A 60,948-nucleotide genomic window follows, 5' to 3' on the forward strand; every position below is an offset into this window, starting at 1 on the left:
ACTATTCCCTCGAGATTCCGTCTCTTTGGGAATTTTAAGTTTCTCTTTTAAAATGGAATGCTTTTGTTTTTGCACTATGTTTTTGGATTTTAAAACTGAAGAATCAGATTTCTGGGATAATTCCGAAATAAAACTTTTAGTAGTTTGAAGACTTTTGTGGCTTGACCCTTCTAACTTACTAATTTCAGTTTCTGTATCAATGGAAGTTTGACTTCGTTCTCTTGAAATGAGATGTTTTTTTCCCTCTCTCTACTTTTAGATTTCGAAAATGAAGAATCAGAGTCCTGAGATGATTTAAAACCAAAACTTTCATAATAATCACTAATACCGCGGCTAGACCCTTTATGCAGATAAAAATTCGTTTCTGTATCACTGGAAATTGTATTTTGTTCTTTCGAAATGTAATGCTTTACTTTTCTGTCACTTTGTTTAGCTTTTAAAAATAAAGATGGAGATTCCTTGGATGTAAAAGAACTTTCAGGACCTTGCATAAGATTATGACTGAGCTGTTCTGTTATAGACGTTTTAGCTTCTGTATCATTTAATGTTCTACTTTGTTCTTTTGAAGTCACATGCTTTTGTTTTCTGTCATGTTGTTTTGCTTTCAAAGATAAATACGGAAATTCCTTGGATGTAAAAGAACCTTCAGAACCTTGTATAAATTTATGACTGGGCTCTTCTGTTATAAAAGTTTTAGCTTCTGTGTCATTTAATGTTCTACTTTGTTCTCTTGAAGTCATGTGCTTTTGTTTTCTGTCATGTTGTTTAGCTTTTAAAGACGGAAATTCCTTGGGTGTAAAAGAGCTTTCAGAACCTTCTATAATATTATTACTGGACTCTTCTGTTATAGAAGTTTTATTTTCCGTTTGATGAGAAAATTTCCTTTGTTTTTTGGAAGTGTGATGCGTTTGTTTTATCTCGTTTGTTTTCCATTTTGAAGATGATTCCAAAAACGGACTTTCAGAACCTTTATCAATATTATGACTGGACACTTCTGTTACAGAAGTTTTAGTTTCTGTATTATCACTGGAGATTTTACTTTGTTGTTTTGAAGTGCAATGCTTTGATTTTATGTCATTTGTGTTAGATTTTAAAGACGAAATGGTAGATTTAATATGCTTATGCCTGGATCGTTTCATTATACAAATTTCTGTTTCATTACTATGATCGTGCTATAAAATCATTGTCATGAAACGAGTTATTAAACACAGAAAATAAAAAAGACAAAACATAGTGAAACCATTTTTTTTTACAATTTGATTATTTTTAACAGAACCTTTGACCCATTTCAATACCAGAAATTTAACGTAAAACCTAATCTAGCTAGTGTCAGATTGCCAAAGATTATTGCAAAATTGTTGCCGTGGTTTAGTAATTACAACAATGTTTGAAACAAATCGATAATAACAATATATAGACAACAATGCACGTTTCTAAAAATCTGCACCAGCTAAAATACAAGATAGGTAATGGTTTCATTGTAGCCCGTTTGTTCGATGATACTGAATGAACGAAGCAAATGAACTTATTTTATCTTGAACCTAGAATCGTATTCTACAATTTATTGTACACAATCTCTACTCTAGTTCACATAAATAGGTTTCTAACTTGTTATAAATTTGTTAAGTGAGGATAAAAGTTTTACATTTTCTTAAGTTAGCATGTGAATATATCATACAACATATCGTACAATGTTCCAATACCCTCTTAAAGTTGTTTAAATCAAAGAAACCATCCTTATATTTTATGACAGGTTTGTAGTGTTGCTAATGATAGTTTCTCAGCCAATAAAAGTGCAATTTTACAGTCTTTGATGTAAATGAAGCTACTCTGTCCAAAGATAATTAGTTCACAAAAAACGCTTATAACTGTTTAAAAAGACGTACGTTTCTGCAGTTTTGTTAGATTGTTCTGCTTGACGAAACTTTGTAACTTTGGAGAAGATGCAGATAATTTTAAATGATGTTGTATTTTTATTAACTATCAACAAAGCATGTTTCTGAAATGCAATAATAATTACAAGTCTAGTTCTGCGACGTACAACTACAAATTACTTGTGACATGAATATTCCATTACATATTTATTTACATGTATTATCAGGGGCGTATTAATTAGGGAGCTTTCAAGGTTTGGGCCTAGAGCGCAACAAGCTGAGTTGGTTATTTAAGTGAAAAGAATTAAAATAAATCTAACATAGAACTTGTTTTTTCACTATGAAAAAATACCAGTCAGTAGTGTGACTCAAGGCACGTTTAGAGCTCAAAGAACTCACCACAAAATTTCAATCCCTTCATGAGCCGAAAAAATGTGCGACATAAATTTTAGACAAAGTATTTGTGATTTTTCCTATCTGATTCTTCCAAAAATAAAATCAAAATGGAAATATTAATATTTTAAGTTTTTTTTATACAAATTTTATTAACAGTTGTTTATGAGAAAAATAGTATATATATAGTGAAATGTAACCTTATTGTCCGTTTTTAATTGTTTATTGAAATGTTGTAACTTATAAATACATAAATTTCTCTGTAACTGAACAAAGATTGTTTTAATTTGATAGTGTATAAAACAAAAACATTTCGTCTCAAGAAAACGTGATATATTTCCAAGTACAATTACAAGACCTACTCACAGGACTTGGCATGGCTCAGTGGTTAAGGCACTCGGCTCGTAATCCAAAGATTGCAGGTTTAAATCCCCACCTCACCAAACACGCTCGTCTTTTCAGCCGTAGAGTCGTTATAATGTGACGGTCAATCCCACTATTCGTTGGTAAACAGAGTAGCCCAAGAATTGGCGGTGGGTGGTGATGACTAGTTGCCTTCCCTCTAGTCTTACACTGTTAAATTAAGGACGGCTAACGCAAATAGCCTTAGTATAGCTTTGTGCGAATTTCTAAAACAAACAAAAAAAATTGTATTATTTCATCAGATAGTTATATGTGTCTTAATTTATCTTGTGTATTCAAAATTGATCTACGACTACTACATAAAGCACAGACGTTTCTGGATACTTGTGATCCAATTTTGTGACTGATCAGTTGCAGAGAAAATGTTGGGTGTGAGAGATGTATTTTCATTTTGAATATCAGTTTAATGGTGACCAAAATTCTTTACAGTAGATGTATGAGAGCTGTTGGTGATAACTTTCAACAATAAATGGACAGCACACAGTCCACTTGTTTTAAATTAATATATATTTATATTCAAAACAAGTCAAACGTATGAACAAAAATCATTACACCATCAGTTATCATAGTTGTAGCCAGAACTTTAAATAATTGTCACTTTTTCGTCCACACAGGTGGGTTAAATTACTTTAGCACACTTTTTGACAAGACAAATTATTTTCTTCTACTCTGTTTTTATAATAAATAGATTTGATACCCACTTTAAAATCACCACTATAGCTTTTGGTTACCATAGTTGTATGCCGAGCTTTAAATAATTTTCTTCTTTTCGTCAATGTCCACACTGTTCAATTACTTTAGAACACTCTTTGATAAGAAACTATTCTCCTCTATCTCTGTTTTTACAATACATATATATATTGTACGAATGAGGCCTCGAACTTTCTACAAGCTACAAGAAGTTATGATGTAATAAAACTCACTTATAGCAACAAGAAAAATTTTAGAATATTCAAGAAATGTGACATCAATTCACAGTAACTGAACTACACAACAAATGATTCGGAATATACTAAACAATACTTTCATATTAAATATATGTGTGTGTTTGTCTTATAGCAAAGCCACATCGGGCTATCTGCTGTGTCCACCGAGGAGAATCGAACTCTTGATCATAGCGTTGTAAATCCATCTGGGGACACACTAAACATAAAATGAATTGTCGTGTACATATAACATTGAGCCACATTTGTTTTCACTTCAAAGTGCTGAGATTTAGCAAAGTTTTGTCTTTATTTATAGTTATCTAACATTTAAGTTGCAGAGTTTCTTTTTCTTCCTTCAACCATTTAACAGTTTAATTTCTGTCTCTTTTATTTATAAAAGTTTCTATATGGTCTTCATTTAATGTAATCTATTTTGCTTTTTACATTGAAACCTTGGCACAATGCATCATTATAGTGACAATAAAACCGATCATTCTTTTATATATCTTCAGCTAGTTCTTTCTAGACCAGTATGGTATCGTTAATGTCCTAACAACTTTTTATATTTTTAATAAGGATATACTTTAAGAATTGCACGAAACTTATACAACTATTTCAAATAGTGCTTAGTTTCTGGAGCTTTATTTAGCATCTCTGTAATTCCTTTAGATTCTGAAATTTACAACCTATTGGTGAAAGACAGTATTTTGATAATAATTAACACTACTTCATTTTATTTAAAACATTCACTTTACATATCCAGACAGTTTAAATATGCCTAGTAGCCTTTAATTTATTCGTTCTTTTTAGCAATTAACTTTTCATAATAAACCATACAAACACAGCAAAACTGACAATGATTTATAGTCAGTTGGTGACTTCATCTTCCAAAATGACACTGTCACATCATTCAGGCGTCATTGCATAATTTCTGCCAACAGTATTTTTCAATCTAAATCAATTTATGTTCAATAATTACAGTTTGTTTTCAATATACATTACATTATGCTATTTTGGTGTGTTGTTACAATAAAATAAACTTAACAATATTCTCAATAAAAACATCTATGTTATATGAATAGTTTTCCATCATTTACTACACTAAATAACCTTGACTAACTTGATATTTTATCATTGAAGAAAATTTCTTTAGCCTTCAAACAAAGATAATTTAATTTTGAAACATAATAAGACATGTAAATAACGTTAAAAGAAACTACGAATAATTTATAGAAGCGTGGTTTGTTCTCAAGCATTCAAAATACTGTGCTAGATATTTTTTTTTTTCTGCCTAGTAACTCTGGCTAGCTGACATAGTTACAATGCACAAATTACTGTTAAAACCATTTTATTTCCTCTGTATTGATTTAGCTATATTGAAATATTTTCTATTCAAGTGTTCTTAGCATGAGTTCTAATTATTTTTAAAGTCAAACTTCATTCGGAAAGGCAGAATTACTATTGTCTGGTGACAAAGATGTAGATGTGGTTTGTTTTAAATTTCACGCAAAGCGATTCGAGGGCTATTTGCGCTAGCCGTTCTTAATTTAGCAGTGTAAGAATAGAAGAAAGGCAGCTAGTTATCACCACCCACAACCAACTCTTGGGCTACTCTTTTACCAACAAATAGTGTGATTGATCAAAACATTATAACGACCCCACGACTAAAAGGGCGAGCATGTTTGGTGTGACGGAGATTCGAACCCGCGACCCTCAGAGACCCGCGAGTCGAGTGCCTTAAATAACTAGCCATGCCGGTCTGACAAAGACGCAGAAATAGTATTAAAATCATCACTAATAACTTGTTTATTTTTACTTAAGCACAAAATTGCACAATGGGCTACATCTACTCTTCCCACCACGGATATCGAAAGCCGGTTTCTAGCGTTGTAAGTCCAAAATATATACCGTTGCGCCACTGGGGGGGGGTCATCAGAACAATGAGTAAAAATGTCACAGGCAAGACATAAATTATAGTTTCAGAAGGTCGTAGTTTCTTAACTGATAAAAACCTAATATTTGAGATGAGATAAATATTTTTTAAAATTTTCCTTGTAAAATAAACTAAATATCGACTTTTAACTGTGAAGTTTGTGAAACAGAAATAGTATTAAACTTCTTTACTAGAATCTTGACAGTTCTGAATTCAAAACTTTAAATGAATATAATGTTTCAGTTGAGGTAATAATTTTTAGTTTTGTTTGTCTTCACACCAACTTTTGCCTCAACGAATATCTAATTGCAAAGTTTGTTTGTTTGAATTTCGCGCAAAGCTACACGAGGGTTATCTGCACTAGCCGTTTCTAATTTAGTAGTGTAAAGCTAGACGGAAGGCAGCTAGTCATCACCACCCTTCGCCAACTCTTAGGATTCTCTTTTTCCAACGAATAGTGGGAATGACCATCACATTATAAGCCTGTTTGATATGACAGGGATTTGAGCCCGCAACCCTCAGATTACGAGTCGAGCGCCTTAACCACCTTGCCATGCCGGGCCTCTTATCTGCAAAAGTCATGTTGCTTGGTTAATCCTTGCAATACTTTGCAAAGCAACACAATGGTTACTTCTAAACTGAAAGTCCAGTTCACATAAAGATAATGAAATAGCTATTATTTTATTACAAGCTGACTTTACTTAATGTTCACTGATAGATCAAAATTCAAAATAGTCTCTACTGCAACAACTGTACTTATTTATTCTGTATTATAAGAAGGTCGCTTTCTCATATCGCTGTTGCTTCATTAAAAACAATCTCAAAATGTACAACGTCTCACTGACTAACAAACATATTACAATAACACCTCACTACTCAGACTCAGTATAATTTATTAACAGACTAATAATCAGTAATTGTCTACTCTAGCCTAACTTTCGTTTTATAGTGCTAAAGTGTTCTGAGTGTTTGGACAAAAGTACATCATATTATGTCAAACCTCTTTCTGTCTAAACAATAATACAAATGTATAAATTAAAACAAACAGCCCATAACATTCTCCCTTTCCTGACGTATCCTTTGAATAATTCTATTACTCAAGTTAAATACGGTAGATTAAACTTAAAGTTTTGTAAGTAACAGGGAAATAGCTAGAGACAAATCACTTTAAAATTCACATATATATATAGGCATTAAATTATTAAGTAAATACCGAAATATTGATTAACAATATCAAATTTATCTATTTTCTTTACCATTTTACTTTTCCAAAATGTCCTGTTACAAAATATTGCTGATAGTTTCCAACATATGGTACGAAGATAGAATAACCTTCGATTTTATCATCATATAATTAATATGCAGGACATATAGATGAGTGAACGAATTCACTGATACCTCATGATAACACTTTGAAAGTGATCTCAGCAGGACATTCGAACTTACAAATTGGTTGTGATAACTCTTCTGTCAAGTCAACCAGTTTCTCATTTTCTCATCACCATAGCTCCAATAACTATATTGGGATGAACACTTGTCTTTCTCTATTATGTTATTATTCTTGTTTCATTTGTATATTCATATATACAATTTAATTAGACAAACTTGGTACCAATGAGCTCTATGACATCATGCGCCCGCATGACGTCATGTCTCATTTTGTTTCATTTCGCTCCAGATTTAGATGCACGTCAGATCTCGCTTAATATTTTGCTGTTTTCCTTAAAAATTTGTGAAAATAATAAGTTATCTTTTTCCTTCATAAAAATACATTATTCTAGCGGCCCAGTCTTTTTCCCACTAATCTTTATTTCTGACTTCGTTATGGTGATCTTATGTCAGCATGTCATTATATGATGATAAAACTCAAGTGCTTGAACGAGTTTTCATTAAGAAGCTATTTTGTGTCTGTGAAAATAGTTGTTAAGTGCCAAAGATCTAACAATACGTTTTTAAACAAAATAATAATTAGTTGTCATCCTTATAATGGATAAGTGTCTTAATATCAGTAATAAATCTAAAACGAGTAAAAATCTTCCTAGGCCTAATACAAATTCATCGGCGTTATCGTTGTCTGCAAACACTTCGACGCAGGATGATGCAAGAAGTACCGAAACAAGAAAGAAAAGAAAGTATGATGAAAGTTTTATTGAATACGGTTTTAAATGTACAGGTAATGAAGATAGACCTAGTGGGTTGTGTATTGAACGTGGAACAGTAGTTTGCATCCAGCAAAGTTAAAACGGCATCTAGAAACCAAACACTCCCAATTAAAAAAATCCAACTTCCGAGTATTTCAAAAGAAAGTGTTTGCAATTAAATGCAAACACAGCTACATTTCGTTCGTTTGTCCATAAAGACAACAAAGGTGCTCTTATCGTGTTAGTTACTGTATTGCAAAAGCAGGTGAAATTCATACAATTGCATAAAATTTGTTGAAATCATGCGCAAAAGATCTGTAGAGTGTACGATTGATGAGAAATTTCTTAAAAAGCATTAACTTTGTGATCCTTTCTGACAACTCGGTTTCTCGAAGAATCAAGGATATGTCAGCAAATTGATTAACGGAGTAAATAAGGAGGGTCCAACTTTTTCGCTTCAGATGGATGAATCAACATGTCACAGGTTGTGCGATGTTGCTTGTGTTTGTTCGTTATATTCACAAAGCTAGGTTTGAAGAAGACATGCTAATTTGCAAACTTTTGCCTATTGAAACAACAGTCGAAGAAATATTTAAACTGATCGATTTATTTACAGAAGAACATGAGATTCAATGGCAGCTTTGCTCAAGTATTTGCACTTATGGGGCTGCAGCTATGATTTGAAATTTTTTAGGCGCAGTGGCACCTACAAAAAAGAAAAACCTGGACATCGAGAGTATCCATTGCTGTCTTCATCTTTATGCATTTGTAATGAAACGAATGCCAGAAGACTTAAAAAGAGGTATTGGGTGATGTCATAAAAATAGTTTTATAAAATCAGGAACATTCATTGCGAGGATATTCAGTTTACTCTGTGAGAATATGGGAAGTTTGCGTAAATATTGGCTGCTTCATACTGAAGTCCGATGGCTTTCTCGGTGAAAAGTGCTTGTTCGGTTTTACGAACTGCGTGATTAGATAGGTTTCTTTTTACCTGAATACCATTTTGAACTTGCATACAAAATAAGGAACAAATGCTGGATACAGAAAGTGGCTTACCTTTCGGACGTATTTGCCTATCTTAATGAAGTGAATGCTATAATGCAAGGTAATGTACTTCAAAGCTCAGAGTAAAATGAAAGCGCTTCAACGTAAGCTAAAACTTTAGGGTGAATGCATACTTATGGAAGAACCTGATTGCTTCGAAAATCTCAATATTTTTTTACTTATGAATGAAATTTCTTCAGTGAAGATGCAAAAGTTTCAGTCTTGCAGCACATATCAGATTAGTGTACAACTAGAAAAATTAGAAAAATTACTGTGGATTTAAAATCCCTTTGTTGGCTCTGTAAGTACCACGATTTGCTTTTGAAAAAAGAAAGCACAACTTATAGAAATTTCAACTGGTTACACCCTAAAAACATAATTTCAGTTGGAAGAAATTACACAATTTTGGATTCAAATGACCATGAAATACCCCGAAATAAGTAACAGAACTTTGAAAACGTTCTTGCATTTTCCAACAACATATCTTTGTAAACAAAAATTTTCACTGTATACAGGTACAAAGACCAAATTTAGAAACAGGCTAAATATTGAAAATGATTTGCGCTTACAGGTAACAACCATAACTCCAAATATTGCACTACTTTGTGAACAAAAGCAAGCACATCAGAACCATTAATAAATAAATAAGTACACTATACTTTTACTGATATAAATTTTTCAAGCAGAAATTTTTGAACAAGTAAGTAGAAGTAATTTTTTCTTTAAATATTGATATTTTTAATAAATTTATATTCTAAAAACTTGAAGTAAACTTTATCTGGTGCTAGTGACTGATTATTTTTATTTTTAGTGTATTTTTTATTAAGGCTCCGGAATGTTTTTTTCTTTCTGATGTAAAGCTCCGCAGATCTAAAAGGTTTGGGAACACCTGCTCTAATACTTCATTGAAACCAAACTAAAAACTCACAGCACCAAACTAACTGTCTATCAATCTCAAGGCCCGACATGGCCAGGTGGTTAGAACGCTCGACTCACAGTCTGAAGGTTGCGGGTTCAAATCCCCATCATACCAAATATGTTCGCCCTTTCAGACGTGGGTTCATTATAATGTGACGGTTAATCCCACTATTCGTTGGTAAAAATGTAGTCCAAGAGTTGGCATAAGAGTATCCTTAATTTAACAGTGTAAGGCTTAAGGATAGCAGATAGCCGTCGTGTAGTTTTCCGTGAAATTCACAAAACAATTGCAATTACGTAATACTTTACTACTTCAGTCGTAGAATAGCTTATTAATAAACAAATAATCAATCATAATATACTCAAGCCTGACTTACGTTTATTACTGTTAAGTGTTCTGAGCATTTGGTCAATATTCCAAGTATCAAACGATAAACTCAGCACATAGTGGCAAACCTCCTTCTGTCTAAACAACAATACAAATGTCTAGATTGAAACAAATACACCCGATAGTGTTTCTTCCTTGACATATTCTTTGAACAGTCCTATTGCTTACATAAAGCATGATAGATTAAACTGAAATTTTCGCAAGTGAGAAAAAAATAACTCTTAATAATAATACTTTAATATTCTTATATACCCATATTACAATAATCAACTCGATAATTAAATGTCGAAATTACTATTACCAATATCTTCTTTCTTTACCATTTCACTTTTTCTAAACTGTCCTATGACTGACCTAATCCTGTTGGTGGTTTCTCTTTTATGACTTATGATACCAAGATGGGATAACCTTTTGTTTTTATCATTACTTACGATCACGCTGCCTGGGGAATTCTCTTCAAGTAGATGGTTAAACAAACCCACTGGTGCCTCTATCTTTGGTAATATTCTGAAGTGATCTTGGCAGAATCCTCGACTCTTGTACAGATTGACTTATCACTAGTAATTCTTCTATCAAACTAATCATTGGGCCATTCTTCCGTTAATATGCTTACAAAGACTATATTTAGTTTGTCCACTGTCTTTTTCGATTATTTTCTGTCGCACTTTAGTTTTTCATCTTCATAAGGGCCCGGCATGGCCAAGCGTGTTAAGGCGTTCGACTCGTAATCTGAAGGTCGCGGGTTCGAATCCTGGTCGCACCAAACATGCTTGCCCTTTTAGCTGTGGGGGCGTTACAATGTGACGGTCAATCCAACTATTCATTGGTAAAAGAGTAGCCCAAGAATTGGGGGTGGGTGGTGATGACTAGCTGCCTTCCCTCTATTCTTACACTGCTAAATTAGGGACAGCTAGTGCAGATAGCCCTCGAGTAGCTTTGTGTGAAATTTAAAACAAACAAACAATCATCTTCATAATCTTCTGCTACTTCCCTTTTTTTTCCCTATTATAAGTTCAACCTTTTTGTAATTGTTGTGTAGTGCACAGGAATTTTCTAACCACAAACTATGAAACTGTTTAAAACAGATCTGACCTCACTATTTACAATATACACTCCAATGCAAGATCAATTTATCTCTACATCTTGCTGTTTTGAGAAACTCCTACTGAGAGGGTAACTTCTGACTTTTCTGTTCTTGGAACTTTATGACCACTTGCTATTCATATCAAATCAGCTTGTTTTACCCCTGAAAACAATTTTTTAACTTTAATTATTGCAGATTGACAAAAACATTTTACTTATACTTTTACTACAAGTTTGCTTATCTAATAATCACTAATGAGTTTAAATGACTAATACAGTTTTTCACACCAAACACGCCCGCCCTTTCAGCCGTGGAGGCGTTATAAAATAACGGTCAATCCCACTATTCGTTGATAAAAGAGTAGCCCAAGAGTTGGCGGTGGGTGGTGATGACTAGCTGCCTTCCCTCTAGTCTTACACTGCTAAATAAGGGTCGACTAGCACAGATAGCCCTCGTGTAGCTTTGCGCAAAATTTGAAAACAAACAAAAACAAACTAATACTGTTTTACGTGTTAATTCTCACTCAACACTTTATTGTATATTTCTAGTGGCCCGGCATGGCCTAGCGCGCAAGGCATGCGACTCGTAATCCGAGGGTCGCGGGTTCGCGCCCGCGTCGCGCTAAACATGCTCGCCCTCCCAGCCGTGGGGGCGTATAATGTGACGGTCAATCCCACTATTCGTTGGTAAAAGAGTAGCCCAAGAGTTGGCGGTGGGTGGTGATGACTAGCTGCCTTCCCTCTAGTCTTACACTGATAAATTAGGGACGGCTAGCACAGATAGCCCTCGAGTAGCTTTGTGCGAAATTACCAAACAAACAAACAAACAAACAAACAAAATATTTCTAGTATTTGTTGCTAACACAAACTCAAGAATCACAGCACTGAACTAAACAGCTGACAGTAACTGGAATAGCAAGGCTTTTAAGTTGTTCGACTCACAGTATGTGAGCCGTGAGTTCAAATCCATTCATCAAACATGCTCGCCCTTTCTACCGTGAGAGTGTTATAATATTATAGTTTATCCCACTGTAATTGGTGAAAAAGAAAAGTAGCCCAAGAACTGCCTGTGTATGATGTGGACTTCCTGTCTTCCCTCTAGTTTTCTAAATTCATCATTAGATGTTACACTACATGTCCATTAGTTCAGCTATTCCAAACACTCATTCATTTGAAATACCCCAGAAAATGATTCGTATCCTTTTATTGGTAAACACACTGAACATTAGCAGTCTAACCTGTTTTACATGGCTGTCACTATATAACATCAGCATATCTTTGACCGTTCCTGTCAAGAACATTTAGTACAGGAGAGAACAGCTTTTGTAACTTATCATATAGTTTACCACTTTCTTTTCTGTAAGCTATACATGGTTATAGGAACGAACCTGCCATGATTGTGATACTATGCAATGCAAACGCAAACGAACGCGGCAAGGGTTCAGTTTAGAGAAAGAGAAATCTGAAAATTCTCTCTCCAACTGGGGTGGTCAGGAACCATGTGGTTCCTCTTCGTCCCCTCACGTGAAAAATTGTTGAAATTTGCATGTGGTTTTTGCCTTTATTTTATTTGGACTCTTTTTTTAAGGTGAAGGAGTAAGGTTGGTCGTAATACTGATGAGCGAGACAAAGACAGCACCTGAGAGACCAGCCAGGCCAAAACCCAAAAAGCAGATCACAAAGTAAATATGAACACGGACGCGAGACGACCCGACTATGCAATGCAGAACAAATTTAAAATTGTACCTAATCTGTAGTACTCAGGTAAGCTACATAAATAGAAACACACCATAAAACAAAAGGCTATGAAGTGTGAAAGAAATGTTTTATGCTTAATAAATGGAATTCAGACAAGTGAACCAACAGCACAAAACAATCTTTGTTACCAAAACAAATACGAAACAAAATGCTAGAGTGAAGTTGTCCGCTCTGCGGGTTTCAAAACTGAATTATGACTTGTAGATGACTTCTAGCATCATCATTCATTAAGTGTGAAGCAGGAAAAATATTTATTTCGTGAGGCAAAGACCGATATAATTATGTGATATTAAAGTTGTACTGACAAATTCATCATATTATTTCAATATTTCATATAAACCATTATGTTGTCCAACCATCCCTGTGCGACTTTGCGCATAGATTCTGGAACAAGTTTTTAGTTAAATTTGGTGATAAATTATAAACCTGAATAAGACTTTTCATGTTAACTATGTTATGTTTTACACTATTGTTTTTAGAAGAAGCCCCCTATTCTTTTTGTCTTGGAATTTCGCACAAAGCTACTCGAGGGCTATTGTGCTAGCCGTCCCTAATTTAGCAGTGTAAGACTAGAGGGAAGGCAGCTAGTCATCACCACCCACCGCCAACTCTTGGGCTACTCTTTTACCAACGAATAGTGGGATTGACCGTCACATTATACGCCCCCACGGCTGGGAGGGCGAGCATGTTTAGCGCGACGCGGGCGCGAAACCGCGACCCTCGGATTACGAGTCACACGCCCTATTCTTTTGCTGTTGTTGAAATTATGTATTTAGGTTAGAGAGCATGCTTATTTCCAAACATTTTCCATGAATTATGAATTTTTATGCTGCCATACCTAGTTTGAAAGCAATGAAAACTGAAAATTCTTAGTATCGTATGTATAAATATACGTAAATCGAGAAATAAGATATACAGGGTTCTAATTATTAGCACACTAGAGCTTCTAACGATGAGCACAATTCGAAGTGAAAGTAATAGAAAATAACATTAAAATAAAACTCTATAACAAGATTTTTAGTGAAATATATATGTATACGTAACTAAATACAATAATAATATGTTATAAGGAAATGTATTCAGAGTTCGAATAAGTCTAAACGACAAGAAAATCAAAAGAATTGGTTCATTTTAACTCCTCCAGTTTATAAGCATGAAAATTAAAGATATTAATGTACATGACAATCATAGTATAACTTTCTTCAAGTTAAGTGGTAATACTGATTTAGTGCTTTGCTTGTGAGTTCTATCAAGTTCATCCTCTGACAGGAGTTACAAAATGTAAGGTTATCCACATCTAGAAAGAGAGAGCATAGTTTCTCGTGTGTCCAATATGCCAGACCTTGTTACGATTAACAAATCACTAACGTAACGTACTGGCCACATACGAGGTCTATTCAAAAAATATGCGGACTGATGTCATAAAACAAAATGTACTTTATTTAGAAGTTACAGGTCTGGGACCCCTTCAAAGTACTCTCCTCCCCAACGCACACACTTATCCCAACGGTGTTTCCACTTGTTGAAACAGTCCTGGAACGCTTCTTTTGTAATGTCCTCCAGCTCCTTCGTCGCATTTGCCTTAATCTCGGGAATCGTCTCAAATCTTCTTCCTTTCAAGGGTATTTTGAGTTTGGGGAACAAGAAAAAATCGCAAGGAGCAAGGTCAGGTGAGTAGGGGGGTGGGGAAGAACAGTGATCGAGTGTTTGGGCAAAAACTCACGAGTTCTGAGGGCTGAATTTCGCAGCAACGCGGTGCATCTTCAATTTTTCGGTCAAAATCTCGTAACAAGATCCAACTGATATCCCACACTCTTCAGCAAGCTCCCTGACCGTCAGACGTCGATTTGCCCACACCAGGGTGTTGATTTTGTCGACGTGTGGGTCGTCAGTTGACGTGGAAGGACGTCCAGGACGCTCATCATCTTCAATGGACTGTCGACCATCCTTAAAACGTTCATGCCACTTGAAACATGCCGTACGCTTCATAGCAACATCACCGTAAGCCGTGTTAAGCATAGCAAAAGTTTCAGTCGCAGATTTTCCAAGTTTAACACAAAATTTCACAGCAAGTCGTTGCTCCTTCAGGTCATTCATTCTGAAATCCGCCAAACGAAAAAATCGCACTTCACTTAAAACCGCGTAGCTAATACACAAATGAAGATATCTGCAATCGGAAAATGGCGTCGTAATCAGCTGATCTGTGCGAACCTAGCGACACCAAGCGGATTCCCCTGGAACCAACTGGAGCCGCGCAATTCAAACAGAATGCGTATTTTTTGAACAGACCTCGTACAGACATAGATATTCATGGACCATCCATGACAATGAGTAAACAACTAAAGTAGAATGAATTATAGATAAAACAAGCTGCACTAACCTTTTAACCAACTGTATAAAACTGAATAAAGAAACTATTATTTTCTAAGGTATAAAAGGGACGCATACTACACTTCAATAAAAAGAGAATAAATACATTTTACTAAATGAACTATTTGGTAATAATTCCATATATTTATTGTTATGTTGAAATATGTATGACTGTTAATATTAAATTAGTTATGGTGATTTTTAAGTGAATTCGATTGATTGATTGATTCTTCATAATTAAGCACAAAGCTACACAATGAGTTATTTGTACTCTGCCCACCACTAGTATCGAAACCCGGGTTTTAGCTGTGGGAGTCTGCAGACATTCCGCTGTTCCACTGGGGGAAAAGTGAATTCGATAGGTATTGAAGAGATGCCCCAAAGAAAATTAAAAACTATCTAAGTGAAATATTAATTATTTACTATTGAACTCTTTTTTTTCCATTTCAAGACGTCAGATAAAAAAATTTGCTTTATTTTCTAAAACTGTCGTGTTTCTGAAATTAAGAAATACTACATGTCTTGTGAAGAGTGGATTGCAAAAACTATATCATAAATACAATTTCAGTAAGTTCAGGGACAGTTGAAAAATTACGTATAACTTTATGTAAATAGTGGATTTAAAAAAGGCTACTGTATAAACTTGTGACAGTTGTTATTGAGAATTACTCTGTTGTATGTCGGCCAGACTGGTGAGTCTTGGTATTGAAACAGGTCTCGCTGGCACTGGAAGTATCAGATATTATGTGGTTGACATTTTGTGACAGATTCCTTTCACTCTAAGCTCACTCATAAGTTATCAAAATATATAATTTATTAGTTTTAACTTTATCAATCCATTTCATTAGCCACTTTATCGGAAGTCTTTTGTTTGCCTGTTTTTTCTAAGGGTAAATTTTGTTTTAATTAAAGATATTACAGTAAATATACGTTATTAACATTAACTCGTTTATTTAAAAATCATTATTTGTTTATCTCTACAGTTCTTATTGTTTGTTTGCATTAAATAATGAATACTCGTGTTAAAAGCCTAAAGCATTACTTATTGTTTGTTGTTTGCCTTTCTAGTTTTAGATAATATCAAAGTAAAAATGTTTTAAAAAGTAGGTTATTAGTTTTGTTATTGATTGACAGTTGTCACGTGCTACTTTATATTAGTTTCAGTGTAAGCAGATATGAAGCAAAGTCAATATTATTTACACAGAACAGAGATAACATTTAAAAGGAGAAGCGTTTCACCTTTCAAATATACCCAGTTTTGTAGCTAGTTTCTAGTGCGGTGAGTGTAAGTATTTCAATTATGAATATAAAAATTTATTCTCATCTCAAACGTATAATTCTTTCAAGATTTATCAAAGTTTCTACGAGATTTTCTAGCTGTATAGTATAACTCAGATTTACGATATTTTAGTGGCCAAGTAATAGACATTCTACAAATAATAATATTACACCCTTGTGTAAATTAATTGAAACAAGACGGAAATTTACGATTTTTTCAAATTTTTGCGTTTTATTTCTGAGAATCCAAAAACTACTCACAAATTAATACACGATCCACTTTCTTTTTCATAAGATCATTAATCCGCTTTGGCATCGAGTTCACGAGTTGACTGCAATCTTTACTAATTTTTGGATCGCAGTACCACACCTCAATTATGCCTCAATTAGCTTATCTTTCTTAGTACAGTCTTTTGCACGAATTTATTTTTTTTTTACAAATCGCCCAAACATTCTCAATGGGATTTAAGTCTGGAGAGTTTCCAGGCCAGTCCAGCACCTTTATTCGCGTTGTAATCATAAAATTCTTCACAAGTTAAGATGTGTGACACGGAGCCAGATCTTGCTGAAAAATGCCAGATCCATCTGGAAATCTCTTTTTCAATTCTTGAACGACCCTTCTCTGCAAAACTTCGATGTACTGTGGTCCTTGCATCATACCTTCTACGATATGTAAACCTCCGACGCCATAGTAGCTAAAAAAGCCCCAAAACATCTTCTTCAAGGGATGTTTTACGAACTGATTGATGTGAGATTCTCGAAGTTTCTCATCTGGAGATCTGCGAACATGCAGACTTCTTTGACACTGTACGAAGATATGAGGCTCGTCACTGAATAACACCTTCCTCCATTGTTCTTGCGTCCAGTTCTTGTATTTTAGACCCCATTTATACCGTTTTTTTTTCATTGAGTTGGTAAGAAGTTTTTTTATTGGTCTCCTTGCCCTTCTAACGCAATTTCGAATGGCGTAATATTCCTCAAAATTTCGTCATATATCCCAAAAATAGATCGACCGTACAGCTAATGACGCCGTCTTTGTGAAAAAATGACTATTAAAAGAAATCAAGGGGCCAGCGAGCCTACACCGGCCGCAATGCTGAAAATGTTGTAAAATGACCATTTGTCTCAATTAATTTGCACAAGGGTGTAGCTTTATTTGGTGAATTTCATAAGTTTTTACATTTAAAACATTACAGTTTAGTGTCCTTCTCAGATGTTTTTATAAATAGGTTTCCTAATTTATCTATATAAAGCACGACACAGAGATTTTCTGAATATTTCATCACATGATGATATGGGTCTTTTAAATATTGATGAATATGGACCTATTATGGCTGATCTTTTTAATTCTGCAACTTATGAGCACAGAAACGGTCTGTGGAGAGATATCCATGTATCTTTTCTTGCAGCTCTTTTGTAACTTGTCTCGTAAATATTTCGTAAATTTGTTAACCAAAGAAAATTAAACCAGGAGTACAGTCTTTGGTCTCGTCTGAAACAGTAATTTACCTCGAAAAGTTTTTCACGTAAATTTATCATAAAAATATTTCTAGCTACTGCTTCTATACCTGATGCAACTCTGTGTAAAAAATCATGACATCGGCATGGTAAATGATGTCTCACGCAGTCATCAAAGCCTCCAATCCAATAATGCCTAAATGGCCTTCCAAAATACTAAAAACAATTACAAAATTTAAAGATTAACAAAGCTGGAAGAGATCTTAATTTTGTTTTCATAGAATTGTTAACTAACACTACTTCACAAACCAAAATGCATAAAATGAAAAGTTTAAAGAATGCAAATTTACCGACCATTCCTCGTGCGGTAATCTCGTGTAATTAGATAAACTTATATTTGTGCTCCCCAGTTGCACAGCTGTATGCCTTCATACTTACAACGCTAAAATACGGGTTTCGACACCCATGGTAGACATAACACAGATAGCCTATTATGCAGCTTTGTGCTTAATTTCAAACAAAAATGCATATATTTGTAGTACGTTTTTCAGCCTTCCCTAGTACTATGCATAAGTCTGGTGTATATTTTAACTGTCTTTTTAAACATTTCTAAATCTTTACGTGTGTCTTTATATCATATTAATTATTCTAAAACCTAGAATAAATTATTATAAATATTAATTATTCTAATGTGGAAATATAATGGTCATTTAAACACGGTTTCCGTGACAAAAAAACAATAATAATTTACCACCAGGAAAACACGCTCTTGAAATACATTTATATTCCCACTAAAAACAAGTACAACCGTATAGCAGTATCCAGTGGTTCCTGTGCCAGAGGTAGTTTGAACCATGGATTATGCCATCATTATGCCACAGCTATTTGCTTCCCTTTTTCAGTAACTGGTCTAACATGACTTTTTCAAACTGTGTTATCACAACGATGGCTTCAATCACATATGTGATGCCATTGATACGTATTTGGTGCTACATGGACTCACTCATAAGACCCTCTAAGTTTGTCAATAAGGATTTTGTCATTACTTATCAATGCTATATTAGGGTATGTCATCTCATGGAAACGTAGTGGTCAAAGTCTCATGGGGTTTTTGATCTGGTGGATAACGTGATTTCCCATTGGTTAATTTAACTCTTTGTCACAGTTCAACTATGATTACATCTCAGCCCAAAGTCACTCCTCATTTAAGTGATCTACAGCATCAAGCATCATATTATCAAAACAAATCATAGGGCATTGCTCTACCTATCTGTGAATACAGATCTTGGCAGTTACTTACCTGAAACATATAACAAAATAAGCTAAGTTACTTTTTGCAATGCCTCTAATGGTCAGCCAACTTATCTGTTTAACATATCAACAGTGGCAGTAAATGCAGTAACTCAAAAAAATATTATTAGCTACATAGCAGCTAAAACAATCGCTTCTTATGTAAATGTTTTAGAAATCGTTTTCTTTAACATATACTTTTTAAGCTTTACAAGTATTTTATTTTTTATGTCCAATTACGTAACGTTACCATAAAGACTAACTGTAGGCAGTGTGTTAGTGGAAGGACTCAGTGTTTATTGTTTTCTTTTATCAAACCCTTTATTGGCTAAGTAATCGATAATCGCCCTGTTATTCTAACGCGATTCACTAAGACATGAAAGTGTTACGTTCTACGAAATAAGAATTATGGTATGTGGTGATAGCTGCCCATGTTTATTTCCCAACGAGATGATATGATAAGAACAACTCTCTATGGAAATTATACGTCTTTGAGTTATGTTGCATGAACGCCCTAAATCAGATTAATTACGTTACGTTCTACGAAATAAGAATTATGGTATGTGGTGATAGCTGCCCATGTTTATTTCCCAACGAGATGATATAATAAGAACAACTCTCTATGGAAATTATACGTCTTTGAGTTATGTTGCATGAACGCCCTAAATCAGATTAATTAGATGTTTTTGAAACACGAGACATACAAATGTGAAGTGTAAAAATGGTTGCAAGATATTCACTGTAATGAGATTGATAGTAACAGAATTTAACGCTGTAAAAAAGAAATTAAAGTTTTGCAACATAGGTTAATGTTCGCCGACGTATGTATCTGGTTCGATATCTGGGAAGTCCATCACGTCAATGGTTGCAGTGAATGAAAGTGGAGGTCATATGGTGACTTGCAGTCTAATTACATCAATATGATTTCATGATTCTCCTACGAATAAGATAAAGACCCTACATGGTAACCCTTTTAAACTAATCTGATGACTCACTCAACAGCCTTCACTGATTTAGTTAGACCTCTCAGAAACGATATATACACAAACTAAAATGGAAACCAAAAATGTTAATATGATTTAAACTTTATTTTAACAAGTCTTTAATCTTTATTAACAAGTTTAATAAACAATTGTGCTACACTTAGGCAAAAAGTAAATCTAACAACTAGGCTAGAAGAATTAGAAAATCATAGGTTTTATATAATTTACCTCCACAATGTGAAGTAACTCAAATGTAGTCAATAATGAGTGAAGCTTCATAAAATATATTATAAAATCAAAAAATATCATTTTTTATGTTCCAAGTTAACATGCAAAAATTCTAAATCCATTTCTTCTAGTAGCCACAAAACAAACCAACAACAAAAAACGCCCGCCAGTGAAAAGAAGTGGCAAAATAAGTAGAACACCAAGTGAATTTTGAACAAAAGCTGGTTTTACCTAGAATTAAATCTGAGCTTAATAGACCCAAAGTGCTCTATTACCCCATAATCTGTCAAATCCAGCAAACAGCAAAATAAAACCTACAGTTTCTAACTTTCACATAAAACCAGCCGGTATGATAATCTACTGAAACAAACTCAATTAATTATATAGTAAGTAGGCTAGTAACTATAGATAGTCCCTGATCAAAGCCTCAAAACGTAAAAGATAGTTCATTAGGGCAAGAATAGTGGAGCGAAAGTTTGCCTACATCCTGTTACTTTAAAACTCTGCTTAAGCAGAGTATTCAAATTTTTATAATTTTATGGATGAAAATGTGCTTATTTTCGACATTATATAACCAAGGTTCTATATAACAGCTTTCAAAACATCATTACCAATAGGCTTTTTTTACTTTGTTGTTGTTGTTAACAGGCCTTCCAGTGCACAGATACTACCAAAATATATGACATTCGTTTCACAGATAACTGCACTCCCTAATGAAATATTTATCATGTGTCAAATACGAGTCTTTATTTCTTTCATATTTATTTAACATAGTTTATACCGTTAACATGCGTGTTACAGTAACACAAGGAAAGTGAAAACACTTGGCATCGTGTGCACAATAGTTCATAGTATTTTCATCTTTGAATCTTCAAGCCTCGCCTAGTGCATTCATTTCTTTCAAATGTTCAACCTAAAATATTCATTAGTTTTATGGCTTTATATTTTTTCTAGGGTTTGTTTGTACTTAAGCACAAAACTACACAATTCCCTATCTGCGCTGAGCCCACCATGGTATAAAATTCGGTTGTTTGCATTTTAAGTCCGCATACAGCTATTACCCCTGGAAGAGAGAGGGGGCATTTTTTTTACGCAGAACTCTGAGAAAGGTTTGGTTTATGATTTTCCAAATGATCTGAGTCAGCTATAACTTACATATATTGTAATATAAATTAAACCAGAAAGTTTCATATGTTTTATATAAATATTTCATAAGTACTACATTATCAACACAATGTATTACTAGCCGAAATATATACTAAAATACCACATACCTTATGGTTAAAAAGAAGATGGCCGATTCCTATGCTGTGACAATAATTATGGATTGAACTTGATATCCAACCATTAATCTGGCTAATCCAAAGTACAATTGAACTTTAGGAACGTTTTGGCTGTTTGGCGCTATCCTCCAAAAGAAGAGGAACTAAACGGGTGCTTGTTATAAAATAAATAAACACGTTTTTACTGTTTCACAAATTGTTTGTGAATATCACTTAAAAACATTTTTAATAAAGTTACTTCATTAGAATAGCGAAATTATACTGTGTATACTGTTCTGCTGAGTATGGAAAAGAGGCTATTTAATTGTTTCTATAACAAGCCAACTAATCCACCTGTGACATAAGTCACAATGACAAGAACAAGTATAACTAGCGTAACTGTGTGATTAAAAGATTTAATTGTATAATCCACCCTCGTCCTGACGATTTTAATAATGTTTTGTTCATAATGAAAGAAAAATAATAAACATTCACTTATTCTCCAATCTTTCTTGTAAACAATTAATTTAACATTAAAACGCTCACATAATGATTTAAAAACAAATAAATGAAAAACTGGAATATTGTTGAAATACTTAAAGTTAATCCGAAAGAGGACCTCGGTTAAACATGATATTGGAATTATAGTCAGCACCGATTTGACTTACAAAAAACTCACAATTAATCTTCTCAGGAAGTATGATAGAGAACATCATCATGTACAACAACAAGAAGACCGCCAATATCGCAAGATAATCATAATTTTGATACTGTGATGCTGAAGAATACATCATGTTTAAGAAATCAGTGAAGAAGTACATGAAATATCCTTTATCCAGACTAACACTGACCAATGTTAAATTATCAGATATGCAACAGATTCCACAAGCGAAAGACTACTAGTACGAAATCGCACTTCATCGAACACATGGGTGACATTTAGGGTACTTCAATACGAGATCATGTCTAGCAGTGTTCATCTGAAAAATGTATCAGCATAGTTAATTGACGCCGAAATACACAAACTTAAAGAAATGGTTAAGCAGATAATCGTGTGAATAAATACATGTATAGTGCTATATAAACATTTATGGTTATGGACGAAAGTCAATAAGCACCGGACCCTGTCTCTCTGTTGCTACTAATATATTTCTTCATAATTTCCTTCTGAGAATTCTTGGAAAAATATAACGTTCCACACGTAAATTAAATTAAACTGAAGAAAAACAGAGATCTTCCTCTTGAATATTCAAGCTATTAGCATTCCTGGTCTTTTGATTAAGATGTCAAAGTGCACCTCAAATACAGTTTTACCTTCTTAAATGTTGCACATTAATCTTTCATATTTTTGTTGTCGTTTTGAATTAAGCACAAAGCTACACAACAGGCTATCTTTAGCGTTGTAAGTCCGAAGACATACCGCTGTGCCACTGGGAGGCAATCCTTCATATGTATGCTGTCCTAAAAATCAAGAAGGGATATTTTAACACCATATAAACTGGTCGAAATAGTCACCAAAACTAGTTGCAACTTGGAGCAAATTAATGTGGCGTACGATACAAAGAATCATTAGCTCATTTTGGAAATGTTGTTTTTCTCACAATGAGCTGTATAATCGAGCCTTCTGTTTCACTGTCCAGCCAGTTCAATGGAGTTGTTATATTACAGGTTCAAAATTTGGTCTTAAATACTCTTAATATTATCAACACAAAGTTAAGAAATTCTGAAAATATTCATAAAGATGCCTTAAAATTTTGTAAATTTGTTAAACAAAAAGTTCGAAGAACGTGAGAATAATGCAGTTATTCAAAGCACACTGCCTAAAGTCTGAGTCCTCCACACGAACCGAATAGCAGGAAAAATCTTGCAGGTTAACCTTATCATCATAGCCAAAGGCTGATTATACAAACAAGTAAGTATATGGTAACTATAAGTAACTATATAGTAGTATCCAGAACTTAAAGACCTATTTCAAAATTCATTCTTATTGAGGTCCATGGATTAGCAACCCCTGGAAGTTCTTTAATTTTCCTGAAATGAAAATGAATTAATATAAAAACATAAAACTTCCATATTTTATCAAGTTCTTCTCATTTTCGTGCCTCCTAGTGGTACAGCGGTATGTATACGGATTCACAACACTTGAAATCGGGTTTCGATACCGTGCTTAACTTCAAACAACTACAATAATTTTCGTTGGAGGGGATAATCCCATCACACAGTCAGAGTTCATTTGAGCAGTTACATAGCTTATTGAATTGTCACTTACCTTTAGCCATGGCATAGTGGATCATAGAATGGTGCTGATTTTGTTTGTTTGTGTTTTTTTGTTTTTCTTTTTTTCACATATAAACTTTTAATTCATAACTCTGATCTCTGATCGATTTTGAGATATAATTAGAGTTTTGGACTTAAGAGATCAAATCTTCTCAATTGATTATTTGACCACTCCAAGGCCTCATAGCTTAACTTACTCTAAACCCGCCTAAAAGAATGTCAAGTGCAGAAGCTATTGGGGATTTCCTCTTATTCTAGTTCAGTCCTGTAAGTAATGTTTTACCTTTTTACACTACGTTAAGCTAACTTCTCAGTCTATTGGATTAATAAAATAATGGCTATTCTTTTTTTAAAAAATATACTAAAGGGAAATATATTTCTCTGAGTTGTGCTTATCTACCTTCCCTTTTCTTTGTTTGTCGATTTATTAGAATTTTAATGTTATGCTAAAAACATGAGGTGATTTTCGTTATTCAGTTTTGTATGTGTGTGTATATATATAAACACAATTTAAGATCAAATATTAACGTTCCGTTTCATTTCCGAAACTTACCTCTTTAAAACTCAGTTTGCCATCACTGCCTTGAGTAACTCGATTTAAAATACTCATAGTTTGCTCATGAGTCAGATGTATTCTAGATGTCTCAATAAATCCTCAAAATCGGCTAAGTCAGGGAAGCCATCCATATCTCTATCAAACCTAAAAATTATGTCATAGATTGTTAATTAGGGACTTTAAAAGTCAACCAACACATTTCAAACATATTAATTTGTAAATCAGAACAAATCAGACATTTATTTAAAACACCTGTTTCTTATTGTGTAATATAAAGCGCCCTAACCTTGAGATATAGTTACTATACCTGATTTTTTGGGGGGTCAGCTCTAACCAATATTTTTAGTGTTATTCAGTTAACTTATCATTTCAATTGTTTTAAATTCCTTTTTATAAAAAACAACAAATAAAACATTGAAATTGAATCATACTTGACACCAAGCTACATCACAATTACTAGCTGCTGTTCTTTTTATTTTTCTTATCATGCCAGGAATATGACAGTTCTTGAATTTCGCACAAAGCTACACGAGATATATCTATGCTAGCCGTCCCTAATTTAGCAGTGTAATAATAGAAGAAAGGCAGCTAGTTATCACCACCCACCACCAACTCTTGGGCTACTCCTTTACCAACGAATAGTGGGATTGTCCGTCACATTATAGCGCCCCAACGGCTGAGAAGGCGAGCATGTTTGGTGCGATGGAGATTCGAACCCGCAATCCTGAGATTACGAGTCGAACGCCTTAACCCACCTGGCCATGCCGAGCCGCCAGAAATATGAAATGTATTATAATCTTAGAAAACCAAAATGTGTCCACTCTATTCAGCCTTATTGCTACTTGTTAGATTTATAATAATAATAATTGAAAGTGGTTAGAAAAACATGCAGTATGCACGTACTTGAAGGAGCGACGGACAAATTAGTGTTTATGGATCATAAGGTGAAACACAATTCATGCTATAATTGCACAGACTAGGGTTAAATGTATTGTTATGCGTGATCAAAGAGTTGAGAGAAGGTTGTTTGTTGGCAGTATGACTTTTCATTATTGTTTTTGTTTTTTTTTGCGTTATGGCCTGATTGTTAGGGCATACAACTTGCAATCTGTGGATCACAAATTTAAATTCCTGTCGCACAGGCTATAAACAACAAAACTGTGATAGTATGTAAAAAGTAATTTATAATTTACTAATTTTATATTAAAAATTCTAGCATACAAATAACACAGATTTGGATTGCCATTAAGACTCTTTGTTATTCAACTGAATTATTGAAGGAAGGGAAAATGTTGGCGAAAACACTGAGAACAAAACGCTCTAAAATAAAAGCAACAACGCCGCTCCGTTTTAATTTATAATTCCATTTTATTGTTTGCTTCTTAACAAATAAGTTTAAATAATGTAGTACAATGCACAATTTAAACCCGTACTGTTAAATTTATTTATGTTTCAATAAATTGTTCCTGAAAATCATAAACCTGTCTTTTTCAGATATACTCACTACCACACACATTAAAAATAAAATCATGCCGTAACTGTATTTGTTATTACTGATAGCCTAATATTTTGTTAAGGAAACTAAAATATCAAAGAGCCTAACAGAGACCCGCAAAACATTTGCGGTCAGATTAGTATCTTTATTGCAAGAGTACTTCTTTAAATACACTATATCTAGAAGAATTCTAATTGCAGGCACGGAAATCTGTTAAGTCTACTTCTCCTAGGCCTAACTTTAGTTAAGCCTTTATTAAGTATATAGATATAAATTAACACTGTAACTTATGTACGTTGTTTATTAAAGTTTAGTTAGACCAATAAATAAACTTAAAATGTTACGCTAAAACCTAATGTTAGACCCCTTGAAAAAAACATATGCGTTAAATACGTTGCTGTGCAAATTGTCTAACAAAGTATGTTTACATCTGTTGAAAGGAAATTAGTGTGTATCTCGGAAAACCACAAAAACTGAAGTGTATAATAAATTGAACTGTATTGTATATTAGGACCGGAAAGAACCTAAAATATTCTTTACAATTCAAATGAAAAACGACCGAAGATCAAAACATACACAAAAAATATAGAAATACTCAACCAACGTCATATAATACACAATTAAATTATTTATTTAAAGATCCATTAACAGTTATATACCTCACTATCCTGAAAAGTACGAAAAATAAACACTTTGCAACCATATAAATACACAACGCTATGGTTATGCCAGTACAAGTTTACATATTTAAAAAAAAAACATCATGCTATCTACATACTTTCCGATTTTCTAACACTTCGCCCTTTTTAAACATTAAATCTTTTTTATTGTGTTTTATTATTTATGTAGTTTCGTTGGTATATCTAGACGTCATATTATTCGGCTTAGCCAGAATAACAATTTTTCTCATTGGATGACATGACCAGTATAATTTGCATATTTAGGTAACGCAGATTTTTAACTTTGTTCTTAACATACTCCTACGTTCATTTATTTTAAATTTATTCTAGTTTGTTCAAATATATATACGATTTTATCCACATTCAATTTTATAAAATAACCTGTTTTCTCCGCTAGAGTGATATCATTTTAGTGTTATTTAATATTAAACTAATTTTATTCGGTAATTTACAAATCAATATTTTAAAAACAATATTTTTGTTTTTTAAGTTTAGAAAAAAATTTGACATGACACACCTAGAACATGTGGTAAGAACAATAGTTATTTTTATCTATTTATCAAATAGACAGATTTATAAACACTGTTATTAGAGCAATGGTAGTTAACAATTTTACACTTTGTATAGCTCAAACTATAGTAATCCAAATTATCCAATATTTTCAATAGAAGTGCTCTAATTGACTCGTATTTCATGTATCAAATTTCAAGGTAATCCTTTAAGAAAATTACGATATATAAAATATACGATTGTTAATAAATTTCTATCTTTTATTCTTCACAACGTTATTCGATAATAATATATAACTAACTTTGATGTACTTCTTTATATTTGATATAGTGATAGATGTTTATAACCCACAATTGGGTGTCAATTTTGGTCTGAATATAAGCCACATTTGCAAATTTATTCAACAAAAACAGCTCAATTTTGGCCCAAATATTTGCGCAATCTCACGTAAAAAGTCGCGTAAGCTATTGGTCTGAAAGTTTTGCCACAGTTTAATCCAAATTTAAAATTGTACCGTTTTTAGTTCCTATTAATTAGAATAAAGACAGTTATTCTAGAGAGGAAAAGTTACCTTCTTATATTCTAAAGAATCCGGTTGGTTCTGTGAAGTATAGGTCTGTAATCTAAATACACCTGGTATTAAAATAACGTTTCAACCTTCTTAGATAATCTTAAGGTTAGCAAAGAAAGCTTGAAACTGTAGTTTATTTTAATTAAAGTTTTAATGCCCATACCAGCCGTCTTTAGAATACATATTTACTTCAAGTGGATTTCTCATAATCATGAAAGTACAAGTATCTTTCAAATAATAAGGTTACGACTTTGAAGTTAATGTCGGTTACAGTTGAGTGCAACTTTTTCACTTGCCGTGCTTTATTGATGTGAATTGAAAAAAAGTTATAATATCTAATCAGAGACATCTTAGATGTGAAAAAATACGCAACCAAAAAAGGACTTAATGTGCAACTTAAAAGAATGAAATCAAAATTGGCAGCCAAAGCGGTAACTACATTTGTAGCATTAATAGGAATTATACAGCAAATAGTCATTAATTAGTTAGCTGGGTCACGTATTTTGTGTTAACGACTCATGTCTGAAGTTGAACAAAAATGCGGCCTACCACGTTCAATACTTTTTGACCGGTTCTAAATTATTGTTGCTGTGTACTTTCGTTATCTTGTGAACAATCACATATAATTTTTATATACGAATTAACTGCATGTGCTTTTCTCACATCAGGATATCTGCTGAATCCACCGAAGGGAATCGAGACCCTGATTTTAGCGTTGTAAGTCTGAAGACTTCCCGCCGTATCAGCGGGGATACAAGGGCATAAGAAATTAAATTTTATTTGGGCAAATTTTAGCTACTTTAACCATGATAAAACACGAGTCATCACCTTCTCATTATATCCACAAATTATTTATGCACAAAATCAATTAATAAAATATTCAAAAACTTTACATATAATGACTACTAATATTTATAAGTTAATATTATCATTGAATAAAATTAGTTATTTCTTTTCTGACAAACATTAGAGCAATTACGCTTTAAACGTCGGTAGTAGTGAAGGTTATTCATTCAAACTCAAACTGACGTGGCAGGGGTTTAGGTTAGAGAGAGAGAAATCGTAAGAATTCTTTCTCCAACTGGGGTGTTCAGGAACGTTGTGGTTCATCTTCGTCCCCTTTTGTGAAAGGTTAGGTTATTCATTAATTTCCCCGCATGGCTAAATAGTATCTTTCCTAAAATACGACTCGCCAATCAAACCAAGCCCTGAATACATGGCATTGAAGTGGCGTAAACTAGAATAATCTTGATAACAATAATCATCTCTAATGCTTAACAATGGCTCATTTAGCTTTTTATCTTCGTAACTCGCCGTGTGCTCATTGCCCTTTAAAGGCTCTGTCTCACCGGAGGTTTTAGTTTCCTTTTTTGAAGCGAATTTCTTTTGTTCTTGTCCTGTTTTTGTCGATTTTGAAAATGAAAAATCAAATGGCTGGGATGATTCTAAACCAGAACTTTTAGCTCTTTGAAGACTTTCGTGACTGGTCTCCTCCATCTTGCAGATTTCATCCTCCTTATCATCAGAAGTTTTACTTTCTTGATTTGAAGTGTTATGCTCTTGTTTTGTCTCTCCTTTCTCGCATTTTAGATATGAAAAAATAGATTCCTGGGATAATTTCGAACCAAGATTTTTAGTAGTTTGAAGACTGGATCCTTCTATTCTGCAAATTTCAATGTTTATATCATTGGAGGTATCACTATCCTCTCTTGAAGAACAATCGTTTTGTTTTATCACTTTTTTTAGATTTTAAAGACGATGAGACAAATTCCTGGGATGATTCCAAAAAAGAACTTTCACAACTTATTTTATGACTAGTCCCTTCTATCATACAAATTATAGATTCCGTACTATCACTGGGGTTTCACTCGGTTCTTTTGAAGTGCAATTCTTATGTTTTCTGTCATTTGTTTCAAATTTTGAAGATAAAGTGGTAGAATTAATACTATTATGCCTGGACTGTTCCATTATACAAATTTCTGTTTCATTACTGTAATCATACTGTCACATAACCATTGTTAAAGAAACAAAATCAAATGCTGCTATTTCATCATTTGCATTAATTACAAGAAGTGTAGCTGTGAATTAACAGCATCAGCAAGTACAAACTAATATGATTTGTATGAAAAACACAGTCAATTGCAGTAAACTGTATACATTATATCATATATTCACTCACATCCACACATATTAAACTTTTATGTAGAAAACGTTTTATTTGCAAGTACATCATAAAATCCAGTCAATTTTAAATGTTTACACACAATGTCTTATGTTATTTTCCCTACAATAATTTCAGTATAGTTTGAAAAAATGCATGTGGTACGAGTTGCAACAAAATTCAGTATCGATTTTCTTTTAATCAAACTCTTAGTCAAAGTATACCAAATTGTTACCGATACTCTGTAGGTGTATATTGTAAGGTCATTAGAAGTTTTGTGTTAATTTGAACAACTTGTTTTTTAAATAATATGATCTATTTTTCTGTAGTAGTATGTGTTTAATACTACAAATGTTTGGTACAATACAAGAGGATGTGTTTCTATTGTTGTTTGTTTACATTCCAACAATATACCAACAGATCATTACAGTGGTGCACTGCTCCCATACAGATGATCACCACCATCTTTACGAAACCTTCAAAAACATTAATGATAAGTGTGACTTTAAAAGCCAATGGATGTTGTATTGAAAAAAACAAAAAAACAAAAACACCTTCTTCTCTTCTCTCTCTCATGTTACATTTCAGTAATTAATTGGTGGCCAGCTTACTGGCAACAATAGCTTCCTCTCCCACAGCAGATAGTACTGTTACCTACAAGTAAAGAGAGCATGAATTAAATATTCTGTTTAACAGAGACTATCTTCTCCTATTAAATGGGATGTACAACTTTTACTTCAATATACAAAACAGCATCCTATGATATACTGCAGAGCAGTGTTATCTAAAAAACAAAACAATAAAATAAGTTTAGCAATCTGTTGTTATCATTTACTTGAAACAGATGCCTCCTTTCAATGACATATACAACTTTATTTTACCTAATAATGCAAACAGTCACTACTGTTACTGAAAAATAACCCTTTCATCTTGAAACAGGAATCTAGATCTAGTTAGTATTCTGATGTTAAAAATGAATAGAAACAGTTACTTCCCATCCAATGGTATATAAAACTTTACCTGGAAAAATAAAATAGCCTCCTGTGCTGTAATAGGTAACAATATATCTATGAACATAAAAACATCATTCTGTTCTTAGTATTTACTAAAATCAAACCATGTGTTCTGTTCTTTCTTTGTGTTTGAAATTGAAGATGTAGTGGCAGTGCACTTAGATCTGGGTTAGGAACTGATTTTTTCAACATGATGGCAAGAAAGAACACAAGTTTCAGTTACTGAATATGAGATGGAATAAAAATCTTAGTATTTACTATAAATGTCTGACTCATCTCTAATAACATACATTGAACTTTTTTACCTCAACATATGACAGATCCTCTTCTCTTAAAGCAAATAGCAGTGTTACAAAGATAAATAAACTAATAACCAGCTCAGTTTTCTGTTATTAGCTATTTACTGAAAACAACTACTTAATGACATATAAAACTTTTACCTAGAAATGCACAACCTCCACTGCTATAACAAATGACACTGTTACAGCCAATAACTGGCAACCAAACATGTTTTCAACTACATGTATCTATATACAGACATCCTTTATAACTTTATTTAAATGGTTCAAGAACATTTTTTTCTGGAAAAAAAACTAAAAACACTCTTCATACATCATAATTACCTGCTTTAAATTAAATCTTAACTTGTGTAACTTTAAGTAACTGAGCTTTGTAGTCTAAAATTACCTAAAACAAGTACCAATGATTAAAAAAAAAAGTCATACAATTTTTAAAAATTATTTATATCTTGAAAATAAACTTGGAAGAGGAGGTTAAACTATAATAAAAATTAATCACAATCTACCTCTTCTGTTATTGTCTCCCAACAAATATTGTTAACTGTCCTTTCATCCATTCAACTTAAATGGCAATTAAAAGATAAAAATATATTCACACTTACAATAACACTTGAATCTTTCTCAAAGTCATCCCTGATTTTCTGTCCCAGTTCTCCTTCGGGAACCCTCAGATCATCACGAGTATCTCCATTATCATTCATAATTGACACAAAACCATCATCACTAATATCAACAAGCTGAAAATATACTTTGATTAAGTATTTTTTTTATAGTTATTACTGCTTAAACTTTCTTTACAATAACTTCCATGACACTTTTCTTTGCTGAAATACTAATAACTTAATTTCTATGAGTAGGTTTTCAATAAATTTCTCTTGGTTAATGATAGACATTCTTTTCCTTTTTATTTCATGGCTTATAAAACCTTTCTTAATCTTTTACTGAACTAACAGAGCTTCACTATATTTACTTGTGACCTGAAAAAACTGTATAAACCAAAATCAATACATACACTTAGCTACTTCTAATTCAAATATCTAGATTTCATTCAGTAATTTTTGTGCAAGAGTATGCTATAGAGCAAAATAAATATATAGAAACTAAGCTGTAGCTAGCAATTGCTGTGTTGCCCAAACATCAATCGTCTGAAGTGACTTATTTTTGTCAATTTTCTGTTAAACTGGCAATTTACATGAAACCCTACTTGTAAAAAACCTCAAAAGTACAGACATCTTTTAAAATAGTTTTGGAGTCATATTCAATTTCCCTTATGAATAGGTCTGAATACACCTACAACCCAAATAAACTTGAACAGGTTAGTGAAATGAGTACATGTAGCAGTGTTGACTGATTAATAAATGTTCCTTTTCTAGTTTTATCAAGTTTATTAACTTATCTTAATGACAAAAAACATTATAATGCTTAAACAAAGATGGGTGTACACAAAGAAACCACGGTTGAAAAATTAAAGTTTTCCTAAACTCAAAATGCATTTCCAATAGATACCTTCCTACTATAACAAAAAAAAAAAACTTTCTTGACTTATACTGCCCTCTACTGGCACAAATATTTGCTCACCACTAGCCTTGATACTACCATTTCTTTCTTGATACTAACAAATTATTATGCTGCAATCATCCACTAACAGGAATACAACACTACACCTATTTTAACTAGTAGCCTCTCTAATCTTGTACATGTTAAGCACTTCATATTTGGTCAGATCAACTAACTGCAGGGGAAGTGGTGAGGAAAGGTGGGAATGTAAGGAGAGATCAAGATAGCATCTATCAAAAATATAATTTCAATTTAGGAAAATGTTAACTTCCTATATGATATCTTTTCTTCACTTTCAAAAAACTAAAATCCCACATTAAACCAGTGAAGAGCTAGTGAGATGACCTCCCTTTAGGAAGTGCTCAAAAGAAAATCATGGGGAGTGAGAAGAAACTAAAAATAACACAACCATGGAAAATCGCATTTCTTCTGATCCAGAAATACTTTTTGTCTTTCAGTAATGTGTTGCCAAAAAGGATGGGCACATTAAGTGACCTCAAGAAAAAATATACAAAAATAATGAGGCCCATGGTGCAGAATAGCTAATGTGTTACAGACCATAAATGGGAGCTTGCCAACAACAAACACTTGACAGCATTAGGAATTTTATATTAGGTCTGAGGTAGGAAAAAAAAAAAAAAAAGTCCTCTACTTTTCATTTCAAAAATGAGTACCAGTAGTACTTACATATGTACTTACCTTCAACACCAGATCCACTAGGAACTGACATTCAGCAAAGGGTAAGGAGGAGGAATCCCTGAACAGGTGTTACTCTCTGGTCTAAAACTTTGCAGCATTTGGAAATTTTTGACCAGCCCACAATAGAAGGAAAGTACCCAGTCTTACACTTGTGGGAACTTATGCCTCATACAACTACAACCAACAATGCAGATCCACAAGAAATAAAATTCAGTGGGTGGTAGGAAAACGAACTATCTCCAATCCAAAACCTGACAGCAATGTCAATTTATCATCCAGTCCGCAGTAGGAAAATGGAACCATCTGCACACATATGAGAACTTGTATGACTGTTCCAGCTTCAACTAGCACCTGATCCCCAGGAATCAACATTCAGTAAACAGTAGGACTTGACTGACTGATTGTTTGGAATTAAGCACAAAGCTACATGAAAGGCTATCTGTGCTCTGCCCACCATGGGTATTAAAACCTGGTTTCTAGTGGTGCAAGTTCCCAGACATGCTGCTATGCTACTGGGAGCAGGACAGTAGGAAGGAAGATGCCTCAGCCAAAAAAATTAGCTGCAATATATGGTAGAATACTACATGCAACATTTGGAGGCATCTGGAATTACAGTTTTTAATAGGAATGGTGTCACATCATCTACACTGACAGAATACCACCACTCTACTCTCAAATGAGTTATATTATGCACACTCAGAATGACAGGCCTTTCTGGTCCACCATCTCAATGGCTAGAAACTATTAAGAGGTAAGGACTCCCATACTCCAAAGGGGAAAAGTGTGTTGGATAGTCTAGAAGACCACAGTGCCAGAGATAGTGCAATGGTTGACTGCAATATCTTATTTTGAAAAGCAGCAATCACACTGACAAAATCAATCAATCAACACCTGGTAGCATCTAGAATTGCACATCAGATCTGTAGTAGAAAGAGCCACAAAAGCCATGAATCCTCAAAGGTAAGCAGAAATCCCTGTCTGCTTTACTCATGTTAATCATGAGTGTATAGTCTGGAAGAAACATATTTATGAAGCACAAGACTGTAAGCTATAACTACAAGTAGTCCTGAAGAACACCGTATGTCAGTGTTAGACATAATACGACCTAGATGTGTGTAATGGCATTGTAATTTGAAAACGTAGAGAACACACTGACAGAGTCAATCAGCCAACCTCTGGCAGCATCTGGAATTGTACAGCAGGTCCTTTGAAAGAGAAACCTCAACATCACAGTAAACTAGCATGGTACGTGATCACTGGTCATACAATGCAGATTTATGATGAAGTATAGCTGATCAGTTAACACTAACCACAGTGGGATTGAAATATGCAATAAAAGCCTCTGCAAAGAAAGAAAATGGAGTACATGCCACTAACAGATAAACAGTTACAGCACTAACAATGATAAAAAGAAAGGTTGAAATGTGCAGTCAGGGACAAGGTAGGGCAATATACACATAACAGGAAGAAAACATGAAAAAGTAAACAATCAAAGAAAAGGGAAGAAAAATATCAGACAAAGTAACTCGTAAGTTCAACAAAGAAAGATAATGTGAAAAAATCCATGGAAGAGGAGACTTTACAAAAGAAATAAACAGACTTAGGAAATATGGAAAAAAACAGTACATGACATATATTATCAAAAAGCACTGACCAGGCAAAGGATGGAAAAGTTAAAGCAGTGCAGTGTATTTATATTAATTAAAACAGCTAAGTGATCTACTTAGACTACTTGTATATGATGTTTGATCCATAAAGTTCTGAACAAATCTGATGGCCATAGGAGTATCTCAGTATTGAGAGTTGATTGATTGATTTAATGTTTTATGGCACAAAGCAGCGAGGCTATCTGCGCCAGACATTCGGTAAAAATGTAAAAAAATAAATAAATAAATAAATGTAGTAATAGACATAAATGGAAATGAAGGTAAAACAAAAAAGTATAAAACCAATGTTGACACCTAGTCTACAATGTTAAGATAGAAGGCAGAGTATAAGAAGTTGTAAGGTATTTACTCTAGCAAAAAGGTAATGATCATAACCCGCCAGGAAGACTAACAGGTAAATTCAAGAACCACCGTCAGTCACCTGAAGTTGGTCTTTCCAGTCCTGGTTCCGGGTTATGTGTCATAGCAGCCAGTATCAAAATGTAAAAGATTAGAAGTTTTAAAAGATACATAGCAAAATTGTAACAATGAGTAGCCAAATGTCCAGTAAAAAGATAAAGTCAAGTAAATGGAGTAAAATTTGTAAAAGTAAATTAAGGTAAAAACAAAACAGCAATTAAAACAGAAAATGGTGTAAAAACCAATGGTGACATCCAGTCTTCAAAGGTGTAAAATATTTACTCTAGAAAAATGGTAATGATCATAACCCGCCAGGAAGACTAACAGGTAAGTTCAAGAACCACCGTCAATCACCTGAAATTGGCCTTTCCAGTCCTGGTTCCGGGTTATGTGTCATAGCAGCTATTATCAAAATGTAAAAGAATAAAAGTTTTAAAAGAGACTCCACAAAATCATAACAATGAGTAGCCAAATGTCCAGTAAAAAGATAAAGTCAAGTAAATGGAGTAAAATTTGTAAAAGTAATTGAAGATAAAAGCAAAACAGCAATTAAAACAGAAAATGAAGTAAAAACCAATGTTGACATCCAGTCAACAAAGTTGTAAAGAACTACCTGTAGCAGAATGGTAATGATCATAACCCACCAGGAAGACTAACAGGTAAGTATAAAAACCACCGTCAGTCACCTGAAGTTGGTCTTTCCAGTCCTAGTTCCGGGTTATGAGTCAATATGGCCAGTACTAAAAAGTTAAGTAGTAAAAGTGTGAAATGATATGCAGCAAAAGTATAACAACTCGCCAGGACGACTAACGAGTAGTCCAAACGGATAGTTCAAACAGTAGCGTTAGTCAACTGAAGTTGGCCTTTCCAGTCCTGGTGTTGAGTTATTTAATGTTCTGGCCATTGTCCGATGTCAAATTGAAGGAGAGAGATTAAAACTGTAAAAAAGGAACCACAATTAAAAAGGTGTAATGAATAAATATGCAACACTTAAATGAGATTAAAAGATTAATGGCCATTAAAAATTAAAAACATTATCAAGGTGGACAGAGTCACCATCACCAATAACTCTGTCCAATGTTACAGACTGACCCTGGGAAAAAATATGTTTAAAATATTGCCGTCGTTGAGAATTGTAACAATGGCAAGAAAGTAAAACGTGGCTGATAGTGATTTGAGTGTTACACAAACTACACATTGGTGCATCAGTTCCAGATAAAAGAAAATGATGAGTTAAAAAACTGTGATCAAAGCGTAGCCTAGTGAGAACAACTTCCTCCTTTCAAACTTTACGGAAGCTAGATGGCCAAAGTCCAATTTTGGGTTTGATTTGAAAAAGTTTGTTGTCACGTTGCTCACTCCAAGTGGACTGCCAGCTGGCACGGAGCCGAGCCTTGAAGACAACACCATAGTCCATGTATGGAATAGGCATAGGAGTGATGGTGCTGAAGCAGACATATTTAGCTGCTATGTCTGCAAGCTCGTTCCCGCGAATACCAACATGGCCTGGTATACAGAAAAACTGGATTGAAGTAGCTGCTAATGAGAAATGGGCCAGTCGGTTTCGAATATCAGCGAGAATAGGATGTGAGCTAGCGTGTAGCGATTCCAAGGCAAGTATAGAACTAAGCGAATCAGTATAAATAGTGCAGTTGAAGTACTGCTCAGCTGCAATATGATCCAGGGCAAGAGATATGGCATACAGTTCAGCAGTGAACACAGAAGCTGTAGAAGGGATTCTGCGTGCAACTACTGACCCATAGCAGAGCCCACTGAATTACCTGATTTGGAATCATCTGTATAAATGGGAACTGAATGATTGTTTGAAAGATATTCATTGAATAAAAGACGGTACTTCCAATCTGGAGTATCTGCCTTTTTTAGGTGACTGAAAGAAAGGTCACATTTGGGGGCTGTAATAAGCCATGGTGGGATGGGCCAACCTGTGGAATCTGCAATGTTATCAAGGACAGACCCAATTCATCCAATTGTGCCCGGATCACGAAGGCCAAGCGGAGCAATGACAGATCGTCTGTTCTGAAAAGTACTGCCCACCAAGGAAGGAAAACACATTTCCAGGTGGGATGCTTTGGTAAGGAATGAAGTTTGAAGTATATTGTAAAGATAGTTGCAAACGGCAAAGGTGTAGAGAAGGTTCATGAGATTCAATGTATATACCTTGAACTGGAGAGGTACGGAAAGCCCCAGTGCAAAGTCGAAGTCCTTGGTGATGAATGGGGTCCAGCATCTTTAAGGCGAGAGTCTGGCAGAGCCATAGACCATTGATCCATAATCGAGTTTCGATCTAATAAAAGCACGATATACCTTTAACATTGAACAGCGATCTGCCCACCAACTGGTAGAAGAGAGAACACGGAGGATGTTCAGTGCTCTTGTGCATTTGACCCAAAGCTGCTTTAAGTGTGGTATAAAGGTCAGTTTATGATCAAAGATAAGCCCCAAGAACTTGGTCTCCAGGACCACTGGCAGCAAAACTTCACCGATATGAAGTTCAGGATCAGGGTGAATACCCCGTCGATGGCAAAAGTGCATGCATACAGTTTTGGAGAGAGAGAATTAAAGCCGTTCGCCAGAGTCCACTTCCATTACACAATTGAGGGCGGTTTGTAGTTGCCGCTCAATATATCTCATGTTTGGCGACTGACATGAGATGTGAAAGTCGTCGACATACAGCCCATTCGCAACAGTGAGAGGGAGTTGTTCAGTGAAGGCATTTATCTTTATACTGAAGAGTGTAACACTCAATACACAGCCTTGAGGGACTCCAAGTTCCTGTACAAAAGAATGGGAAAGTGTCGAACCCACACGAACTTGGAATCTCCTGTCCATTAAAAATTTTTTAATAAACATGGGTAGATGGCCACGTAACCCATATGTATGGAGGTCTCATAAAGCGCCATACCTCCATGTTGTGTCGTAAGCCTTCTCTATGTCAAAGAATATTGATACAAGATGTTGGCGGTTGAGAAAGGCTTCTCTGATAGATGTTTCAAGGCGAATTAGGTGGTCTGTGGTGGAGTGCTGTCAACGGAACCCACACTGGGTGTGCGAGAGGAGGTTGTTTGATTCAAGGAACCAAACAAGACGAGCATTAACCACCCTTTCTAATGTCTTACAGAGACAGCTCGTCAAAGCAATTGGATGGTAGTTTGAAGGAATCTTGGGATCTTTCCCTGGCTTAGAAAGGTAAAATAATAGCCTGGCACCAAGCATCAGGAAAAACATTCTCCTGCCAGATCCGGTTGAAAACAATCAGAAGGACATCAAGAGAAGCAGGAGATAGATGGTGCAGCATGTCATAATGAATATCATCAGGTCCAACAGAGGTACTGGCAGACCGATGAAGGGCCATTTTTAATTCCACAAGGGTAAAGGGACAATTATAGTCAAAGAAACAGTCAGTTCGAAAGGAAAGAAGTGATCGCTCTGCCCGAGTCTTGATGGCCAGGAAGGTGGAGGAACAAGCAGAAGTGCTAGATACCTGGCAAAAGCTTTCACCTAGAGTGTTAGCGATGTTCCGAACATCAGTCACCTCCTGACCATCAGAGAGTAAGATCGAGAGGGGGATAGAATTGTAGTGTCCATTAACCTTTGAATCCTGTCCCATATGATCTTGGAACTGGTGGTAGAAGATATGCTGGTTGTGAACTTAATCCAAGATTCCTTCTGGCTTTGACGTCTTACCCACCTAGCATGTGCATGGGCCCATTGGAAAGCAACCCGGTTTGAAAGTGTGGGATATCTACGAAAAGTATCCCAGGCCCACTTTTGAGCCTTTCGTGCTAAGTGGCAAGCAGGATTCCACCACGGACGAGGATATCGTGGAAAACGTGTCGAGGTTTTAGGAATACACTGAGCAGCTGCATGTGTAATACAGTCAGTTACTGCTGCTACACAGTCGTCTATTTATGGCTGATTTACGATGGCAGGATCAAGTTCTGCGAGAGCAGTGAAAGTGGACCAGTCTGCCTGAACCAGCTTCCACCGGGGCACGCGGGTAGGGTGGCATCGACCATGGCCAGTCTCTCTCAAAAGAATCGGAAAATGATCACTGCCTAGTGGGTTACTGTCAACCCTCCATGAAAAATGGAAGAATAATGAAGGGGAGCAAACTGAGAGATCAATAGCGGTAAAGGACTGACTAGGTGCATGAAAGTAAGTGGAAGAACCAGTATTGAAAAGAGAAAGATTGTGATCAGAGAGCATCCGCTCTACAGATCGACCCCTCCCATCAATAATAGCACTTCCCAGAGGGGATGATGTCCATTAAAATCCCCTAGGATTAGAAATGGAGATGGCAATTGTTCAATGAGAGCATCAAGATCTGATTGATCATATGTCTCTCCAGGGGACAGGTACAGAGAACAAACAGTGATGGTATGACCCAAGAAACACGGATGGCTACAGCCTCAAGGTTGTATTGAGTGACAAAACAGGGTGGGCGCGTGTTGATCAACCAACAGTGCCACCCCTCCATGTACTCGACCATCACACAACTTGTCATTTCTGTACAGAGAAAACTGCCGAATGGAGACAGTATCAGCAGTTTTGAGAAATGTTTCTTGTAAAGAAAGACAAACAGGATGGTAGGAAGCAATCAGCGTTTTGATATCATTCAGATTAGAACGTAAACCTCGACAGTTCCATTATATCAAGGTGGCCATTTTTAAGAACGGGTAGGTGAAGTGGCTGGAGAAGGCTTCGGTTTACAACCACGTCTTTTTTCTTTACTGTCTTTAGTCGGAGGATGTCTATCAACCTCCATGGATCCTGCTCTGGGTGGGCGGGCAGGTTTTGTTGTGGAAGGGAATCCAGTGACTGAGGGCCTTGAGCGAATAATTGTTTTGTCTCTTGTGGTGGGAGAAAAAGATGTATCAGAAGAAATGCCTGTATTTGAAACTGAAGGACGTGGATCTTGAGGTTTGTTGGAAGGTATGGGAGGAACAGAGATGGGTGTGGAAGTCGATTCATCAACCTTTTTAACCACGGAGGTCAAAAGGCTTTTCATTTGTTTTGAAATCGATTCTCTTGGAGGCACAGAGAGATCTGTCTGCACTCCCACTGTAGTTGTGGAATGAAGTGCAGCAGCATATGTCCAAGATGGAGTTGTGGACAGCAATTTCTGAGCCTCAGGATAACTAATGTTATGTGTCGTTTTCAAACGCTGCACCTCTTTTTCCTCCAACCATTTTGGGCAAGAATGAAAGTAAGAGGGATGAGAGCCATTGCAGTTTATGCAATGTGGGTTCATGTCACAGTCATAGGCATCGTGGTCCTTGCCTCCCTAGCGAGCACATGTCAGGGAACCACGACAAGATGTCTTTGAGTGGCGAATCTCTGACATTGGAAACATCGAAGAGGGTTTGGTATGTATGGCGAACCCTGCAAATGAGATAACCTGCCTTGATGGTGGCAGGTGCACGTGGTGAAGTAAATGTTAAAGCGAGGGTATTTGTTGGCAGTGTAACTCCATCTTTGCGGTGGAGATGCGCCTCACTGCAGAAACTCCTTGAGTGGAGAGACCAGCGAAAATCTCTGACTCAGGAGCGTTCTTCAAATCCTTTCAACAATAACTCCTCGTGAAGAATTCAAGGTAGCATGGGGTGTAACCTCAATAGGTATATCCCCAATTGCCTTTGAATTCAAGAGAAATTCACTGTGTTGGGATGTGGATGTTTCAACCAATATGTCACCAGATCAAAGTTTCTTTACTGATTTTGGAGAGCCAGCAAGTCCCTCTAGTCCCTTTTGAATAAAAAAAGGGGACATTTGCCTTAAAGGTTTTTCGAAGAGAATGTAATATAAGAAAATGAGATGCGTGTGTTACTGATGTTGAAGATTGCTGTTCTGAGTATTCAAGATGTGGTAAACACCCATTGACTGTTTTTTTACAATTTTATTTAAATTTTTAGAGGATCCATAGGAAAAAGAAAAAATTTTGGTACCCACTGACCCCACCCACCATGGAGCCCTACAAGGGGATGCACTACAAAGTCACGCAAGGACAATGCAGCAATGCCAGGGTTTCGTGAGCATTATACCCAAACACCAGCATCAGGCACAATGTCCACAACACCCGTTGAGAACTTCCAACACTGGTACTTGGTTGACTCTAGCCCAAGTGGACCAGCCGATTGACCCAAGGGGGGCCACCCAAAGGCTGCCTGTCTACAGGAATTCGAGGCCAAAGTGGTGTGTCAGGGTTGGACCTCTCAACCACCAGGATCCTCTCCTCCCCTTCACGGGTTGCCACACACGGCAAACACGTGGGTGGATGTTTAGATCCCAGAGAAGGTAACCAGATAGAACAGGACCTTCCCTGGGAGGTCCCCTCACCACGTACAGGAATCCACACAGAGGGGCAGGATTGAGAGGTCAAATAGAAGTAGGTAAAACCTATTCCACAATGAGTGATACCCATCAAACATCTCTAGTCAAAAAACACTTTGAGTCAAATAATGTGATAAAAAATAACAAACTGAGCAACTTACCTAGTAAACAACACAAGATCTAGGGATACTTTTAAAACCAATGTATGAGGAGCAAATATTAAACTCAACAGTGATGATACCAGTGTCCTAAGTGTTGTAAACAAATGAAGAAATTTATATAAAAAACACCTGAGCACATAAACGTTGCTGTCTGAGATGGAGCTGCAATATATAACATCTACACATACTCCTCTTTTCCACACATGGTAATGTTGTCCATACTTCCCTACTACTAATTTCATTTGTGCATACTTTAATAAAGCTTAAAAAAACTTTTCATGCATGCACATTATTCTTTTTGATTATACAAATATTACTAAAATTTTAGTCTAATCCAGCTATTAATTGGCCAGGTTGTATTTTCTGTTGAACTTGGAGCACAATGGTGAGTAAAACAAAGAAATGGACTAACTAATTAATGAATATTTGCTGTAAATTATTCTTTGTCCCAAAAAACTCAAATATTATTTGCATAATTTCTAGAACCTCATAAATACATTTCAGACATTTATTTTCAGTAATACTATGTTCATTTCTATACTCTGAACTATGTGGGTGTGTGTCACTTAACCAACCTCAACCATCATAAAAAAATTAGGAAATATAAATTATGCTTTTTTGTGTGCTAGAATAACTACATATTATAACATGAAAATACAAATGTTTAGTCTAAGTAGCTTAAATCTCATAACATTATATATTTATTACAATGATCTTCCAATCATGCCTGACTAGCATTACATAACTCGCATTGATGAGGTCCATATGCACTCTGGTCATGTATCCAGTAATATAAAACTGACCTTTAGTCTTCCCTGTCTTGGCTGTGTTTTAGTAGACAAGTATTTTGTAATATACAGTCACATTTCATTAATTTTATATTATAAAAATGTATAGATTATTAATATTTAGAAATATATTATTAAACTTATTTTTCTTAAAATATAGAACAATAAATCAAGAAGTAAATAAAACAATTATCTCTTCTCACTATGACATTTGTACTCGTTTGTTGCTAGACCTAAGTTGCTAAGCCTTTTAAAATTTTGCACATAGAGGATATCAAAGAAAATTTGAGGTTTTATATACAGTTGAATAACCAAAAACATCATAACTAACTACACTGATACCATAGAATTCCATTATTATTTATTAAGCTTAGTAAATAAGATTCATTTAGATTTTAAAAATTTGAAACTTCAAGCAGACTAAAGACACAACTTACCTACTTAAAAACTTGGATCGAAAGAATGTGGTAGCTTTTTCAAAGATTAAAATGACTAAGATAACCATTATAGGGACATTTTAAGCAGTCAGTTGGTAATTTACATGTCATATATTGTAGTAAAAGCATACAAGGGACCATTTCAAGAAATGGAAAGAGTTGAATGGGACCACAGTGTTTGATTTACCAGATAAGCCATATCTCAGCAAAATTAGAAGTTATGAGGTTCTTATTTCACATTCTAGCTTGTTAATATTAGTGCAAATGCAATAAAACAGACAATTCTTAGAAGTTCAGGATACAACTGAAGTAACTCAACAACATAACTGAGCAATGCACAAATCATCTGGTGACAGAAATAGAAGAAGAAAAAAGTTTGGTTTGTCAACTAAATTCTAAAGTAACTGGATTATTAAGTAGACTTCTGACAAGAACTTTATAGTATTTAAAATACAACTATGATATCCATAGTGTTAATAATATTTGTATACATTCAACGTTGAGTTGCTTGAATATATATATATTATTTTTAAAAAATTGGAGTGCATGCTGTTTGTTTACTGAGTTTATCACCAACAATTCACATACACACTTACTGTAGAAGAATCTTTAGCTCAACATACCCATATATACATGCACACCCACACACACTACTAACATATGTTTTCTGACAAGGTGATAGCTTAGATTACCACAATTCAAGCTGCAGAAAGTGGAAAATTGTTAAACTATCAGTCCTGTTAATAAAACAGTGCCTTTCAGGATGTTTTCTCTGCACCACACACTACCAGGTGTCTTGACAAAGGCTAGCTATATATCACTAAATAAATACATCACCTCTTACCTCTTCCCCATTTAAACAACACTTATCTAAGTTAGATGTCATGCTATAACTTGGTACATTTCAGTTGTGTTTGTTGAAAACACAAACATATTTCTACTTAATTATGAATATTTTATTGAATTTTTTAAAAAGGTGTAATGATACTTGATCAATTTCAAATAATGGATGTGTTAAATGCATTTCAGAAATTTAATCAAGGCATAGTTGTGTCACCTTGTCAAACTTTTCTGTAAGAGTAGGCATATATGTTGCAACACAATATAGTAAGATACTATTATTTCACTTTGCTTTATTTTATCAATTTGTTACCTTTTTGTTACTTTGCAATCAAAAAAAAGGCACATTCCTTCATTTCCTTTAGCACAAATTTTTATGTAATATCAGATTGGATGGTTTCCATGCAGCTTACTGGGCACAAACAAAAGATGTTTTACAGTAGTAAAAACTGGTCCCAAAGTTGAAGAAGCCTTTTATATTGAATTTATAATTTTATATACATATATGTATATATAAAAGAACCAAGCTAATACAATAAACAATAGTGGAACAATTCTTGCAGCATATTATCAATTAAAAAACAAATAGCACAACTCTTTGAAGTTACCATATAGAAAATGATATAACAAGAGAAAATAAAGGTAATGACTTTTGTTAAAAATAAAATTTAATAAATTTGAAAATTTTGTTTCAATTAATGTTAAACTTTTCATTTTCTCCTCATGTTACAGGTATATACATGAATAAAAAGCTACTGAAATACACAATATATTAAAACAAATACAATGCTTTACTGGTGAAGATCCAACCACCAACACTGAAAGGTATAACTTTGTTGTGTGCAAATCACATGGTGTTTTATACTGATAAGGAGATGCATTATTAAAAAAATACTGAAAAATAAAATAAGTAGACTTACCATAAAATCTGAACGAGATACATTGGGAACATCAATATTATGAGTTGAAGGGCACAAATCTTCATACTTTTTATTGGTGAAGATGTCTATACCAACAAGATGGACCTACATATACAGAAAAATATTTAATCATCTTCAATTTTTTTTATTTTAAATACATTCTATACAAAAATCTAAATGTAAAAAACCTTTAAAGAACAAGAAAGCATTTGATCTTTTAAAAATGGCCTTGCATGTCCACTCTTAAATAACAAAACATTTCAATCCCCTCTTAACTTTCCAATGTCATAAATTTTTCCCCTTCTTTAAACTCCTGTAGAGGACTGGACTCTACTATAGCAACTCATTTCACAAGTTAATCAGCCTGGAAGAAAAGTAAAACCATCTCAACTGGAGTGTAATCCATCTTTTCATAAACTTGCAAGCCTCAAAAACTCCACTTGTCTGCTCACAAAAAGATAGTATTTTCTTTAGCATCAAACCTCAGCTTTCTTTGATAGCTGAGAACATGTACACTTATTGCTTAATGGCTCTTTAAACCTTTAAATATACTGCTCTCATATTTTTCTTCATTCTGACCTCTTATGATTTTTTTTATGTACTGTATTTGGAATGAAAGGTCAAAACATTGATTGCTTTCTGCAAATGATACTTATCACATTTACACATACCTCACACTGGTCAACACATAGATCAAACAGGCAATATTATAAATAGGTCATTCATTTATTGAGCAACTTCTAAAAGTAAAAAACAAATTATGTTACTTGCTCTGCACAATGACTAGCCATTTCACATATTTTGAATCCTTAAACTTGTGCTCCTTCATTTTATCTTCAGAATACATTATAAAGAGATTAGACAGCCTTGTAAACTTCAAGAGAAAATAAAAACAGATTTCAACCAATAACTCCACAATACACAATAACCCTTTTGTTTCTGGGATCTTTGTAGCAACTTTTCCTCCGAGCCCCTTCCAGCAAATCAATACTTTCTTAGATACCAAAACCAAAATTACATAAAGTAATTCCAGTAAGGCCTAACTAATGATTTGTATGAAGATAATAACCTTTTTGGACTTAAAATTTTTAATAGCTTTAATGCTGGAAAGAGAGCACTGCCTTGATGGCTAGAATGACATATTCAGAACTTTTGCCAAAATCCATTTCTCCAGTAACATTCTATCCAAAATATGATAATACAAATACATTTTCTGGCACTAAATATAATAAGAAGTCATTCTGTTGTGCAGAATACTTGAGAGTTTAATGCCATAAGCCAACTCTGCTAACATATTAAGCCTCTATAAACAATAGCAATGTAGATAAGAAAAAGCAAAGGGCAAATTAACAAGTCTTATTAGGCTCCCTTAAAAACAACTTTTTTGTTTCCTTCAATCCAACCACATTGCAATACACTTCAATGAGCCCAGTTAACCCTGTATGAAAGAGGTTAGTCAACAAGCTGACCAATGTCGAAACCATAAATTCATGCATACTAAAATTCTGAACTTAGCTTGTGTATTTTTACAAAATTTGGAAAGCTTTCATCAAACAATAAAATTTTGTTCATACAAACAAACAAAACAAGTCTAATGAAGTGTTTCTACTAAAGATTTATCCATGAATTTCTGAAGCCTTTACTCATTCAGTATAAGGTGATTTTCAAACTATGAATAAAAATATTTCATCTTACAGTTTCATATTTAATTTGTATAACCTCTATACCTTCCTAAAAATATCAGTTTTTTTGGTAAAACATTATTTTCTCTGCCCTAACTATAAATAAATCACCAATATACAGAGAAATAGTGTGAAATAAAATGAATATCATTGACTACAGTAAGAGAGTTCTAAATTACTTAACCCTTTCAGCACAGCTATGTCCTCAGACTGACCTTGTAACCATTTTGTGCTTGTTATAGTTTTCATGCTATTACTTTTAAAACAGTAAGCATATGTTCAATAAATTTGGTCGATTACAGCAAACATTACGAAGTTTTCATATGTACTTTTTTATCATGGCTTAAGGCTTGTTAAGCAATGTTTTTCTCAAACCTTTCTTTCATTTTTGTATGGTGCAAATGGAAAGTACAAAATACTTTTCATTTTAAGATTAAATATACTTTTATGCATCAGAAAATTTTCAGATTTCACACAAGAAATCTTTTTAATGTCCAGACAGTTTATCAAATGTTTCTTAATGAAAACTTTATATTTTTTTATTTTCACTAACATGTCTGTATGAATTTGGTCAATTTGACCAATTTCATAACCACCATATAAAATTAGGAAATTAACAAAAATTATGCCTTTCTCATTCTAGAATGGTCACATTATTATAAAACAAAAACATGAATGTTTAGATAAATAGCTTAAATCTTGAAACATTATACATTTATTATTTTTATATTGACCTTTCCATGAAGGTTGGCTAACAATACACAAGTTACAATGACACAGGTCACGTGCACTCATTACCAAATCCAATAATATAAAACTGACCTTTAGTTATTACAAAGCGATCTACTTAGATTGTGTTTTAGTGGACTTATATTTGGTAAAATAGTCACATTTCAACAATAATAAAGTGTCTACATATATAGATTATTACAATTTACAAATTGTTCCTATTACTTTAAGACACAGAAAAGTAAATAAAGAAATAAAGCAAATAATTATCTCTTCTAGTTACAACCTCTGGATTCAGTTGCTATTTCTAATAGCTTGTAAAGCCTTACCATATTTAGCACATGGAGAATATGAAACTACTTTTTCAGGCTTTATATATAATATACACACACATATTTGAATAACCAAAAAATTATAAATTACTTCATTGATACCACAAAATTCCACTATAATTTATCAAGTTTAATAGCTAATCTGTATTTACATCTAAAAAAACATGAAATATCAAACACTAAAAACTCAACTTACCAACACAAAGGTTTTATCTTGAAAGATATAGAAGATGCTACTACATTTAAAAATGGCCAAGAAAAATCATTAAGGGGACATTCTGAGCTTTTAATTAATTATTCATGTTATATATAGAAATATATATATAAAGCACCATTTCTAAAAAGAGAAAAAAATGAGTGGGGGCCACCATGTTAGATTCACTAAATTTTGTGAAATCTCAACAAATAGAAAACAAACAAAATTTTATTTTTTATTTTAGCTTGTCAATATCAGCCATTTGCATTTCTAAGTCAAATGAAACTATAACCTTTGTAATTTTACATCATAAACATTTAATTTGAACCAGTGTTGCATTCAGCATACCATATAACACACTCAAATCAATGTTTACATGTGTTTAATATTTACTTTTTAAATTAAGAAATTAAATAATGTATGATATGAAAATTTAAATTATAATATACAATTTGATACCAAACTTAATATACACAAGTTCATAAAATATTAGGTTCAATAAAAGTTTGAATGCAAGTCAACAAATACAATGACATGGCCTTTGCCCCCAACCCATCATGAGAGGGTTAACAGTTTTGACTGTGAACCTTTTTCACATTTAAATTTTATGGTATTAATGTTGTACTTTGTACCCCAATGAATAAGTAATTCTTGTATCAAAAGCAATAAATCACAGCAGCAGCTTCAATCGTTTTGAATATAAACAGCACATGATCTTGTGTCATATTACACTCCAGCAGTCAAGCTAATGTAGTTTTAAACATTGTACTTTGCTGAAGGTTTATTAAACTAAACTGAGCAATTTGCACTTTTTACATATCTGCCATATGCAATACTAATAAGGATTTTTACCCAACACCAGGGCTCATCAGGCCAGCTGAAATGGTGAGGTCAGGAATAGTGCTAATATCTAATAAAGGGTGTTTAATTTTTATTTTTCTTGAAGATGGGTGTGTGAGAATAGCCTCAAAGGAGCAAATCACTAAAATATTTGCATTAAGTCACATTGACCAATGTTCATTGATTTAAACAAATACCAAAAACTTAATTTGTTTTAAGAGTTTTATTCTTGCAACACAAATTATCTAGTTTTTTGGGTTTCTTTAAAGTGCAATTATTCAACTTTAAAAGCAGAAATTTTGTTATACCCAACTTTTACAGCATACCTTGGCATGACCATGTTTTCCAGTTTTGGATGTACTCATTTCCATGATTTTACATGGTCGATTTCTCAACATTACAAACCCATTTTTGCGTAATGAGGAACACTGGACTGGGTAAGTTGCTGAAGCTCCAGCACTGGCCTGAGAAAAAACTGTATCATCATCCATTTTGACAACTTCAATGAGTGCTGTAAAGAATTTCAAAATAATTTGTATGAATAGCTTCACTTTTCTGAAAAAGATATTTTTTAGGTATAATTTTTTCTTTAAAAAACAAAGCTTTATTGAATTGAAATTTAGCTTCATAAATTAAATATTTTTATTAAAGTACTAAATCATTTTTAAATCATAAATCATCTCTCACAAACTGATAACATGTAAACTCAACTAAAGCCAATCTAAAAATTGTTCTTAAATTATGATCAAAACTAAAATGTTAATTATACATGTAATAATATATAAACAAATACTGATTTACAAGACATACCAATGTTCAATTAAAATATGTATTATGTTCAACCATCAGTAAAACTCATGTTTATAAATCAATATTTCCTTAGTATCATATTATCATAATGTGCTACCTTACCAAAGTAAACTGTACATGTCTAATATTCAATTTAATGTGCGAGTTTATCTAATTTTTAAGAATGTTCTTATTCACCTTTGTACTTATGATTTTGTAAACCCTTTCAAGTCAGTTTTTTCTTCAAAAACTTTAAGTCTCTTTCATTACACTTTTCTGATATATCACACTTTTATATTAATGAAAGCAGTTTTCTCATGATCTGTTGATATTTCTACACAATATAAACTTGATAAATAAATTTCTTATCTAGATTTATATGCAATAATATTAATACAATGGTATACTACAGTATAGAAAAAAATGCTCTTCTTAAGTGTTTATGATACATAATTCAGAATAAATACAACAGAGGTAGCACAAACAATACCATCTAACAAGCACTGATTGTAATACATAATATGCAAGTAATTTTGGAAAAAATTTCTGAAATATGGAGGGATGCCTGAAATCAAATCACAAAAGCCTATTTAATTTCTTTTCTTGAAATATTTTAACAAATTTTCAATATATACTTCTTTTTACTTTAGATTTACAATTAATTCTAAATACTCTTAATAAAAATATATCAACTTTTCATTCAAATTAACTAGTGTTTTGCTCTCTGTACCAATTCTTAGATACTTAACGAAATTATAAAAAGTAACATCAGGGTAGAAAATTCACATCAGCATGGCAGCAATTACCATAGTATTTTTTAAATGATCATAGTACCCTTAGAAAATCACAAACATTCACAAACCACAATGGTCACCCTTTAGCCATCATAATCTAAATTTGTATTGCATAACACAGTAAAGGATAAACCATTGCTGATCCCAAACACTGGACTTTGAACCTATAGAAACCACCTTGGTAAAAATAATATAATATATAAAATATATATCACATGTGCAATGCAATGTGTGACAGCACACGATTTATAAATTACGACCATGTGCTATACTGTAGTATAGGCCTAGTTTACTGTTTATTGACACTACCTTATGTCAGAAATTATGAAAAAAGAAAATTATTTGGTTGGTTGGTTGGTTGATTTAGTGTTTTATGGCACAAAGCAACTGGGCTATCTGTGCCAAACATCCGGTAAAAACGTAAAACTAAAATAAATGTAGTAAAATTCATAAAAGGAGATGAAGGTCAAACAAAACAGCATTTAAAAACATAAATAGCATAAAACCAATGTTGATATCTAGTCTACAATGTTAAGAGCAAAACCACAGCAAGAGAAGTTGTAAAGGACTTTCTGTAGCATAATGGTAATTATCATAACCTGCCAGGAAGACTAACAGGTAAGTACAAGAACCACCGTTAGTCACCTGAAGTTGGCCTTTCCAGTCCTGGTTCTGGGTTATATGTCATTATGGCCATTATCAAAAAGTAAAGTAATAAGTTTTAAAAGACATGCAACAAAATTGAAATAACTTGCCAGGATGACTAACAGGTAGTTCAAACAGCAGCATTAATCACCTCAAGTTGGCCTTTCCAGTCCTGGTGTCAAGTTATTTAATGTTACAGCCATTTTCCAATTTCAAATTGAACTAGAGAAATTGTGATTCTTAAAAGGGAACCACAATAAAAAAGGTGTAATGAATAAATATAAAACACTTAAATGGCATTAAAAAGATTAATGGCCTTTAAAAAACTAAAAACTATCAAGGTGTCACCATCACCAATAACACTGTTTAATGTTATGAACAAACCTTGGGACAAAACTTGTTTAAAATGGTGCCGTTGTTTAGTCGTAATGATGGCAACAAAGTAAAATATGGCTTATAGTGATTTGTGTGTTACATAAACTACACACTGGTGCATCAGTTTCAAATAAAAGAAAACGATGAGTTAAAAAACTGTGACCAATGCGTAGTTAGAACAACTTCCTCGTCCCAATCCTTAAGTAAGCAAGACAGCCAAAGTCCAATATAGGGTTTTATTTGGAAAAGCTTGTTTTCATGTTTCTCACTCCAAGTCGACTGCCAGCTGGCACAGAGCTAAGCCTTGAATACAGGACCATAGTCCATGTATAGAAGAGGCATTTAAGTGATAGTGCCAGAGCAAATAGATTTAGCTGCTGTGTCTGCAAGCTCATTCCCTTGAATACCAACATGGCCTGGTATCCAGAAAAACTGGACAGAAATAGATGTTAATCAGAAATGGGCCAGTTGGTTTTGAATATCAGTGAGAACAGGGTGTTAACCAACATGAAACGATTCTAGAGCCAGTAGAGAACTAAGCGAGTCAGTATAAATAGTGCAGTTGGAGTAATGCTAGCTTCAATATGATCCAGAGCAAGAGAAATGGTGTACAGTTCAGCAGTGAACACAGAAGAGGAAGAGAGGATTCTGCGCACAACCACTGAACTACGACAAACCATGGCAGAGCCCACAGAGTCACCTGATTTAGAACCATCCATATAAATTGGAATGGAAAGATTGTTCGAAAGATGTTCAGTAAATAAAAAACAGTACTTCCAATCGAGAGTATCTGTTCTTCTCAGATGACTTAAAGAAAGGTCACATTTGGAGACTGTAATAAGCCATGGTGGGATGACTGACCAGTGGATACTGCAATGTCATCCCAGGACAGACCCAATTCATCCAACTGCATCAGGATGTGATGGCCAAAAGCAGCAATGGCAGATTGTCTGTTCTGAAAAAGTATGGCCCACCAAGGAAGGAAAACACAACCCCAGGAGGAATGCTTTTGTAAGGAAGGAAGTTTCGAAGAATATAGTAAAGAGAGTTGCAGATGGCAAAGGTGCAAAGAAGGTTCATGAGACTACATTTAAGCTCTGAACAGGGAAGGTGCAGAAAGCCTCAGTGCAGAGCCGAAGTCCTTGATAATGAATGGGGTCCAGCATCTTTAAAGCCAAGGGTCTGGCAGAGCCACAGAACAGTGATCCATAGTCGAGTTTCGATCTAATAATAGCATGATATATCTTTAACATAGAACATTGATCTGTTTCCCAACTGGTGGTAGAGAAGACACAGAGGATGTTCAGTGCTCTTGTGCATTTGACACATAGCTGCTTCATGTGTGGTATAAAGGTCAGCTTACAGTCAAAGATAAGCCCCAAGAGCTTGGTCTTAGGGACGACAGGCAGCGAAACTTCACCGATACTGAGTTCAAAATCAGGGTGAATACCCAGTTGGCAAAAGTGCATGCAAACAGTTTTAGAGAGAGAGAAATTAAATCCATTTGCTGTGGTCCACTTCAGTACACAATCAAGGACAGTTTGTAGTTGCCGCTCAATGTATCTCACGTTCAATGACTGACATGAGATGTGAAAATCGTCAACATAGAGCCCGTTTCCAACAGTGAGAGGGAGTTGTTCAGTGATGGCATTTATCTTTATACTGAAAAGTGTGACACTCAAAACACAGCTCTGATGGACTCCAAGTTCCTGTAAAAAAAACAGGGAAAAGTGTAGAACCCACACAAACTTGGAATCTCCTGTCCATTAAAAATTTTTAATAAAAATGGGTAAATGGCCACGTAACCCATATATATGGAGGTCTTGCAAAATGCCATACCTCCATGTTGTGTCATGAGCCTTCTCAATGTCAAAGAATATTGATACAAGATGTTGTCATTTGAGAAAGGCTTCTCTGATTGACATTTCAAGTTGAACCAGGTGGTCTATGGTGGAATGCTGTCTTCAGGACCCACATTGGGTGGGCGAGAGGAGGTTGTTTGATTCGAAAAACCAAACAAGACAAGCATTAACAATCCTCTCTAAGGTCTTACAGAGACAGCTCGTCAAAGCAATTAGACGGTAGTTTGAAGGAATCTTTTCCAGGCTTAAAGAAAGGTAAGATAATAGCCTGGCACCAGGCATTAAGAAAAACAATCTCCTGCCAGATCCAGTTAAAAACAATTAGAAGAATATCAAGAGAAGCAGGAGATAGATGGCACAGCATGTCATAGTGTACATCATCAGGTCGAACAAATGTACTGCCAGACCGATGAAGGGTCAGTTTCAGTTCCACCAGTGTAAAGGGATGATTATAGTCATAGAGACAATCAGTTCGAAAGGAAAGAGGTGATCGCTCTGTCAGAGTCTTGATGGCCAAGAAGGTGGAGGAACAAGCAAAAGTGCTAGATACCCGACAAAAGCTTTCACCTAGAGTATCGGCAATGCTCCGAATATCAGCTACTTCTTGGCCATCAGAAAGTAAGATCGAGAGGGGGACAGACGTGTGGTGCCCACTGACCTTTCAAACCCTGTTCCATATGACTTTGGAACTGATAGTAGAAGATATGTCATTGTGAACTTAATCCAAGATTCCTTCTGGCTTTGATGTCTTACCCACCTGGCATGTGCACAAGCCCGCTAGAAAACGATGCAGTTTGAAAGTGTGGGATATCTACATAAAGTATCCCAGACCCGTTTTGAGCCTTCCATGCCATGTGGCAGGCAGGATTCCACCACGAATGAGGATATAGTGAAAAACATGTTGAGGTTTTAGGAATACATTGAGCAGCTGCTTGTATAATACAGTCAGTTACTGCTGCCACACAGTCGTTTATTGAAAACTGACAGATGATGACAGGATCAAGTTCTGTGAGAGCAGTGAAAGTGTACCAGTCTGTCAGATCCAGCTTCCACTTAGGCACGTGGGTGGGATGGCATCGACCATGGCCAGTCTCTCTCAAAAGTATAGAAAAATGATCACTGCCTCGTGGATTATTGTCAACTGTCCATGAAAAATAGGAGAATAATGAAGGAGTGCAAAATGAAAGATCAATACAAGTAAAGGACTGACTAGGTGTGTGAAAATAAGCAGAAGAACCAGTATTGAAATGAGAGAGGTTTTAATCAGAGAGCATACGCTCTACAGAGCGACCCCTCCTATCAATAACAGCACTTCCCCAGATGTGATGATGTCCATTAAAGTCCCCCAGGATTAGAAAGGAAGACAGCAACTGTTCAATGAGATCACCAAGATCTGATTGATCAAATGTCTCTCCAGGTGACAGGTAAAGAGAACAAACAGTGATGGTATGACCCATGGAAACACAGATGCCTATGGCCTCCAAGGGAGCATTGAGTGACAAAGACAGGGTAAGCACATGCTGATCAACCAACAGTGCAACCCTTCCATGTACTCATCCATCACACAGCCTGTCATTTCTGTACATATAAAATTGCCAAAAGGTAACTGTATCAGCAGATTTCAGAAATGTTTCTTGTAAAGAAAGACATACAGGATGGTAGGAAGCAATCAGTGTTTTTATGTCATCCAGATTAGATCATAAACCTTGACATTGTATCAAGGTGGCCATTTTTAATGATGTGTTGGCAAATTGGCTGGAAAACCCTTCTGTTTACGACAAACGTCTTTTTTCTTTACCGTCCTTATTCGAGAGAGGTCTATCGACCACCTTGGATCCTGCTCTGGGTCAATTGGGCAGGTCTTTGTTGTTGGAAGGGGATTCCAGCAACTGAGGATGCAAACAAGTGACTGTTTTGCATCTTGAGGTAGAGAAAAAGATGCATCTGAAGAAATGCCTGTACCTAGAACAAAAGGATGTAAATCTTGGGGTTTGTTGGAATGTGTGGGAGGAACAAAGATGGGTGTAGAAGTTGATTCATCAACATTTTTAACCATGGAGGTCAAAAGGCTTTTCATTTGTTTTGAGAACAATTCTCTTGGAGGCACAAAGAGATCTGTCTGCACTCCCACTGTAATTGTGGAACAAAGTGCAGCAGCATGTGTCCGAGATGAAGTGGTGGGCAGCAATTTTTGATCCTCAGGATAAGTAATGTTAAGAGTCGTTTTCAAATGCTGTACCTCTTTTTCCTCCAACCATTTAGGGCAAGAACAAAAATAGCAAGGGTGAGAACCATTGCAATTGACACAATGTGAGTTCGTTTCACACTCATAGGCATCATGGTCCTTGCCACCACAACGAGCACACATCAGGAAACCATGACATGAAGTCTTTGAGAGACTGAACCTCTGACACTAGAAACATCAGAGAGGGTTTGGAATGTACAGCTATACCCTGCATTTAAGATAACCTGCCTTGATGGTGGCAGGTGCACGTGGTGATGTAAATGTCAAAATGAAGATATTTGTCAGCAGTGTAACTCCATCTTTGCAAGTGGAGATGCACCTCACTGCAGAAACTCCTTGAGTGGAGAGACCAGCATGAATCTCTGACTTGGGGATGTTCTTCAAATCCCTCTCAACAATAACTCCTCGTAATGAATTCAAAGTAGCATGAGGTGTAACCTCAATAGGTATATCCACAATTGCCTTTGAATTCAAGAGGAGTTCACTGTGTTGGATGGGGATGTTTCAACCAATATGTTTCCTGATCGAGGCTTCTTTACTGACTTTGGAGAGCCAGCAAGTCCCTCCAGTTCCTTCTGAATAAAAAAGGGGGACATTTGCCCTAAAAGTTTCTCTGAAAGAGAATGTAGGATGAGAAAATGAGGTACAACTGGTGATACAGATGTTGAAGATTGCTGATCAGTCTTCAAGACGTGATTGTTTACCTATTGACTGGTTTTTCACTATTTTATTTAAATTTTTATTAGGAGGATCCATAGGAAAAAAAGAAAATTTCAGTGCCAACTGACCCCACCCACCATGAAGCCCTACAAGGGGATGCACTACAATGTCAAGCAAGGACACTGCAGCAATGCCAGGGTTTTGTGAGCACTATACCCAAACACCAGCAACAGATACAATGTCCACAACACCCATTGAGAACTTCCAACACTGGTATTTGGTTGACTCTAGCCCAAGGGAACCAGCCGAATGACCCAAGGGGGGCCACCCAAAGGCTGCCCGTCTACAGGAATTCAAGGCCAAAGTGGTGTGTTATGGTTGGACCCCTCAACCACCAGGATCCTCTTCTCCCCTTCACAGGTCACCATGCACAGCAAACACGTGGGTGGATGTTTAGATCCCAGAGAAGGTAACCTAAAAGAACAGAACCTTTCCTGGGAGGTCCCCTCACCATGTACAGGAATCCACACCGAGGGGAAATTATTTGGTAACTGAACATTGGTCTTATGCCATGGCAATGTGTCTTTTTATCTATCTGTCTGTTTGGAGAAGTTATAACCAATTTTCATCAATCCTAGTCAAATGACTGAGCATGTGTGTGCATTTTCTTATAGCAAAGCCACATTGGTTAATCTGCTGATTCCACCAGGAGAAATCAAACCCCTGATTTTAGCATTGTAAATCCTCAGACTTACTGCTATACTAGTGGTGGACAGTTGCACATGATGGGGTTGAATGTTTATGGTAAAAATTAGGCCCTTAAACTTCTCCCCAGTATTTTGTCTGATCATTCTCAAAGTTACACAAAGTAATAAATGGATAAAGGTACATAAACGTTGTTTACAATTCTTAGATCAAAGGTCATTTAGGGTCATGAAGGCACAAAAACTAGAAATCTTATGAGATTTCTTATCTTTATGTCTAATTCTGATCTTCATCAAAGTTAGATAAGTTAGTAAATAGATAGAGATGTCTGAAATTTTTTCATGATTTATATGGTTATCAGACGTCTAATCCTGGAAACCTTTAAAATGCTTTTCCTCCCAAGGATTTTGTTTGATCCTTCTCAAAATTAAACAAATTAGTGTGTAGGGAGAGGTGCATAAAATTTTCTGGAAAACCATTTGGGGTCAAGAAGGGACAAAACTAGTTATCTTATTTAGGTCACACCTCAATTTTAATCTTAAAGCTGATATACTGTTTCTTCATATGTCTCATCGCTTAAAGTTAATACTTACATACCAGATAAAAATAAGAGATGAAAGGATAAGCCAGTTTCCCAAGCCCCCCAATGAAAACAATTAATGCCCTGTTTACTAAACTAATTGGGAAATTAATTTCTATTCCATTTGCATTAATCTGTACTGCAGCATTAGTGCCTTCCAGTGAATTTTTGTGGCATTGTCACCACTGAAAACGAGAGAAAATCTAATGCCAAGTTATCTTGCTCTAAAAATGATGAATTTTTTGCCCTGCAGCAAGTTGGTTTTTCATCAATTTGTACTTCTGAGACCAACTTCTCCCTTAACTTTAAATAATGCAATTCCAACTCCTAAAAACACGTGAGCAACACCCGATTTAAAATGTGCCCCTTCTTACAAAACTCTGCAAATTATCAACATATTAGTACAACTAGAATAGATAACTCCATAAACTAAACCAGATTTTACACAATCAAACACATCTACACTAATGCATTTTAAAACAATAAATGTACACAGACAGATAACTAATTATGTGTAGCATCAGTAAATTTTTTTTTCAGTGTTGTTACCACAATGCATAAAGAACAAAAGAAGAAAAATCAACCTGGTAAATGATATAATTAATTAGATATACTGCTTTTACCTGGGTACCCTGAGTGTTTATAGTAGTGATATTTGCTGTTTATATCTAATTTGAAAGAATATCAGCAGAACTACAGCCTTTGTTTGGCTTAAACCAAGAGAGGAAAATATATTCAACTTCAATACATGCCTTTACATTAAATCAGTCCCAAAAACTCATGAGTACACAGTTTAAACAATCAGCTTCATAAGAATTAATATTACTCAATCATAATACTCAGTGCAAAAATCATGCCTAGACTCTTAACCAAATAAATGTACAAGAGGTAGTTCCATTAGAGAGAAATGTTGAATACATAGCACCTGAACTAACAGGCACCACAACGTTAAGGGCAGAACTTTTCAGTTCCTTTCTTTTGTTTCTACTATTTATAACTAAAATGAATCTTATAATAATGGACACCTCAATGTTCTAGATTAATTCTAGTGTCTTTAGTCCTATTTCTATACAGGCACCCAATAAAGCGAACAGTTAACTATTTTGCAATTGGTAGGTTAAAGCATGTACATCATGATCTTTCAGTTATTTTAAATATTTCATTAAATATAGACTGGGATTAACAAATAGCAGATAGCACTGCAAGAAATACTTCTCAAAGTGATAACAACATACTGATGATGAAGATCCAACTCCTATTTCTGAATCAAAACCACCATCCACCAATATCAAGTCATTCATGGAAGCACAGCAATGAGCTTCTGACCAAAAAATTTGCAATTGAGCAATATTTATCAAACATTTCAGACCCTTTCATGATTCTTGAAGGTCAACTAAAACTCCATAAGTGTAAAAAGAAGTTTTAAGACTGTAAACACATAACCACTGACAAAGAGAAAGAGTACAAGTTGATTATACACATATTTGTGCTAATGAGCTTATGTCTAACAAATAAATGCATGGTAACTTTTTACATGTGCTTACACATATATTTTCATACTTGAGGAACAGAAATAGATTTTAAAAAATATTTTTGTTCCATTTAATGTTTTTACCATATACACAAAAACACTGCTGATATACATGTAACAAAAATGGTTTTAAGTGCATATACCAAACAAAATGGAGGCCTTAAAATTTAAAATTTAGTACAGTCAATAAGGAATCCAACTTTACTTGGCTCATTACTGATAAGAGCATCTTGCTATAGATGGCATTTGTACACAGTCAGAATGGATCCCTTAATATCAATGTTCTATTCTACAATTCTAAATGTATTATTTGCCTTCAAGACAAAATATGGAAAGCTTTTAATAAAATTTAAAAGTCTCTTTATTGTACATAAAAATTAGATATGTAAGACAAGTATTTGTGCTCAAGATATGTCTGTGAATTGACTGCACCAGTCTGACAAGTTTTTGAATGCAAGTTTATGTTCCAAGTAAAGAATCAAAATATTTTAATCCATTGTACAGTTTGCATATTGTATTTGCATAGCATCTAAAACCTCTAATATATATATTTAAAAATCATATGGCCCATACTTCTCACAGCATAACGCTACACTGAAATTTGGATACTCAAACCAGAGCCTTAGGCTAATTCAATTCCATGCTGCATGCAACTAACTAATAGTATAGAAATAAAAGTATAATCACACCAATTTAAGTCAACTACATATCAGTGTATTTGTCACTAACTAAATAAATTAGAAATTGGACAAAGCCTTAGAAGACTAGAACTAGAAGCATTAATCTTCCAATTTAGTAACGGCTAGTGCACTAGTTTGTCATCATGGCAGGTATTCGTACGAACCGTAACTTGTAAATCACTAAACGGGTAACTCTAACTCTAGACTAAGTTGTACCACATGAAAGAAGTCCACGAGGGCAACGACAAAGCTTAAATGTATCAACAAGTTGAATTTACTGAAGCCCTGCACATGAAATCACTATTCTACATTACAAAAAAACTTCAACGTACTAACTAATTGAGGGTAAAATGTTTTATAGTTAGTAAAAACCAAGATAGCAAAGCAAATCAAGCAATTCGATATCTTACATATGATCCCGAGAAGAGATGCGGTAAGAAAGGTAGACGCGCGTGCGTACCACGTTTTCCAAAGAACTACCGGTGTATCATTGGTCATAGAATAGTCAGAAACGTGTCCTTCTTATGGTCAAACAAGAAGGAAAATAAAGCATTGGATCATATATTTTCATTTATTATTTTTAACCTGCAATCGTATAAACATATATAAGTTAATATTTAAGAAATAAGATTAATCATTTTAGAAAAAAAAAAACGTACACTATAGTTAACGATTTCGAAATTTGAGGAATTGATTAAAGGATGTTATATGATCTTGAAATTGAAGAAATAGCAGTATCGTATTTATTATCACTTTATCAATCCAATCACAAACACTTAAATATCATTATTTTTCCTTAGATCATCGTGATACCTTGTAGCTGTGGCAAGAAACATTTTACAGAATTAGATATAATTAATTTATAGTAGTGAAGTGAAACATATTATTAACTATTAATAACTATTGACGTGATAAAACAACTGTCGAGAGATAAAAACAAGCACATCATAGTAATCATATGCAGTTTTATGAATTGGCTGCCTGTATGGAAGCAAATCCTAAAACTCTGCCATTGAAATAGGTAAATACCCTTATATCAATTACATATAACAAGGATTATTTTGAATTTCGCACAAGGCTACACGAGAGGTATTTGCGCTAGGCGTCCTTAATTTAGCGGTGAAAGACCAGGTAGAAGGCAATTAGTCATCACCACCCAATGCCATCTC

The 60,948-nt window shown here is 34.6% G+C and overlaps 1 protein-coding gene across 2 annotated transcripts; it reads right to left on the reverse strand.

Moving 5' to 3' along the window:
- Positions 1-30,032: 30,032 nt before the first annotated feature.
- LOC143223111 (eukaryotic translation initiation factor 5A-1-like) lies at positions 30,033-60,340 on the reverse strand. Of its 2 annotated transcripts, none has more exons than XM_076450592.1 (5): positions 60,190-60,340; positions 49,240-49,424; positions 45,135-45,239; positions 31,918-32,052; positions 30,033-30,657 (listed from the first exon to the last, which is right to left on the reverse strand). In XM_076450592.1, exons 1-5 carry the CDS (start codon positions 60,275-60,277, stop codon positions 30,595-30,597), a joined length of 576 nt encoding a protein of 191 aa, XP_076306707.1. In that variant the 5' UTR covers positions 60,278-60,340; the 3' UTR covers positions 30,033-30,594. The 2 variants fall into 2 exon arrangements, with proteins under 2 accessions (XP_076306707.1, XP_076306706.1); XM_076450591.1 differs by having other exon boundaries at positions 60,112-60,292.
- Between the last annotated feature and the right edge of the window lie 608 nt (positions 60,341-60,948).

The sequence above is a fragment of the Tachypleus tridentatus genome, chromosome 8, assembly GCF_004210375.1.
Source record: "Tachypleus tridentatus isolate NWPU-2018 chromosome 8, ASM421037v1, whole genome shotgun sequence".
Taxonomy (NCBI): Eukaryota; Metazoa; Arthropoda; class Merostomata; order Xiphosura; family Limulidae; genus Tachypleus; species Tachypleus tridentatus.

Bases quoted from the DNA above. Each gene is read 5' to 3' on its own strand.
- LOC143223111 (XM_076450591.1), bottom strand. From the start codon at position 60,277: ATGACCAATGATACACCGGTAGTTCTTTGGAAAACGTGGTACGCACGC. The intron at 45,240-49,239 runs GTATGCTGTAAA...CTGTATATGTAG, and splicing joins GAAAACATGGTCATGCCAAG to GTCCATCTTGTTGGTATAGA. The intron at 30,658-31,917 runs GTAAGTGTGAAT...CTTTACTTGTAG, and splicing joins AGAAAGATTCAAGTGTTATT to GTAACAGTACTATCTGCTGT.